Source organism: Caloenas nicobarica, chromosome 20, assembly GCF_036013445.1.
Source record: "Caloenas nicobarica isolate bCalNic1 chromosome 20, bCalNic1.hap1, whole genome shotgun sequence".
Taxonomy (NCBI): Eukaryota; Metazoa; Chordata; class Aves; order Columbiformes; family Columbidae; genus Caloenas; species Caloenas nicobarica.
Window position 1 is genome coordinate 2,017,903 of NC_088264.1, and position 72,089 is coordinate 2,089,991.

Consider the following 72,089-nt stretch of genomic DNA (forward strand, 5'->3'; position numbering starts at 1 on the left):
TAACCAAATGCCTGATTTCTGTAAGAGCACCTTTCCACTCCTCTTAGGTATTAGTGATTTATCTACCGGGTTATCTAAGTAGATAATGACCACGCAATGAATAAAAATTCATCGGTCTGCAAATTATGGAATGTAAGAAATCACGATGTTTTCAGGTTCAGACTTGCGGACAACCCAGCTCACTTTCCCTTCTCTGAGAGGTACCAGCACATGATGCACTGAAGAATGATGCACTGGCCTCAGGTTGCACCAGGGGAGGTTGAGGTTGGATCTGGGGAACAATTTCTTCCCCAAAGGGCTGTGGGGCTTTGGAACAGGCTGCCCAGGGCAGTGCTGGAGTCACCATCCCTGGAGGGGTTGGACAGACAGACATGAGGTTCTCAGGGACATGGGGCAGTGCCAGGGGTGGGGAACGGTTGGATTCGATGACCTTGAGAGTCTCTTCCAACTGAAAATGATTCTATGATTCTAAATACTTCTCATATTCACTCCTCAAAAGTGAACCCCCTCAAAGCCATGGAAACATCAAATGAGCAAAAGCAGCCTTTGTTGTCTCACAGTACCTTGCCTGGGGCTTCCACCCTCAGGAGTTGGCTTGTCCTCTCCTTCTCAGCTACTCCTAAGCCACATCACCTGGAAACCTCCACTTCCAGAGCAGTTCATGTCCATCGGCTGGAGTGGATGTGCCCTGTGGGCAGGGTAGGGCTCCCGGAGGAACAAAAGTGCACAAAATACTCCCAGACCAAGCCCCAGGCCATTCCACTTCATCTACAGGAAGAAAATAACTACAGGAAAAAATATGCTAGGCATTGAACACTTTCAGAGAAATTGCTGTTCTTCATAATTATTTTTGAAGTTATTCTCTGCTGGATGAAAACCAGGGCCCTCATCTCCTCGTCAGCACAAACTTCACATTTCTTGATCTGCATCTGGGGCTTGCTGAAAAATGAGTGTGTTGATTACGACTCTCCCCCTCCCCTGCTCAGCCCCAGCTGCTGCTCTCCTCATGCAGTTCCAACAACTAAAATGCAGAAGCGTTTACTTACTTATTTTTATTATTCCTTTTGCTTATGTGAGTTGTCTCATCTCCCTTCCCAGCTCCCTGAGAGGAGCGAGCAGCACACTTTTTGGTGAAGTGCCCAGCTGCGCCCCAAGGCACGCGCAGAACAGCTGGGGCAGCACCGCCACCATCTAATGACGGTGACGAGCCCTAAAGCCCCAACTTCTATGGTTCTTCATTCCCACCTCTTGCTGAGAGTAGTGAAGTTATTAGAATCTGTGAGGGTAGGAAATTGGGGATGGGGAGTTAATGGAAAAAGACTATTTTGTGTGCTCTCGGTGACCCTAATCCTTCACAATGAACGGCAATGTTGGGCGAGACGTACTGAGAGGTGATGGAACTTCCAGAGATGTTCTGGATTGCTTCCCAGAGCTCACAGCCTGGTTGGGTTTCAGGACCTCTGTAGATCCCCCAGTGCAACCCCCCTGCTCACGCAGGGTCACCAGAGCAGATCACACAGGTCGGTCCAGACGGGTTTGAATGTCTCAGAGAAGGAGACTCCACAGCCGCTCTGGGCAGCCTGGGCCAGGCTCTGGCACCTCCCAGCAAATAAGTTTCTCCTCAAGTTTAGATGGAACCTCTCCCAAGAGGAACTCAGCCCTGTACACCTTCTCATCCAACACACCGAGAAGTGCCCACTCTCCATTCACAAGAAGATGTGTCTTGTGTTCCCACCTCCTTTCACTTCTGTTCTTGAGCTGCAGCCAGAGCAGAACCAAGGCAGGAACCACCGCTCCTGATCTGTAGATAACTACTCCACCAACTGGAGGCTGACACACTATTTCAGCATAGGCTGATGAAGAACAGAAGTGGCTCAAAACAAACAAAAATCCAGAATGAAACCTTGCTCTTCCCTCCCTATCCCATCATTTCATCTCATTCTAATAACCTTGAAACTTTGCGAGAGCATCTGGACCGACATGAAACCAGCAGAATATTACTTGTTGGAAAAATCTATTTCGAACAACGTTTTTGAGTTTTGCCATGGAAAATTTACTTCTACGCTGCTAGTGAGAACAACTCCCTGCTTGCATATGATTTACCTTCAGCAAGAAAGTTTTCCACATCAAATAGCATCTGTCAAGAGGTGCTTTTTGCATGAGGAACTCACCGTCTTGTGATTCACCCTGCAGTGGAGCAACTCAAGATGGTCCTTCAACGGTCTTACTGCCATTCCCACCTCTCCACTCCCAGAATACATCAGAACCTTCGATAAAAGAACACCCACATCAAAAAGTCCTGCCTGGTCCCTGCATTGATCATCTTTGTAGTTGTGCAGAAGCATTTTTTTGCTTTTCCAGTGTTGTTTCTCACCTCAAAAACCAGAAGTTACTTTCTCCAGCATTGATCTCCAGTAAAGTTTCTGTTCCAGAGATCCCGTTTTACTCGGTGTTGTCTCAAGACTCGGCAGGACGGCTGATTTTTAATCAGCCCAGCGAGTCACTTGGGTCTCTTACTGCCTGGCAGAGATTTACTTTAGGATTTTCGGGTTTGATGAAAGCACAAGTGGGAAGGAGCAAAGCTTCCACTCCCTTTGTAATTAATCACAGGTTAAAGTGCTCTATGAATTATACAGGCCTCGGGAGAGACATCGCTGCTTAAATTCTCAGCAAAGCACACAACTTAAGACAAACTTTGCTTTGTGATGTGGCTAATAGAAGCGTTAGTCGCTGAGCTGGAGACGGGATTTTTCTTTTCAAAGTTTGGAAATAACCTTGATAGTCTGTAGAAGATGATTTTCTACTATGAGCTCCACCTTTGTAATTGCTAGGAAATTTGTTACTATGTAAGTTTAGAGATCATGGCAACCTGGTATGATACAACAGAGAATTCCAATATAAAGGTGTTTTTCAAACCAAGCACTCAGATTTCTTTTTGACGGGGGGTGGGCGGAAAAGCCGCTCAGCACATTAATTTACAGTGAAGCATATGGATGAAAGTAGCATTACAGCCAACTGCAACTCTTGCAAATTTATCAACAAATATCACCGCAGCTTTTAACATCCTTCCCTGCTACGACTCCAGACTCATCTCATTGTTCACACCCCAGCAAGAGACAACTGGTGAATACGTGTCACTCTCATCGGCGATACTTCAAAAGGTGTAAAATCTCCCCATATGTGCCAGTTTCACAGATCCTAATGAGATTGTCTTTGTTTTGCGTCTTACGAAGTGCTTTTAGATTCAGAAAAGAAAAGTCTACTGGGAAAAAAAAAAAAAAAACAATGGAAAGATAATTTCACTTAAATAGTAATCTAGAGTAACAGCAGCAAAACACGTCCCTTTAGGGAATTTAAGGTGCAAAACTATATTCTCAGCAGCTCTGTGGAAAGATATACTATCGACCCTCTGGCTTCTTCAGAAATGTCAATCAGAATAATCAGAATTAAGGTAGAGACTCCCTTCTGTCTATTGTCTTAAATATTCAAGAGCCATTTTAAAATACTTTATTGCTGGAGAAAAAAAAATTATCTTACTACGTGACTAAACATTCAAAGATACGAATGAAAAGCTTCTGAGAAGATAACGATTTTGGAAAACTGTTCAGGGAAAGAAAAAACCCAACTGTGACTTATGCATTTTGCTTCTATTAACTGTGCAGAGTAACTGTCTTCTTCCTTCCTTTCTTCCCTCTTTCCTATCAAAAGCTTTTTTCTTTCATAAACTACCTACTTGAATTGTTTTAAAACACAGAAAAGGTACAAACACAACAATATACGAACAGCATTTCAAACGGTAAACCATGAAATGCAGAAATACGGAAATACTTTGTCTTCCAATTGCCTTTAACAAAACGCTACCTTATCTGTGGATGGGTTAACTCGCCATTTACAAAAAGAATTCAAGTAATTCACTAATTCCAGGTCAGGCCCCAAGGCTTTGAGGTTGTTTAACAACATCAGGTACAAGGGAACTTTAAACAGCTTGGCCGCATCTCAAGTCACCTGCCTGATGGAAGAACTTGGGCCCCAGTGAATATCAATAAATCTGGTTTATTTTTCAGAAAAAAAACCTAAGAAACATTAAAAGGACATCAATAACATTTTTCTTAACAGAGTGGTATACAGTGACAATTGGAGATGTCCCATTACATTGTAGAAGAGCTTAAATCAGGTTTCGGAGACTGAGTATCTGATGTGGTTATCAACATTATTTCTTCACATTAAAATCTGTGATTTTAAACAAATTTCGTTTTATACTAGCAAAATGTTCTCTTTTTTAAAAATTTTAAAGCTTATCTTTATATTTACTGTAAATGCTGTTGATGCTGTTAGGTGTAAATGGGGGGCGTGGAGGGTGTATCTCCTTCTCACCAAAATTCAACAGTGACATGCTTTTCAGCTTTTAATAAAAAAAAAAAAAAAATATATATATATATACACACAATATATATACACACATACATACACACACACATCAAGTAGTTGCCTTTAGGGTAGTGTGTTTATCACAGTTCCCAGGTTATTTGCCTTTTTTATAAACATATCTGTCCCAATTTATCTACCTATAAATACTGTCTACCTCTCCTGTGATGAGCATTTGAAGGCACCTCACCTGCAAGACTTGCAGAGAAAAAGAGATTATTTCCAGTTCACTTCCAGAGAGCTACGTGCCAAGTCAAACAGGTTTTTTTCTATTTTTCTTTCTCTTCCTTAAATTGATGTGTTGCTTTGCGCACGCCTGAAAAGGCACGAAAACCTGGACTTTGTACTTACCAGAGTAATGCAAATGTATGGAGTTTTTAGAAGTATGTTTTAACTTCTTAAGATGTCTATCAAGATAAAAAAAGTCAAATATCCCAACAAGACAAATCATCATTTGTCTCTTGCCATAACTTGCAGAACTTTTCCACAGGCAAGTTTGTAAAATTTTCTCTAATCTGTTTTTTTAGGAGCTGCTCTTTTCCACCTGCTTCCCTTTTAACGTGTCCTCAATATCAGTTATTTTTGCTTCAGCTCTAAGAGCCGCATAACTAGGATGAATAACAGCGCTTCCCTTCACAAACAAAAATATGATATTCCTAGTGGAAGAAAACACAGAAAATTGCCATAGAAATAAAATCTCAGCAAGTGTTTTCATTTGTCAAATTTGCTCAGCAAGAAGGTCCTCGGTAAAGAAAATACAATCCATAAAACCAGCATCAATTATCACAGAGCGTCAGCTCTAGGCTCATTGGTTCTTAATTTTTGCATATCAGAAAACAATGGTTACACACCCCCAATCAAAGGAAAAGCGGTGGATTCACAGAGACGGCAAGAACCCCCATCTCATGCTGGGCGTTGTGGATGTTTATGAAATGCTGCAAACGTGGAACACTACGATGAATTAATCCATCCCACTGACTCGGTAGCAATGGAACAGCTGATGTTTAAAGAAAACACAAGGAATGAAGACGCCTTGTTAACTGTGCATTAGCTCTTCATAAAAATAACTCCTTTATGACCTTTTTTCCCTAATTGGTTTGCACTCTGAAAAGTGTGTTTTTCTTCATCCTGGCCTTGAGCCTTTCAGTGCAAACAATAGGGATTTATTTGGAGTTCTTCAGTTCCCACTGTGATAAACTATTAACGTTCTATATCAACAAAGAATAAATGAAATAAAAAGAGGAAAATAAGATAACAGAAAGAGATGAGACTAAGAGTGGAAATGCCATGAATTAGGGACTTCTTTATATAAACTCATGGAAATTGCTAAAAAAAAATAATACACACACATGGTTTATGAAATGCCATTGAGCAAATGCTGGAAGCCAGGCTGCTCTACAGTACAATATCTACAATAGATGGCTGGGACAATGAAAAGCAATTAATAATTATTCCAAACATGCATCCATCAATACTGGAGGTGCAGGCTACTATTTCAACATCATATGTTGAAATATTGCAAGGACGTTGTTTCCAGGAGCAGTTTGCTAAAGCATTAGAAATGAACATTATTGTCACCACATTCCTCAACTGGGCTAATCCACTTCAGACTACCCTTCAGATCCAATTAATTTGCGGCTAATGGAATGTTATGTTCAAAGGAATCCTGAGTATTACTCGAAATTCCCAACTGATGCTGCTAGCCAACTATCTTGGAAGGGCTGATAAGCAGCACAAGCATGGGGGCTACCAGTGGTGCATAATTGAGTTTTGCTTCTAACATATGCTGCTTGCATTCTGCAAACAAATGGTATTTTAAGTTTCTTACAAGGGTCGTTGGTTTTTCCTTTGATACAAAGGCCTCTGTGATACCTCTTAAGGTAAAACAGTCTTCTCATGAAAGTGCATCAGCTCAACCCTGAAATGACTCTGACCAGCTTGATTGATCCAGGTCTAACTCTTGAATTTGCTCCACTACTGAGAGCCGGCGGGGAGGCTGGAGTCCATTGCAGGTAGACTTCCTCAAGACTTATTCGTAGGGAAAATGTGGTGTTCCAGATACCTGAGGAACAAGTGACAGGATGAGAAGAAATGGCCTCAGGTTGGACCAGGGGAGGTTGAGGTTGGATCTGGGGAACAATTTCTTCCCCAAAGGGCTGTGGGGCATTGGAACAGGCTGCCCAGGGCAGTGCTGGAGTCACCATCCCTGGAGGGGTTGGACAGATGGAGATGAGGTTCTTAGGGACATGGGGCAGTGCCAGGGCTGGGTTATGGTTGGACTCCATGATCCTGAGGGTCTCTTCCAACCAAAATGGTTCTGTAATTCTAGCTGCAGAGTTTGGGCCAGGTTCTCAGTTTAGTCACCTCAACTTGGGCCTAGGATCTCAAGGTGATGATGGAAATGTCCTTTTTTCTGGCTGGGATCCCTAAGAGGAGGAGTGTGATGTGCCACAGGTTAACTGAGGGACATGTCCCTGACTGCACCAAACAATTTCATCTCTGGGATTAAAGTCCTAAGGAGAAAATGAGAGTTACAGTCCTGGGCAGCAGGGCCTCTGTGCAGTCCCAGCACACTTGCTGATCATTTCCCTAGGTGGGCGAGGACTTCCAGAGCCCAGCTCTGCAGAGATGACACGGCCTGACATGAGACACACTTGAGTCAATGGACTGCACCGAGATCAGGTGATTGGTTAAACTCTCAGAATCGCAGAACCATTTTGGTTGGGAAAGCCCCTCAAGATCATTGAGTGCAACCATAACCCACCCCCGGCACTGCCCCATGTCCTGAGAACCTCATCTCCGTCTGTCCAGCCCCTCCAGGGATGGTGACTCCACCACTGCCCTGGGCAGCCTGTTCCAATGCCCCACAGCCCTTTGGGGAAGAAATTGTTCCCCAGATCCAACCTCAACCTCCCCTGGCGCAACCTGAGGCCGTTTCCTCTCGTCCTGGCGAAGCATCTGACTAAGTGTTGAAGCAACTCCCCAGGAGGGGATTCTGGACTCTCCTGGATATCCCCCCAAGCAGCTCTTGTTGCGCACAGACCAACTGAAGCTGGAACGAATTGATCAGTATCACAGATGGAGACTCTGCAGTCCCAGCATCAGCCCCAGGCAGCTGCAGAGTTGACCAAACTACCTAGATAAGATATGTGTAATTAGTCAGTAAAAACTGTTCCTGCAGAGTCAGAAGTGAACAGCCACACAGACCAGTCCTTTTTGATGAGGCTAAAGTAGGTGGGAGGCATTTTGTGCCTAGTTCAAGGTAATAAATAGCAAAGGAGGTATTTATTGCCACCTCAGAGGACAAGATCGCCTGTTTCAGCAGCAGACGGGAACAAATCGTCTCTTTAGACAAGGAAGCAGCTATGGAGCTGCACATCAGACATGGAATAAAGCTCTGACATAATATTAGAGAAGGCAAGGCAGAAAGATATCCGTAGAATCAGCTGCTCCCTGCACAGAGGTGACTCCCACACTCTGGTGCTCAGAAAGATCTTCTACAGGAGACACAGAACATCTCTGACAGGTCTAGTTTTAACCATTCACCCTTTTTTCTTGATGAAAGGCAAGAGGTGTTTTATCTTCTAGTGTGAGATTTACCCAAAGGAAATCTTTTACAGAATAGCAAGCATCATGATTCTGTAGCTGCGTATTTTAAACCTGGTTCTTAAGCATTCAAGTCATTATAAATCCCCTGACTTGGGCAGGGGTGCGCAGAGTTACGCCAGCTATGAATCCAGCTTTTTTTTCTGTAAGTATTTCCTAAGCACTAAATTCCTTTTAAAAGTAAGACATCCAGGTGATGTTTGCCGACATAAATCAATTAAGACACAAAAGATTGTATGCAGGCATGGGGATAAGAGGGGAACAAGGGAGAAGAGGAAGGAACACTCCCCTTTTATTTTTCTAGGTAGATTTCTTCTCTAGTGTGTCCTGTCTCCAGCCTACTTTGTCCTATGTGCCCAGAGCTACCCATTCCACAACACTCACACTGTCATTAAAGGTTCATCAGGATTTATAGCGTACATCCTTAAGGTCATATTAATTGTATATTGCTTCATGAAATGGGAGATCTGCATCCTGGGGTACTTATATGATGAACAGCCTGCCTTAGGTTCGGGTAGAAATACAATTTTGAACCATCCCTCTATAATCTTTCTAATGAAGTGACTGGCTTATTTTTTTTTTCCTAAAATAGGCTGTCAATGAAAGGTATTAGCCTTTAAAAAAAATCTACTTTCCATAATCAGATTTTGAAAATAATAATAATAATAATAATAAGAAGAAGAAGAAGAAGAAGAAGAAGAAGAAGAGGAAGAAAAAGAAGAAGAAGAAGAAGAAGAAGAAGAGGAAGAACTGTGTATTCTTATAAATTGGTGATGTCCTCCCAAGTCTCCCGTCAAGTGATCACTGAATTGTGTTTTCTTGCTTCTTTGGGCTAAACCTCAAAATAAGAACTTGTTTTTGTTTCACTGTTCATCCCAGGATCAAGGTGGCACCATTAGAGCCAAAATGTTTCTCTTTTGATGAACTAATTCTGCTTAAAAACACACTCAGAATCATTACTTTTTTTCCAGGCATCACTGAGATCCATGGCAGTTTTCACCATGGAATATTCTTAACTGGAAATATTATCCAAGATCTATGCTAAATTTATCAGCATCTCCAGTTGCCTGTAGCCCAAGCCTGGGCTGATCCACACTTGCCAGCGAAGACCAAGGGGCAGGTTTTAGGCCCGAGCTCAGACTTAGCATTGAAGTGTTATTTCTGATGTGGTCTAAAGGATTCAACACAGCTTTTTCAGCAATACAAATACTTGATAAGCAACAAAACCCTGTCTGGCAGTCAGAGAAGCCAGAAAGCACAGTGGGCAGGATGAGCCAAGAGCCCAGATTGGTGACCAAGTCCATGGGGCTGAGGCAGGTCCAAGGTCCAGGTAGGAGACCATGGCCAGGATCACAGCAGTGTGTGCCCTTCCACAAGCTCGGTCCTATCTGATGTTTACTGATTTTTATATGAAAAATTAAAAAATCCAAGTGTTATGATAGGATTGTTATCATTATCAACCCCGAAAATGGAACACTGGTCTACAGCAGCTCACGGCAGCTGAGGTCCATCTGAATTAGGTGGTGGTAAAACCTAAGGACAGCTCAGCTTAACAAAACAGGTGTTGTGAGGCAGTCATCACAAAATAAACTGATCCAAACCCAATGGTTTAGCTACATGGAAGACAAAAAAGGGAAAAGTAAACCATAAAACTCAGCTTCAGTCAATCAAAATGGCTTTAAACTGGGAATAAATATTTGCTACGTAACGCATGAATCTGGCTTGTAGCTCTGTCATTGGCAATGTAAGAATAAGTGAGATTTTCTGTTATTCTTTGCTTTTCATTTTACTTATTCATCATAATTTGGCCGCTGAGACCACAAATCTCTCGCCTGATAATATTTCTCAGTAGATACCCTTCTGAGATCATATTTAGTGAGATATCATACATAAACACTACGAAGAAAAAAAACCCAAAACAAACAACAGGAGTAATTCTATTGTTTAGGGAAAAATAGCACTGCACCCAATAAAAGCATTTAGTCAGAAGCTACAAATTTCCATGTTGAGTTTGCAACACTAAAACTGCACCTATAGGTTAGTGACTGAAAATTCAGAGCCTTGAAACAAATGCCAAGTTGAATTTCCCTGGATTCCTCTCCCTTGCACCTTAAAAATAAGAACATGAGGAACACGAGGAAAGGTGAAGGAAGAATTATACAAGTAGTTTCATTTTAGAGATATTTGTATCACAAATGAAGACTTCTACTTTTTTCTCAGCTATACTTTTAACGTGGTTCTGAGAAACCTGAGGCATGCTAAAGGATGGCTAGAAAAAGGAAAAAAAAGAAAAAATCTCAGAGGTTTCAGATTTATCTTGCAGAGAACTTACTCAGCCAAGAAAAAACAGAGGAATAAACTCCCCGTCCTCAGCTCCACGGCCCTGATATAGATTCAGCTCACACCAAGCTGCAGTGAAGCCCTTCGCTCCTCGGCAGCGCCGGCCGTGCCAAGTGCTTTTGTGACAGCTGGCTCTTAAAGCTCCACTTGCAGGAATCTTGTGAATGTGTGAATAGATCGGTCTCGTTTTTATAAAATGGCACCGCTAACCCTGATAGCGACAGAGAAAGGCTTCCGAATGTGGCCCAAGTGAATCCTAAAGTGTTCGGAATCTAATGACAAATAAAAGAGCCCGCTATCTTTATTACATTTCATCCTTCTCCAACATTCGGGCTCAGCAATATCATAACCATAAAAATAGCACTTACAGACCTTATGTAAAAGGAAGGTCGACTATTTTGTGACAAGGTAAGGACCTTTCTAGGCTCAGCTGCCTGCGTATCCTTGACCGTGTCCCTTACACGTGCTCTTCGGTGGGTACCTGAGCCAGGTCCGTCACTGAGTTGGGTGCAGGCACAGCAGAGTGGTGCCTGAAATCACAAATCCTTTGCCCCAACACACCTCCCTGATGGGTATGATGGTCTCCAGACTCTCGCACTGGTTTGTGAATCACCTATCAGGAACAGTATCCATTGTCTGCGCAGCTTGGCAAACGCAACATTTGGTTTCCCTTGAGCTCTTCATAAAGAGATAGTTTTTATTCTGCTGAGCATAACTTGTCACTAAGATATCAGACTTCACATTTAAAATGCCAGCTCCTTCTCCCCACTGCTCATAAACTCGTGTTCACCAGTAATTCTGCTGGCCAAGGACTGGTTTTTATTGCACCCTTCACATGTGCAATGAAGCCCAGAGTGTGGTGAGCACCTCCAAGTGTTTTTATAAAACAACATATGATTAATACCAAGTAGAGACACTCCGCCCCTCAGAAACAGCATTACCTCTGTGTAACAATTTGTGCATCTTTTTCACCACTGCATCCCCCAGATATGCCTGGGAACCTGAAATTTCCACATCAACATGTTGGGAGAGACTATTCCCAGCAGGTTTGCTGGTCGGGATTGTACCCGCCGAAGGTTTACACACTTCATACACAGAAGTGCACAAGAAGTTGATTCTGCTCCTCCAGACCCACAACTCGCATATTACTGGTGGTAAACTCATAATAACACTACTTGAAATTCTGGGAGCATCTCCACCCGGAATTACACTTGCTGATCTCAAAGGAGTTCTGAGAGCCATAATTATTGCGATTGTCTGTAGGCGTCTGGTCTCGGGCAGCAAGAGCTCTGCGGTCCCTGCAGCACCATTTCTTGGTCAACAGCACCATCTACCTCTAATAACCGAGCGCTGGAGCAGACCGGGCTCGTTAGTGCTCCCTCGCTCTGCTTGTTTCTCTCTGCAAACCAATTAACAGTTACCACAAGGTCTCTTCTGTATGTAAACCAAGGTTTGGAAACCTTGAGCCTAGGTTTTCCATTTCTATAGCTCATAAAGCATCCCGAAACGGCCAGCACAGCGTAATTACCCAAGTCATTACAGGGCAATCGGCAGCACTAATCAGGCACTGCAAAAAACGTGGCTTTTTCCCAGGATGTGCCTGGGTGTAAAGCGAGGACAAGCACTGTATAGAAAAGATGACAGCCAATTATCTTTTTCTGTGTCAGAAGACAAAAATACGTAACTCATGAATTTGTCGGACTTTTTACAGAATATACCCGATCCCAACAACAAGCAAGGAACATCCTCCCTGGCTAAACTACCAGATTGATCTTTAGGATGGAGATGCTCCGAAAAACCAGCGGTGACACTGCAGTGCCGTAACCAGAGTCATAAAATAACGCAGCAATATCTCTGTGCTTCCAAAGCACTTTGAAGGGTTGAGAGAACAAAAGTTCTGGCTTTTTGCCCTATTACCATCTTTTCTGAATGGTGGAGATTCTGGAGGAAGCAGTAGCTCCTTCGGTTCCCTCCGTTGCTTCCAGGATCAATAGGAGAACATGAGAAATGTACATGAATAGATGTTCCTGGTGCTCTACGGAAAACCACGTCCTGAATCAATGGCAAGAGCCCATGGCATAAGCGGACTTTGGCCCATTGAAACAGAAAGATGACAAAGCCTGGACAAAAGTACATGCAAGTACGTTCACCAGAGACCTGAACCCTTGCCCAAAATTCAATGTAGTGTCTGTAAATAAATAAACACATAAAAATTGAACTCGCATCAACCTCATTAACAGTCATTTATTGATACTGCTTGATGACCTAGATTGCAGTCGTGGCTCACTAACCCGATTCATGAAATGTTACAGAAAATACAGACCTATCCCTTGCTTTCTGTTTAGTTTTTAGACATTAACATACTTTCTAGCCTGGAGGAAGAGTAAATTGAAAATGGACATACCAAAATCTCTTCACGTTGCCACTCATGTTCACAGGCAGTACAAGATCCTGAGTCCTGTCTAGGCTCTCAGCTACAGCAGCCCTTCTGCGAGTCTAGTCCTAGAACCAGAAAGAAGTCGTTTCACCTTAGAAATCAAATTAGGCTAAAAATTATCAGAGTCAACTTCTCTTAAAATAAAGACAATTCAAAAGGGACAGTAAGTAACTAAAAGCCTTGGTAGGAAACTGCCTGCGCTCCCCTTTGCGATGCTGCAGGCTCGGGTTCCCGCAAACCAGGGCTGCACCAGCCCTGACCATCCCTCCGAGCACCCAGGAAGGGGCTTTTGGTCCTTCTTTTCTCCAGCCTGACTGCATCTGCTCCTCAGTCTCTTCTGGAAAGCACAGGGAGTTAAGTGCCTACATAAGTCTCATTAAGAAATAATATTATTTAAAAACGTAAAATATGTTAAGTGTTTACGGTCATTTTTGAAAAGCTGGCTTTGCAATACAGATTAGCATAAGCTAGAGGATTATAACACGAAGCGCAATCTCTGAATGCCTTGAAAATTTTGCACCTTGCGGTGCGAGCAGGAACACTCAGCACCTCGCAGGACTGTACTGCGTTTGTTCAAAATCATTCCCTATTCCTAGGGCCGTCTATCAGTACCTGCACATCAAATGTCACCCGTGTATTTTGGAAAGCTAAGATTATTTTTTTCTTGGTGAGAGAAAGAATTTAATACGCACTTTTTGGTTTCCTCAAAGAATGTGGTCCAGCCCCCTTTCTCCATCATGATTATTGCATATCATTGGGAAACCTGATTAAATATTATATATTTCAGTCCATTCAGCACTCTGAATGCTTTAACTACTTAAAATGAGCAAGAAGGGCTTGGCTGTATGAGGGAGCTGAGAAAGAACTTATGTTCTTTCGCCTTCAATTCCCAACACACCTTATTTACATCAGTGCTCTCCCTCCCCCATTGCTACAGCCTCGAACTTCAGGTAATTTCCTCATTACCAGCCCTGTGCAAATGACAGCCTTGATGCTTTGTTATGGGAGGATTTGTTTAGGGGAAACCTGCAGAGGGGGGAATCTTCTGCACCTGTTTGCTGCCTCCTCCCACAGAGAGACCGAGGTTATTTCCCCAGCTGCTTGTTCCTGGAGTGCTGAAACATCGTGTACTTCTGTTGCAGGTACCCACATTCTCTGAGATCGTAACCAACATAGAATCGTTCTGGTTGGAAGAGACACTTGAGATCATCGAGTCCACCCGTTCCCCCACCCCTGGCACTGCCCCATGTCCTGAGAACCTCATCTCCGTCTGTCCAGCCCCTCCAGGGATGGTGACTCCAGCACTGCCCTGGGCAGCCTGTTCCAATGCCCCACAGCCCTTTGGGGAAGAAATTGTTCCCCACATCCAACCTCAACCTCCCCTGGCGCAACTTGAGGCCGTTTCCCCTCATTTAGCTCCCATTGCAGAACTCAGACCTGGGAGCATCGTTTCACCATATATAAGGGTCCCCTCACACGAAAAAAGAAAAAATCCCTGAACATAAAGGTAAATGTATTCATTATTTAAGGTCCTCATGCGCTATAGTGAGAGAACGAGATGCCAAAATATACTGAAGAAAACTTAACGTGGCAGGCAAAGTATCTGTTGTAATGAACAGCGTATAACATTTCCAATAAAACACGAGGGGAAGAAGAAGAAAGCGAACAAGCGAAAACTGGGGAAGAGGCTGTGCTGGTTCAGGAGTGACTTGTTGAAATTCCCAGCTGCCCAGAGCAGGCGTTGGGGGCGGCAATCACTGAGTGCGCGGCAGGCGGGACGCGGCGGGGAGCGGAGCTGCCGGCGTCCCACCGGAGCCCGGGAAGCACGGCTCTGCCTTCCCTGCAAGAAGGGTTTATTGAAGCTGCTTCACAGCAACGGCAGGTGTTACACACAGCAGCAGCCTCCGTTTCTTAGCAAAACGCCAGCGCCTGGTGCAGCCGTACAAAGTAAAATATGAAAAATTAAAAGAAATAACACAACAGGATGAAAATGTCCAACGCTGTGTAAAAATACATATACATCTGATTTGCGATTTTAACGTAATAGGTACAAATACTATGGATATTTCCATTTACAACACTCTGAGCTGGACAGACAAAACAAATTGCTATTTATATCATCCTTGTAAGGTATTTTAGCCTGTAAGTAGTTAGGAAAATCCTGGCAATTGCAGACAGATTCTAACAAAGCCCCAGAAAGTCTTTTCACTGATAGGCACAGACAAACTGCAGAGATTTTTTGCTGGAGGTTTGCAGTCTGGAATATCGTCAACCGTGTTGTTCTTACCTTCGCAGTCCGCTTGCACTCTTAATTCTGGGCAGTTTTAGCACTGATAAATAATGATTAAACAGAAAGTTATGTGGAGTCCTGAGAGGCCTGAAAACAAGTGGATAAAACCACCTGCGGTTTGACCAGCCCCTCTACGGACCAAAGCTTTTTCAAAGCACCGTTTTTTCTGCTAAAGAAACATCACCGCCAAAAGCGGGAGGAGAACCTCAGCCAACAACGCTGTGCTCCTAAGTCCTCAAAAGTCAGCGTACTGCCTTTGTTTGAACACATTTACCGGGCTCCAAGAGAAGCTTCCTACCATGCACACAAACTTCTTCCATCAGAAAGTGGGTTTTAGTGCCACCGTGCCTCATCTGCAGGGATTTAGCTAAAAGATTTTCATGCCCTATTTTCTAGTAAAGAATTTTTAGCAGTAGTTGCAGTAAATGAGTCTGTTTTCCAGTTCAGAATAGCCATTTTTACCTGTTTGAAGTGTTTCAGTGAAAAAGAACTGCTGAAAGGTTATTTTGTGGCTTATTTCCTAAAACCCAAGAAGATGAGGTTTCTACTAGAAAAGGGAATCTCTTAAAAAATGAAAAATGTATTCAATTATTATGAGTTCATTCAAAACTCTACCTGCAGCATAATTCACTCACCATCTACAGCTGAGGGACGTGGTTTAGTACTAGAGTTAGGTTATGGCTAGACTCCATCTTAAGGGTCTCTTCCAACCTAAATGATTCTGTGATTTTATGTCTTGGAATTGCTGTGGCTGTCCCCAAAGAGAGCTGCCACAGTCAGGAGGTACTTACATGTCTTTGAAAAATCTGGCTATGGATCTAATTTTATAAAATCCACACGAATGGCACGAAGCTGGAACTGATCCCTTTAGAAACAGTTCTTCCTGATCTTCTGAATAATCTTCTTTAATGACCACAGTATCTGTTCAATACTCATCCAGCTGCAATGCTTTTCTGGGAAATGCTTGTCTCCAATTTTAATGGAAGGAGTAGATTTGGATATTAACTGAAAACCAGAAATTTTCCCAGATGAAGCGGATGAGATGTAAACCCAAACGCAGCAATTTCTGTTTTTTCCCTTTGACTTTGACCTAGTTGTCTCTCAAACACCATCTTTCTTTCTTAAACACTGAAGTGTATCCCAATCTGTGTCAATCCGAGGTGAGTCCTGAGATGTGATGGAAATGAGCCTGGGTTTGAGAGAATAAGGATATGAGGAACCCACTAGTAAAATGAGATCAGGCACTATCTTATGTTGAATAACTGGAATGCAAAACCAACATTATTAAGAACAGAAAAAAAAAAATCTATTGGCCATAATTTTTCACTTTCTTCTCACATCAATTTTCAATATTTTGGATACATTTGCATATTGGAAAAAAAATCAAAAAAGAAATAATACCAGATTTTTCCTTAGGCATTTTAGGAATTAAGAGGATTGGTGCTCTCACTTGTGGATAGACCCTCCTATCCTTAAATATCCAGCAGTGTGAATAAGGGAGAATACACAAAATATAAGGTTTATACTTCCAAGCAAATTACATTGAAAAGGAATGTAATTTTCCTTAACTCCTTCCTTTCCTTAACTTAAAATTGTGCTAAAATTGCATTTAACAATTGGGTTCTGAATTTATGCATCCATTGTTTTTTTCAAGAAAGACACTCAGAAACATAGACTGTATTAGCACTAGATACTCCACTCTCCAATGGAACCAGAAGCTTTGAAAATTAAAATAAAAATCCAATGTGAACACAGAGTTAAACTGGTTAAAAGCACTCACGGTTACACACACGGTCATATTGACTTAAATTAGTTCTGATTTAACACTTTGGCTTTGCACGGTCTTGACTGAAAACCACTCAAGATACGTAGTTATGAATATTTCGGTTTAATTTGGGCTTGTACGGTAGCAAATTGCCCGAAGAAGCCACACGCACCTGCTCAAAAGCCCAAGACTCAAATAGAGCCTCCAGAGGTGACTCCCTGAATGGTGTCCAGCTCTCATTATCGGCGCTCTCCGTGTTCCTCTCCCTGCAAAGCTCAGAATACCAATCAGCTTTAATGGTTGCAAAGAATTATTCAGCCTGTTTAATAAAATTGCCTTCAAGCTACACAGAGGCTGTGACAAAGTTTTCTAATTAAGCACTTTCATTAAGCAGCAGAGCACACCTTTCCAAGCCCCTGAGCTGATCCCGCTCCCTCCCAACTCCAGAGCAGCATCCCTGTATTTACATTTCTCCCTGTTTGGGAGAATTCAGGAATCAATAAGCAAAAGTTATTCTAAGTCTCAAAAAACAGGCATTCTCTTTGGGATTCTCTGGCCAAATTACTTATTGATTTTTCTCAGCGCATAATGCTGATTTTCATAGGTCTCAGATCGTTTGGGGTTTTGCTAGCATCTCGTCATGTAATCATAAAAATTTGCCTCTGATAATATGGATATAACCCAAATTTATAACGCGTTTATATCAATATAAACTTAGGCTGTCTCAGAACACCAAGGTTATAAGGTTGGTGTATCTGGAGAGTAAATATCGTTGCTAGAGGCATGCCAATCACTTCAGGAGAAGAGCCTAGGTGTTTAGACAACCCACCTGAGATGAACCAAAATTCCTGCGGTCCCAGGGTCACCCAGATGTGGCTCCTGGGCAATTCCCACTTCCACGTGAGCAAACCCTCCGGAACCAGCAATCAGAACATCACCCTCAGTCTCCCTCGGCCCATCCCCAACACATCTGTAAACCTGTTGGTGAGAATTTTCACCCAAATTGACAAACTGCCATTCAAAAGATGTGCTCTGTGTGTCTTCCACCCAGTCCTTCCTCGAGCCCAAGGAAAGCCCTTGGAAAGGCTATTGTCAGGCAACTCTATGTGAAATAATTTATTGAAAATGAGAGGAGCAATCTAAAAACCTTGAACACTCTAATTAACCTTCCAGGAGAGAGTTTTCTCTGTATTTTTAAAATAAGTGGGAATGGCACAGAGGCCAATGGCAAATTCCTCCATAGGCGGGGAGAATTTTAAAGCTACAAGTGTATGTGATAGGTTGAAAGAAATCACGTCCTCTCACATCTGCTGGTGCTCAGCATGAGCAAGGAGAACGGGATCCACGTTATCAGTGTTGTATCTTTCCATCACATCTTTCCCAGTTGTGCAAAACACCTGTTTTCATTTTCTTTCCTTCTTCCATGAGGAAAACCTATGAAATTTTTGCTAGCAAGGAAAGTTTATGTTTAAGAAGATTTTTTTCACCTCCCTAAAGGGAAAGAAATGGCAATTCTTTTCCGTAACAGCATCTTTAGAGTGGCTCTCCAGCCAGTGTGGCCGCTCTCTGCAGATTGTTTTATCTAGAGAGAGCCTGTCACATCGAGAGCTAATGGATCAGCCACAAACAAGCTGCACCGACCCACACACACACATAAATAATACAGAATATGAGGTGTTTGTGTGAGCCCAGAGATTTCCGGAGGGCACTTTAATATTTTGTTTACATCTAAAAGCAAATACAGTTCCTTAAACAGCTGCCTCGTGATCCCCAGCTGGTCATAAATATAAAAACAAAGTGACATTTGCTTCGAAACAGCTAGTAAATTATGTATCTAGAACAAAAATCTAGTAACTCTGCTTAGATTTGTACCACAGTGAAAACTTCAGCCGGTGTACAGAACCCCATTGCACATTGAGGGGAAACACACGTGTTTCCCCACGAACCACCGCTCTGGAGCTCCAGAAACCTTGAATTACTTGAATTACTACTACTTCTGGTTCGGAGGGTTTAGTTGTGTATATATGTATTTTTAAATTTTTTTATTATTTTATTTAAATGGTATCCACAGATCTGAAGGGAGCACAGTTTACAGGTGTGCTTTTCATTCCTTGCTCCTATGTGTACGAGTTTAGGAAGGACTTATACACGCCTGAACACTTGTTTGTTTGGTTGTTTTTTTTTTTTTTTTCCAGCTACAGCAATTGTTATTAAAACAAAGAAGATAGAAGCCTTGCCTGACCTTACTTTGCTAATATTAAAACAAACTCATTTTGAGTGGGCTGAGTTGTCAAGCTATCTAGATGGTTCCCAAGCCTCCTCATTATTTATCACTTCATCAGCCCTCTGTCATCTCTCTGCTTTATCTGCAACGAGTTTGCACTGCTCCTAGATAAAAATATTGAACAGGTTCTGCCTACTCCTAATCCACACAGACCTTAGTTATGGGGAAAAAGAAAATTAAAAAAAAAAAATCTGATGGTTATTCTACAGTAACTACATCAGTTTTTAATTCAAACAATGTGAACTTCCCTGATACAGTATCACTAATTCTTTTACAGAATATAATGCAAACTAGGTTAAATATCTTATAAAAGACTATTGGACTAATTATATAATGATCGCCACTTTCTTTACCACCTAAATTTGTAATCTCATCATGATTACACAAGTCTTGCTTGGCAAAAGCCTATTTGTGTAAACCGCGCTCTCTGGAGTTCATTCTATTCCCGTCTTCTCATTCCGTATTAATTGAATACTGTATTAGATCCACAACTGATGTCACGCTAACCAAGCTGGAAATATTCAGATGACATGTGAACTTTGATGTGGAGGGTTGTTCTTTTTAAATATTTAATCGTGTTGCCATTTCTGAATCACTATTAGAGATTTTTATCATCTTCAGGCCTGTAACACTGAAAATGTTTCTTCTTCCAAAGCTACATAAGAAAAACCTTCTGCCAGATGTGGTATTTTTAGATTCTGTGTCATATTGCCAGCTCATTTCCTTTTTGTCCCTTTTTAAGTTATAAGTCGTCTTTTTTTTCTTTCCCTCCTCACTCCAGTTGCTGAATTGTGGCATTTTGATGGGAAGGCCTTTCAAGCTCCTAATTCCATTGACATTTTACTCTTGCAAATTTTCCTTTGAACTGGTTTTTAACTTCTTTCGCTTTAGGAAATGCACCTTTTTTAAGCATTAAGAACATATGGACTGCCTCCTATCTACGTCGACTATAATCTAGTCACAGTCAGTGATCCTTAAGCAATCAACAGCCTCCATTTCGCAGATTAATTTACCTTCATTCCTCATAAAAAGGTCGAAAATTGAGCTATGCTGCAGAAGGTACAACAGCTTTTGTGTTAGAAAATTATCACCGTCACTTCTAGAGGACTGTAGGAGACAACCAACATGTCATCCAGCTTAAAGAAGACCCCCTTTTTGCATAGGATAATACAGAATCATAGAATCATTTTGGTTGGCAGAGACTCTCAAGATCAGCGAGTCCAGCCATAACCTATATCTAGCACTAAACCACATCCCTAAGAGCCTCATCTATACACAGCATCTCAGCTCTAACCAAGCCAGGCCTACAGGGAGCAAAAAGAAAGGAAAAAAACCTAAGTCAGGAACTCAGCAAACTGAAGTTCACCCTGAAGTTCACTGTCCATTGTCCCAGTGCAGATGGGATCTATACATCTTTGTATTCTCAGAGAAAACCAAAACTTTGAGATGACACTTCATTAATTTGATATAAACTCCTGAACTCTTACTGCAGTCAATACATAAAGAGTCTACTGCCTCCTCCTGCCTCTGACAGCAGACTTCTCCAGGAACTCTTGACTGTTGTGGTCGGTCCAAAGAACAACATGACTTTTGAAGTATTACAGAATCACAGAATGTCAGGGGTTGGAAGGGACCTCGAAAGCTCATCCAGCCCAACCCCCCCGCCGGAGCAGGAACACCCAGATGAGGTTACACAGAAGGTGTCCAGGCGGGTTGGAATGTCTGCAGAGAAGGAGACTCCACAACCTCCCTGGGCAGCCTGGGCCAGGCTCTGCCACCCTCACCATGAAGAAGTTTCTTCTCATATTTAAGTGGAACCTCCTGTGTTCCAGTTTATACCCATTTCCCCTTGTCCTATCATTGGTTGTCACCGAGAAGAGCCTGGCTCCATCCTCCTGACACTCACTCTTTCCATATTGATCCCCATGAATGAGGTCACCCCTCAGTCTCCTCTTCTCCAGCTCCAGAGCCCCAGCTCCTCAGCCTTTCCTCACACGGGAGATGCTCCACTCCCTCCAGCATCTCCGTGGCTGCGCTGGACTCTCTCCAGCAGTTCCCTGTCCTGCTGGAACTGAGGGGCCCACAACTGGACACAATATTCCAGATGAGGTCTCACCAGGGCAGAGCAGAGGGGCAGGAGAACCTCTCTGACCTACTGACCACCCCCTTCTGATCCCCCCCAGGTCCCACTGGCCTTCCTGGCCGCAAGGGCCCAGTGCTGGCTCATGGTCACCCTGCTGTCCCCAGGACTCCCAGGTCCCTTTCCCCTACGCTGCTCTCCAACAGCTCGTGCCCCAACTTATACTGGAACCTGAGGTTGTTCCTGCCCAGATATGACTCTACATTTTCCCTTGTTCTATTTCATTAAATTTTTCCCCACCCATCTCTCCAGCCTGTCCAGGTCTCTGGATGGCAGCACAGCCTTCCAGTGTCAGCCACTCCTCCCAGTTTGGTGTCATCAGCAAACTTGCTGACAGTCACTCTATTCCCTCATCTAAGTCATTGACGAATATATTGAATAATACTGGTCCCAGAACTGACCCTTGAGGCACTCCACTAGATACAGACCTCCAACTGGACTCTGCCCCATTGACCACAACTCTCAAAGTAATAGAAAGGTTAAATTTTTAACAAATATATCTGAAAGCAACTGAATGTTCTGATTTTCCTAGAAGATGCTACACTCCGCAGTGCTTCCAGCACCGTATGTTAAATACTAAAAAGCGATGAATTGGTGATGCTCTGAAACGGCCCTGGTCCCAGCTGTGTCACCGACTCCAGCGTCACATGGGGACGGGGGTGTCTTCTTCTGGAAACTCTGGTGTCAGCACAGAGCACGTATCCCAGAGTGTCTGCAAAACCAACCTCCCCTCCTGCAGCCACTCGTCTCCCCGGCACCTGGTTTATTATATTATAAAACCCGTTGTCTAGCACGTAAGAGGAGTTCACAAGGATCTCTCCACCTTCCTCTCTTCTGCTCGCGATTCGGTAAGAACACCTGTGGCAGAGGGCAAGCCCACCTTTCGCTAAGTTCTCTAAATTAGGCTGATATCTCGAAAATGGTTGTAAGCTTTTCTCCTTTTCTTCTTTATCTATCGCTGCAGAGACAGCCTGTGAGAATAGATTTCATTTCTGAAGCTGGCCAGCAGTACGTTTTGTCCTGAACTATATTTATTTTTGTGTTTCCAAAAAGTTTCCAGTCAGAGTATCAAGTTTAGTTCTTATCAGATAATTACACAGCACTTGCCTCCTGAGGCAATTTTAAATCAATCTCGGGAAAGGCAGTAACTATACACTGTAGATAATTATAGTCCATTAAAGTACCTTAAGATTAGATTCAGAGATCACTAATCACACAAGGTCATAAATGTACTGCACCTTTCCGTGGTGGTGTCTGAATTTTGATATGTAGCCCTTTTGCAGGAAAAAAAAAAAATTCCAGGGTTTTTTATTGAGCAAAATATCAGAGGCAAACAGCGAAGTAATTAAAAATGTGCTAAATTATTGCCCCGAAAGCAATTTCAGTTCTATCTAGTCAGTCACAGAGAGGAAATCAGACCATAAAGCAACACTGTCATTTTAAAGATACTCTTGACAAAACATGTCATATTTTAAATTTAAAATAATGTCTAACCAAACGCCTTCCTTACTTCAGGAAAATGGCTCCTTTAATTGCTCTGAGAGATGTGTGAAGTGTGCTTGACAAGTATTTGATTAAACGAAGAAGCTTCCTTGCCAGTCGCACCTATCAGAAATTCTCCAACTAAGTGTTTTCCCTAAGGCAAAACATCATTTTTGCTCAAAACATACAAAATCCATTAAGACAATCAAAGCAAATCTGCGGCCAGACTGTCCCAAGCTGAAACACTCCATTCTTTGATCCCGTAGCAAATTGTACCTGGGATGTGCTACCACCATCTAATGTATTTCGCCGTGGCTGTTGGTGGTCACCGCAGCAGCCATGCGGGTTGCTGCTCCTCTCCTGTTGCCATTGTCACCGTGTCAAGGTCCCCAAGCACTGCAAGGCCAACAGAGCCTTAGCTGGGAGGTCCCAGCCCTCTGACTTGTCCAAAGAACAGCCACAGCCAGGTTTAAAGGCAACAACTTTGGCAGATTTACTGAACCCAGGAAGAGTCAGGTTTGGTCTAGTGGCTTTAAAGTTAAGCCACCTGTGTCTGAGAAAAAGGCTTCAACTAAGGTCACCATGCTCATCACCAGGTCTTTATCCTCTTTTGTATCATGACAAGATGGCTTCTGTAAGACATTTCTTCCTTATCAGAACACCATCTGAGATGTTCTCGTTCCATTCTTACGTAGATCTTTTTGCAGCTGGTACAACCTCACCTGCCTCCCAACCTGCTCAGGTTGCACACAAAGCACTCACTGTCCATCCCCCTCGGGTTGATACTTGCAACTTCAGCTTAGGTAAACTTGAATTTTCCTGTCCTGTTTGCTGATAGGGCCAACTTTCATCAATGCTTTTTATGAGAAACACATTACCTGTGCGATCTAGTGAACGTGAATCTGCTCTAGTAGGTGGGTTGGACTGGATGATGTCCAGAGGTTCCTTCAACCCCAACCAGCCGGGGATTCTTTGATTCTGTGATATGGAGCAACGGCTACAGTATCACGGGAGGAATGTCCACATGTGATTCCTGCAAAAGGACGTGGTCCCTCCAGAACCTGGCGATGAAGCAGTCGTAGCTCTGCCTCGCAGCAGCCATCTCCAGAAGCATGGCAGAGGTTCCTGCCTCTATTCTGAGTATCTTCTGCTGACAATGAGCAGCTGAATCAAACTATCTGGCCTCCCAGGACACTCCTGAAGGCCACCACACTTGTGAGCCTTCTGATTCACAGCTTCAGCTGCCCAAAATTCAAAGACAAGAGTGTAAAAGACAATGGAAAGTAAAGATTTATGGTACAATCAAAACCACCTTCTGCCCTGATGCAGCTGTAAGCCGGCGTTGCTGATCCTGCAGCTACATGGCGAGTGGCTCCTCAGATCCTCACACACCCAAATCACAGCTCAGATGAGATATTGGACAATTGGAGGGAGGCGTGGATTAGTATCAGACCTAGTCAAAACAAAATATTTCAATAAATTCCAGCCGATCTTTTAAAGCCCTATTTTTCCTACAAATACTTTAAACTTTTTGTTCCGATACAAGATGAAAGCAAATATTAAAAAACCAGAGTTTGCCTTGGGACAAGCAATCTGGTTTTGCATTGGCCCCATTCACTAGCATCATCGAAAAAAGAAATGCTTCTATATGACATGAAATACATGATCTAGTGTCACCCGGGCCAAGTCACCCTTCACTGAGGACTTTCCATACCTATACGATTGCGGTTTCTCAGGTTTTCAGTAGGCTATTATTACTATCTCTGGCTCCATGAAGTAGTTTTACATTGAGAACTAGTTCTTGAGGAGAAATCACATAGTTTTTCCAAAGCCCCAGCTCTCCCGATCAGTTATATTCAAGGTTATCACTTCTGTAATATTTGGTGTCAAGACAACAACGTAGGGTTTACATGGGTTCTTCTGGTGTTTCAGAAAACTGCCCACGTCCAGACTAGAAAAAGGGGTAATTATAAACACAAAAAACCTTTAAATATATTGATCTGTCCTATCTGGCATCCAACATTCATTAAGACAAAGTCCAAATCTCTGAAATATTTTCAATTCCTTCCTTTTGAATCACAGTATTTCACTTCCTCATAACACAAGAAAACGTCTGTGCTCTCGCGGAATGAAACTGTCCTCAGAGCCATGGGGCAGGTTCTTTTATCCATCCCACGCATCCACATCCGAGTCTCTCGGAGTTCACTCACGGCCCATCACAAGGGGATTAATCTCACCCAGTGCCAGGTAATTAATTAATCTGAGCTAGTTGCCCACGTTGCTACTACAAACACTAGGAACTGGCACTTTTAAAGAGCCATCACCTAATTTTCTTCGACATCTCCGCCAAAGTGAGATTAATTGGTGGTACAGAAGCTTCCTAACCTCAGTCAGAATCTGTGAAGTGTACATACAGAAATATCCGAAAACTGCTGACTTCTTTCACAGGCAGAGAACTGGCTCATTAATTTTGGTTTGCACGTAATTAAACGACACTAAGAAAGCCTGAAATGACACTGCTTTCCATATTCTTACAGTGAGGCAGCAAATGCAATGAATGTGACAGTATTTTTACCAAAAATGCCCGCTTTTGAGGGCTAAAATAAATTTTGAGTGTAGAGCACATGCAATAACTTGTTCTTGTAAGGGTCAGAAATCAGAAATATTCTATATGTGGCCAGAAGATTTGTATGCAAGTTCATAAACCACTCTTTCAAAACAATGAAAACAGATGAACACAGAGAATTTTTTTTTTTTAAGATCTTAATTATCTCAGAAATTGCTAACTGCTTTAACTTTCAAAACTGTGCTTTAGGATGCTCATCTGGAATACAATATTAACCGTGAGTATTAGAAATGTTACATGGTAATGACTGAAGTCCCTGGGCGAGATCAGGGTTGCATTGTGTTTGCTCTACACATTTCAGTAGCAAAAAATCCCATTCCCTAAGCCATTTACAGCCTTTGAGAGACAAGGCAGATGAAAGGTACAGGAAAAATAGACACAATTAAGTAGTAAATCTGTGAGTAAATATCAGGTCCGTGATGAAATCAGCAGTAGAATCGAGGCCGCTCACATCCCAAATCAGTACCCTACACACAAAGTCATTATATCCTAATTAAAAATCTTTATCAGTAGTAACTGAATGTAGCATAAACCTGGGATGAGTCTGGTTTCTATGAGAATACTAGCTAAAAATAATATTCTGAAGAAAATTTTAAGCAAAAGGAGGAAAGTCTCCTCAGAACAAAATGTGTGGAGGAACAGGTCATCGTTTGCTGAATTACGGAATTTACCACTGGTATGAATGAAGCTCCACCAAGGTGAGTGGGACACAGGACACTGGAAGCTGCTGTCTCAGGCTCTCTGCAGACTTAGTAAACATGGCTTTTACTTTACATTTATTACATTATATCGCATAGTTATTCTTGAGTCACATTCAGACAGTTTTCTCTGAACGCTTTAACTGTGTATTTGCAAGCGACAGTCACGACCTGAGGGAACGAGAGAAAATTCTGTCACTTCAGAACTGTCACATCAGAGTAACAGCGATCTCTGCACAGCTCCACGAACACACACATTCCTTTAGGTGACAATCCCCTTGTGGAAACAATCTGCTTGGTATTACTAATTAGCCGTCCGCGATCCTGCTTTTTCGAGTCACGTGCGATAGCACGTCGCGTGGGATTGAGCAACGCCACCAGACACGGCACAGAAAACCACAACAAAGGTCCTCCCAAAATACATTATGGTCTACTAAAAATAAAAAGACACTGTATATTGAAATCCACACAGAAAGATTAAGGGCGACGTCTCAGAGGAGTGAAGTGTGTGTTGAACCCCTCTGAGATGTGGGGTGCGGGACCCAGAGTGGGACCGGCAGCATCATGAGGTTCTGGATGAAGTCCAATTATTTCCTTTATTCAGAACCAGCCGAGAAACTGAGGACAGAAATAAAACCCTATCTTTCTCCCATGCCTTTACTCATGTAGAAGAAAAAGGAGAAAAAGAAAGAAAAAAATCGGATGGCAGAAAAAAACTCTACACACTAGTCATTTACCCAGAAGCGGGACTGTTTAGTTCCCTACTCTGCCCCAGTGAAATCAAGTCTATTCTACTAAGGGAGCAGGGAAGATGATCTTCACCTTGTCCAACACAAAACAGAAAAAAACTTCAAGATTCCTGGGCACAAAGAGAGAGCAAGATGGGGTGCGAGTGCACGAAGTCGCGGCCGACACATTGGTGTGAGCCCTGCCGGGTTCCAGCCCTTTCTCCAAAGGCCGTTTAAGCATTTCAGCCGATTACTGTGTAATTTCAAAGACTTTCCCAGGACATAAGCGCCTGTTCTTCCCCGTGCCTGTCCTGCAGACAGCCAGGGAAGAGCCCTGCGGACCTCTCATGTTTGTACAACCAAATTCCTGTTTGCTGAGGCAGCACTGAAGGGAATTCACTACCCTGCAAAGATAATAAATAGCATTTAGCATGGCCACCTTTCATTTCAAAACACATTTATCTCATGCAGAGGGTTACACAGTCTCCATTTTCATAATATTTCATTTAAATACATCCCGCGTAGTGGAATCTTGGTATTTTAATATCGCGTGGCTGGTAAATGAAACCCTCGTCTCGCTCAGTAAGAGCAGTGTTTGCTTTTGGCCTAGAGCGGACGGCCGTGACGGAAGCGCTTGGGAATTCATTTCAAAGCGCTGAGGAACACGTTACCACGGCCACGTCCTCTCCCGCGGAAAACACCCACTAGCGCTGCCCGTCCGGAGGGGCCGTTCCTGAAAACACGTGTTGGCGATTGTCAGAAACTAAGCGGGGGCCTAAAGGAATGATTAATTAGGAGCACAACCAGCAAATTGGCACAAATGGGGAACATGAATAACACTTGTCTCGACAAGCATTTGTAATTTCCTTTCATGTTGTCAGAGGCAAAGCCCAGCAAAGACGAACACAGGACTAATTTTCAAAGTTTTTGCTCACTTTGATTGGATCACTCATACAGTTTTGATCCCTTTTAATTCCATCAGGCAGCAATATTTGCCCCTGTACAATACAGTGGCAAAATCATTATTAAAAACAAAGACGGTCAAGAGAACAAGGTATGGAAGGGAGATGTCACACGCAGAAGCTGGGGAAATGTTTATCACGTATCACTGCATCAAATTGATGGAAAAGGTCGTTAGTTAATGGTCAGGATAGTCTTTTCCTTGCTGGACAATCCACAGAAGGTACAGTTACTCCACTTTGTAGATAGAGAAGTACATATGATCCACAGGAATTCCAAACTGGAACAAATCCCAAGGAGTGAATTCTTCCCATTGCTGTATTGCAGGAAAAACAATTCTGTTATCCTCATTTAGAAAAGGTCACTACATCAAGAACATCCAGAATAGTTTCAACTCCATCCACCAAATTTCCTTAGACACATCTTCTGGAGATGCACGTTGTTGTGACAGAGCCCTTCCCTCCTACCCAGTGTCACATCAGACATTACTGGTTTAGGGGTTTTTTTGAGGCCAACTGAAGGGAAATTGCTGGCACAATATTTCTCTTAAACAATTCAATACATCAAAGTCAAGCAATTTTCTGTATTTTTGTATTTCCAACAAGTTACATATTGAAGAAAGCACCTGTCTTCTGCTTGAATACATGTGGTTTTATTGCTCAAGTACTCATAGTTTCATCTTAGAGTATGAGTTTTGAAGAATAAAAGCATAAAAAGAAATCAGTTGGAACAAGGCATGAGTTGCAGTAGCACTTAAACAGAGCAGCTTTAGCTTTGAAAACAGGGCGAATCTAGTTCCATTCTTTAAGTTCTCAAAAGACCTCATGAATTCATCCAAGAGTTAAACTCAAGAACAGAGTGCTGAGCAGCTAAAGAAAATCGGCAATTATAGAATCGAATACTAATATTAATATTAGTGTTTAATATTAATAAATACTAATAATAACTTAAATTATTGTAATTAAATACAGCTGCTTTACTCCAGAAGGGGAGCGTAGGCAACACCAGTTACTGGTATATTTGGTGTCTAGAAATTATTGACTAGCCAACATTTACTAACACCAGGATAAAGGAGCAAAGAACACTAAATGCCCAGCTACAGTAGAAACCACATTATATGCAAAAGATACAGCGATATGGGGTTGATTTTTGATACCTTTCTGAAACTAACTAACAGAAAAAATATAGTTGAAAATTTCCCCTTATTCCTTTCCAATGGAGGGTTTGTCTCAGGTCAACAGAGCTCAGATACACTAGAAAACATCTATTTTCCGTGTTTGAAGAGTTTTTCTCAAGGAAACTCAAACTTTAAAGGGTTTGATAATTGTGCTAATAAGTCTCACTTTTTGGTACACAGTGAATTTTTTAGGACAACATAAAACTTTGGCCAGTTTAGCGCTGCAGTAAATAAGATGCTGGTCGCTGTGAATAACTATCCAAAGGTGGTTAATATTTTCTTGGCGAAAATAAACACTTCCTTTGTTAGTGTATTAAAAGCATCTTTTAAAAGATTCATGAGAATTTATATACGAGTATGTATATACATATCTCATAAGGCAAAGACTTCCAGTGGTGAGAAAGGATGTTAACACAACCTCTCACGGAGGTTGGTAAACCAGCTTACCTGCATAATTAGAGCAATCGTGCTAACAACCAGCCATGATGAACATTTTTAAGGGAATCATATTCATTCGAAAAATAATAAAATAAATAAAAGCTTACGAGGTAAATTGTGATTTAAAGGGAGGGAGGAAATCCAATAGTGATAAGCGAGGTACGCTTTAAAAATATTCCTGTCATGGCTGCTTCCCAGAGATCCCTCTTATCATATAAACTAAGGAATATGTGATGAATACAGATAAAAAGAGAAACACACCCAAAATATCAACAGCACGTCTGAAAACGAGAACCAAAGGATTCCTTCAAAGTGTCTTTTCAAAATTGAGAACACACAAGAAATGATTTCAGGCTGTCTCGATTCACTCCAGGGGAGGAGAGTTGGGTTTCGGGTTTTTTTAAAAAGGAAGATAATAAAATACGTGTGTAATATTGTTCTGCTTTTGGGGAGAGGCTGATGGGTAAAGACCTTGTAGTAGCCAATTGAATTAAAGAGAAATGAGAAGCAATCGAACTTTAACATTGGCCATAGGTAGTGCTTGCTTTTATTTATTTTTTATTTTCTGTAATACGTCTAACAATGTCCAAACGAAACATTCTTTAAAAGCTAATGCCATTAATTCTTAACGAAAAGAATTCACGGGCGCCAGAAGACTTCTGCCATCGGCTAACCCTCAGGATTTTAACAGAGATCCTAATTAGGTTTCATTACTTGAAAGAGGGCACTAGGTGAGGTTTCTTATCTCTCAGAAATCGTGACTCCTGCAAAGCACGTGAAGGGAGCTGAGAAACCTGCTCGGGTGGTCTGTGAAATCCGCACTGGTTTTAAGGCAATATTTTCCTGCTTCGGAGGGGTTTTAAACAGAAGTTACAAAAAGAAATAGTCTTATAATGAAATCTGGGTGAGGGAAGCATGGAGGAGTTTGGTTTGTTTGATTTTTCTGGAACCTCCACGTCAGCATTGGAGAAAACCTGTACTTACTATCGTATATTTAGTTCAAAACCAATGCTGGCTATGGCCTTTCTGTCTTTCACAGTAGAAAATCCTGTAATCTCATTCCAAAGAATGCAATTGCCATAGCCGCGGTGAGCTGAAATCCTTCCAGCAACCCGAGCTAATCCTGTAAAAAACATTGAAAATCAACCTAGGCGCCTTCCAGAGGGTGACCAGAGACAACTGATCGCTGCTTCACCGCCATCCTGCTCCTATCGCAGGGGATGTGGCTGGAGCAACTCCGGCAAAAGTTAATCAAATCTAGACGTTTTATAAAGTGAAATGTACTCTGTACGAAACACATCCGAAGACAGGGATGGTTGGGTGGAGATCTGAAAATTCCCAGTTCACCCGACTACTCAAAGGTTCATCAAGTCCACTGGACACATTTTGTGAATTTTATTCGCAATACAGATCTGAAATTCCTTTGCAGTCATTAGTCTATAGCTAAAAATATCACAAGCATCCTTTGGCATATCTTTCCCATCTTACCTTTCTACAGTATCTTTCTGAAACTGTAATAGCAAGGAAATTAAAAGGCAAATAATATCCATTCAAATGTAAAAACGAATAAACACAAAATTTATTCTAAAATCCAGAAGTCTTCCTTTTACTAGAAGCTGTTCTAATGGCATACACAAAGTTTCGACCATGGTCTTTTGATGTTGTTATTTAGATTTTGCATGTATGCCTATTTAATAATTCCTCCGTTCCTGGAGTCCATGAGATCATGTCAGCCTCTCTGACCTCCACATAGCGCAATGGTGCCAGCACTAGCCCTTGAATTTATAACATTGACACGATATGAAAGATGTTAAAACATTGATCAGGCTGCAAAAAAAGAATACAAAGGAGAAGAAGCAAGAGTTTTTTAAAAAGAAAAAAAAAAAGGTACAACGTTATAAGATATGGGGGAGGCCTGGCTCATAATTTTTTAATGTTTCACTGCACAACGTTAAGTGCTTTCAGACAAAAGACAAAACAAGAATCTCCCTCCAGATGAAAACGTCCATGGTGGTTTTTTAGAAATCATAAAAGAACAACGAATCATTTCAAAAGGAAATATTTTTTAGAAAGGCGGTGGAATGCCCCACCTTGGAAATATTCACAAATAGAAAGAGAATTATTCTGTTTAACAGATTAATAAAGAGAATCATTTACTAAGTAAATGTTGAGCTCAAATATAAAATGTAAATAATTTATTTAAGTGCAATTCTATTCTTCAGAAAAGCAGCTACAAAATTACACGCTCTTTGAAGTAAAAAACTGAGCTTTGTTTCATGAAATAACTCCATTTTTCATGTAGGCCACAAATCATATTCTTAAGTGCCTAAGATAGCGGATGACAAATTAGATTCCCACTCCCAGTAAAACTTGCTTTCTCTTCTTCTGTAAAGCAATAGACATTAATTTTTAAAAGCTTTATTTTAAACACGTGTTTAAAGCCAATTTAAGTTTGAAAATAATGCATCCTAATACAAAGGGGGGTTTGGTTGGTTGTGTGGGGGTTTTTTAATAGCAATACTGGATTTTAAAATACAAGGCCTGAGATGGCAGGACATTTAAGGACGGAAAAATGGGGCTGTAGTGTGAAAGGCTTTGAAGAGTTGTACAGAAAACAACTGACCACACAAATACTGTTTGCTATGTTAATTTTGGAACCTCTCACTGCTCGGGTAGCCCCCCAAAGCCCATGGCCTCATTTAAGGTCACCATGTTTACAAACATTTGTTCGCTAACAGGATTAACGCGCTTAGAGAAAGCTACTGGATTTTATTCCTATTTCTGAGTGGCACAGCTGCGTGAAACACCATTTGTGGAAAAATGCTGTGGGATATTTTTCAATTCTCTGAAGTAATGTTCCACCTAGAGTGAAGAAAATAACCCAAACCCTTCAAGTTGCTGCCTTTTCTCTGGTTTATTGAATATTTTATAAGAATTCCACAAGATTGAAAATGTTTGTGCATAGAGAATCATGATATTGATTTCGTTTCCCTAGTTATAAAATATAAACCAACTACCAACGAACCAGCATTCCCAACCTTTCAGTTGTTATATTTTGCATTCCATTTCATGTTCACAGGATGGTGCTGCACATTTATTTGTGTTATTGGCAACAATCTTTGCTGTATCATGGGAGTTCATTATGGGAGTTTGCAGGGTACTGCCTACAAGACCATTTCTCCTGGATCCATAATTCAGTAACGAAATACAAGTGATGAGTCTAATGATGATTTGTACATGTTTTGAATGTCCAGTAAGTATCATTATTTATCATTTCCATACGATACACCTTGCAGTCCCACCGCCCCCAGCAAATCTTTTTCTTTCCTCCGACTTCTCGCTGAATTCTTCTTTCTTTCCGGCCCAAATTTCCCCCTAAGCCTTCCTGAATTTTGTCTGCATACCGAGTGCTTCTCGTCCTAGGCTCATTAGGACTTGTTGATCCACAAGAAGTTTCTTTTGAAAGCTCTTTGTGCAGCTAACTAAACGTTTGTTGGGAAGCTTCTAAAGCCCAAGTCCTGCCTCCTAACTACATGCATACAGTTTATGGTATTTGTCTATTTACGACAGCAAAATTCTATTTACAATAGACAAATGCAAAAGAAAGAATCTTATGTGATTAGACCGGTAAGTAGGAAAAGATTTTTTTTTTTTTAAATTGCCAAAATAAGTGTGTTTGCAAGGACATTCATAACCCCGAATCCTTTTAACAAGCAACACTCATAAAAAAATTCCACATCACTATGAACTGTGACTTATTTCACTAAAACTAGTGAAAATGCACCAACGCAGAGAAAGAAGAAAAAGGGAAAACTGTGGTTTATGGAGGACGGCACAGAAATGTCCCCTAAAAGGCTCACAGATTACGTGAGCCCTCCTTCGAAGCCTGGAGTCCTTATTATCTGAGTTTATCGGTAAAGTTAACATGACCCAAACACTTGGATCATCTCTTACCCACGAAGAATGGGACAAAGGCAAAATTAAGCACAGAAAACGGGGGAAAATAGGCTATTCGAAAGTCTGAATTTATTGAATTTGTTTGGCCAAAGCAATGCTTATCTTCAGTTTTATTCTGCTGTGAATAGAATGAGCATAAACTGGTACCTTTTTAGTAAATCAAAATGACGGCTAGTATTAAGCTATGCATTTGTAGTCACTTGTGCCATATGGCCTACACCAAAGTTATGGAACAAGATAAATGTTCAAACATATTTCAGCAAAACTGAAGCCAGTTTATGGAAATTGAGGACCTGATCCTTCAGATAAAAAAGTAGCAGATTCTGATTTTCTTTATGCAGGTTAACATCTCAGTTTGGTTCCTGTGCACTTCTTAAAACAAGAGGGATGGAAAATCAAGTCGTCAGCCTTTGTGCAGAAAAACATTGCAATCTACAATTTCCGTACCCCCAATTGCCAAAAATGTCAGAAAACTGACAGTTTTTATGTCTGCTTCCAAACCGAGCAGTAATAATACAGCTTCTGCTAGAGATCCCATTTCCATCTGACGTGCTGATAAGGCAGGAGCAGAAATGAGACAGGCCTAGAAATGACAAGGGAACCGAAAACTGCACCGCTCGAGGTATTCAACAACCTGCACACCCCCTCAGAGTTATTAAGCTGATGATTCAATTAATCGGATCAAAATGCATTCAAAACTATCCTTTTGAAAGCCTCCTGTCCATCCTGTTTCACTTTCTTAAGAGGTCTGAAATGATGCAGCTGTCTTTGCGTTTGGCTTTTTAAATGTATTATTGCTGTTCTAATGCTTTCCATGGTAACATTTAAATTTTTTTTTCATATACTTTGAAAATTTTTTACATACAATGCCTAGAAGACAAGCTTCTGCTCTAGCATCATTTTACTTTTGGCAGAAAAAAGTTAAAAATCGTACAGACAAACAAAAAAATCATATGGGTTTGGCTCTGGAGTTTAATACATTTGAGGGATGTGTGATCCGGGGTTTTCCACAAACTGCAATCCAGATGTTGGACTCGACATCTGCATTCAGCAGCACAAATGCTTTAGAAGATTATTCTGGCAATTCCTTTAGCGGTGAATGTAGTTCTTCACTCCAAAGTTCGTGGTCCTGAATCATCCAAGGCCATTTAATTTTACACTTCCCCGGCATCGTTAGCATAATTCCCAAGGGATTTGTCATGTGAGGGATCCAGCTTCTACTCAGCTGTGTACTCTCATCAGTAATGAGCGTGCTAATGAGCCCACATGTAAATATGAACTCCCTCAAGGGCCTCTCCAACCGCAGTCTTGGACCAGCCACTTACTTCAAGGCATATAGTAAAATTTCAGCAAATCTCAGTTTCTATTGCCATCATCTCCTTCTACAATTTTCCCTCTGTGCTTAAGTGGTGGGTGCAGCCAACAATTCCATAGCACAGGACCTTTAAAATGGGCTTTAAAAAGAAATATTTTAATGAAAAATCATAGAGTAATATAAAAAGGCACGCAGGTTTTTTGGCAAAACCGTTCTACAAAGATAAAGAAAAATAAAAGCAATTCGGTAGGTGGCAAATGGTTTTAAAGTCTATACCCTGAGGACGGCAAACGAAAATCTCTGTCTTATCTGGATGAGACAGGATGCTTTCCACCACCCTTTCCCCTCCCAATTTTTGCCTCTAAGCGCAATAAAATAGTAATATGGGTCATATGTGTGTGCACGGATGGATGCACTCCTCTCCTTCCCCAAAAATGAGGCTGGCTCTGTGTTAGGATGGAGAAGGATGCTGCCCCCTTCTTCCATTCAATCCGTTCAAGATTTATAGGGTTAAGGAGAAGGGAAGTACGGTGCCTTTAAAACATTCACTTAGAGTTGGCGGAAAGAGGCAACGGTTTCAGTTTCTGCTCTAACAACAAATCGTACAAAATCAATAGTTTTATTAAAAAGCAAAAAATAACCCTGCCACCAGAGCCTTCCCTTCCCCATTCAGGTGAATTACGAGTCTTGGAAAAGAGATGTTGCATGCTGTTTTCTTAAGCGTATACTGATAATTGGTTAAATACGAAAGAGCTAAAACTCTTTAGAAAAGCTTTTCTCTTCTCCTGATTTTCATTTTAAAGGGTAAATTAAAAGTCAATATTCGCATCTAGGAGCACAACAAATGTTTTGGTGTGTGCACAGCTTGGAAAGATTCTCAGCAGGCTACAGCACACAGGATTTGCCTTTCAGATGAGGATTCCGTGGCGGTTGGAATATATCCTTTAATAGAGTTAGAAACATTGCTTAGATTATTTGTCAGTCATGATTAGCACTGACACAACCATGCAATCAACAAGCTAACAAGTTGAGCATCTTCAGCGCTGGATTATACTCAAAGTGTCTAAGCAATATATCTAATACCTTGCCTGAATACCTTCATTAGAGAAAAGGTGAGGTAGTCAAACTTCCATTTTTATGTATTACAGACTCCACTTAACCACGCTTACTTACAAACTCAGTTGTGTTACTTCTAATATCATCAGAAATAAGTTCACATTCAGAAAAAGCCACTAAGCTCTGCGGTGAAGTAACTAAGGGTGGAAGAAGTGGTTTTATTCTAATCTGAAGCTTTGTCTGTGGTTTAACAGTCCATTAAAGCAATTTGGTGCCTCTTTAACAAGACAGACCTGAACCCGATGTTACGCAGAATGCGGCTCCGAAGGGCAGCAAGAGCATCGCTCTTTGTATGAACGATCATTACCTGAGCCAAGCGCTTTAGTCACCTGGACAGTAAGTGGTAAAAATGAATTACGGAAGGGGCTCAACCGCTTAACTGTAACTACACAATACTTACAGATAAAAATCAAATGAGAAAATAAGGAATACGATAGTATTGTGAGCAAAGAGAAATCAGACATTAGTCTTCACAGAGAGACATTAAGCCAAGAAGCAGGATCAGAAGGGCTTTCGCTGGCCTGAACAATAGCAGAAAACTCTAAAAATCACACAATGTCAGAGCTCAAACATGGTCGCAATACGAAGTCAGCGTTACGTGCTCATAAATTGTCAGAATAACCAATTATATCATGTCACAGATAAAAGTGATTACGGCAGGCGCTGAGATTTCAGGCCTCTCGAACTTCGTGCTAAGAGCTATGTTACAAAAGCAGTAATTGCACGCGGTGTACCTGCCAATGATCCAGGAAAACCACCAACACGGCTTTTTTAGACTTGAAAAACTGCAAATGCTGATGAGCTACGTCAGGATCATCACATCGGATTTAGAGCCTGGGTCCCCTAGCCCAGATTTGGGGCTTGTGGAGCACACGAGCTGCTCGGTCACTGTGCAGGGACTACGCGCTGCTGCTCCCTCTCCAGGAGACCTGTTACCACCAGAACAACTCCTAGAAGCCAAGGCAAAAGTTACAGCTCGAAACTCCTCGGGTTCATCTCTGTCACACTTCTCAAAAGCATTGCGAAGAAGGTTTATATACCTACTATTAAAATGCTTTTTTATTCTGCAAAGCAACTCTTGCAGCGACACCCAGGGGTTCTATATTTAATGTTTCACAGAAGGAGTTTGCTCAGTCGACAAGTAAAAAGATATTTTCTTACCGCTGGTCACACAGACCGGCAAACTCTGCACAAGCAGCGCTTGGCTCTGACTTCTATCTAGTTATGCACTACCCAAACTCTGCCTTTCTGCACACTTTTCTTTTTTTTCTTTTTGTCCTTACGACATTTATGCTTCCCTCCTGCAGATATACAGACACGAACGATGACAGCATTTGGTCCTGCACTCTTCTGACAGTACATTGCAACAAAAAGAGAAAAAAGTTCCCCCTGCCCATACACACACACACAAAAAAAAAGCCTTTTCAAGTATTTCTTATGTGGTTCTGTCTAGTTTGCTCCCTTGGGGATGAAAATCCATCCAGCTAAATAGCTCTGCCCGTGTTCCCTTTGCAAGCCCAGCAAAGTGCATGCTGTTTGGGGTAGTTTTTCCCTCACACACACTTGGAAAGTCTCTGTTCCTGCCCATTCCCTTCAGGATCTTCCAACTGATGTGCCAGGTTCACTGGACCTTGCAGCACCCGGGCTTTAATTGCATCTCAGCGGGTCTGTACAGCTCCCAGGGGTCACCAGCATTTCAAGAAGGGGCTGGTAGGTCTCTTGCTCTTTGAGAGTCACGGTCGAATATGGTTCTGAATATGACACAGAGGGAAAACACTCCAGCTCCCTCCTCTCCACCGCTTCTACATCACCCTTGGTACACAACGTAGCCTTCAACGTGCAATAGCTTTACGTCCCCATGAAGGTGGCTACAGAGTGGATGTGCTGAGATGTACTCTCTCGCCACCTTCCTAAATGCATGCATACACATATCTTGGAGCACTTGGGAAAATACTTTTTTATTGGCTCATCGACAGGGAAAATAAAGTTGCTCGCAGCAAGAACTTTACATGCCCTAAAAAAACAAGAAATGCATTAGCATCTTTATTACAAATGTAATTGGGTTTTTTTTTTTTAATTCGTGATTGGGGAAAGGGTCACCAGTTAAAATACACCACTGTAAAATTTGCAATTTAAATTTCATTTCATGCCGGAATGTAGAAACAGTCTACATAAATAGTATCCATTAATCATTAAAAAGAAAGGTTAGATGTAAATTAGGCTGCTATTATTTTTTCCTGTGATTATTTATAGGTTGGCAATGAAATTTGTTTTCCCAAGGAAGAAGAATTAAGGGGTTTTGAAACAAACTCACATTCCTACAGAAAGTAGAAACTTCAAGCAAGGAAAACAGAATACTTATTGATTTGACCCCAAAGGGCAACACAGAAACACAGTTTACTCTTGTTTACCTGTGAAACAGAAGCCTTTCACTTCCATGTAGCACCTTTTGTATTGCCTCTACTCACACTACCAGCTTCTGGCAATTTATTTGATATCCCACTTTAAATTTGGGGGATAAAAAAAGTTAGAAAATAAAATATCCTGAGGGTACAGAGTGTAGATTGATTTAATGACTCTGATTAGCACAGATAGCAACAATCAGCATTTTACCCCCACCTTTTTAAAGACATTCAGTTCCAGAAGCAGGAACAATCCTACTATTTCAATGAAAATCACTCAGAGCAAACCTGCATGCTCTTTCAGAAGAACATATCCAGTCAGCAAAGACGTAAGATGTTCTGCATCCTCTGCAAAACCATTCATCAACCATGCATCATCTTTGCACAAAAGCCTGAGAAAAAGTACTTTCCTTTCAAAGGTATCCATACTGTGCTATGGAATACCATGTACGGTATATCATATATGATAGACCAGTGTGGGATACCTTACTGTGGTACACTGTAATATGGGATACCTTACTGTGGTACACTGTGATATCAATAGGAATATGTTCTGGTTGCAGCAGAAGAGATTATTAGTAGCAGTACACCCATGTGCCCTAAGACCGTGCTTAAGGGTCATAAAAGATTAAGACTTTTGCTAGATGCGAAGATAAGATTCTACTGGTTTAGGAACCTTAGGCCAGTTTAAAGTAATTCATCTCAGTCTTTCTGCACAACTGATGGATCAATAAGAAATGTTTTCCCCTGGCTGAAAGAAGAATCTTATCTATTCCTCTGCTATGGGGGGAAAAAAAAAAAAGTGACCTTTGGATTATGAGAAGCCTATTGTTTTGAATGATGTAACTGCCCTTGTTACAAAGAGAGACCCCTAACAGATGTGGTCAGCTGCATTTCCAGGCTTTGAGGGAAGATCTCCCAGGTTTATGCTACAGAATAGTACTTTGGCTTGCACTAAAATTCAAATTTATACTGTACAAACTTGTTATATAAAGACGTATTAATATTCTATGACCTATTATTTAAGCTCAATCTACACAAGGCCTTCCTGTAAAGATCAATGAGTTGGGTCCAAGCTTCTCATATGGATCAGACATCTCAGACAGATGATGATCAGTAAGAACCTGTCTATAAATCCTTCCTTTTCCTCAGAGAGACATGAAATGGGACAAACACATGAAGAGTGTGTAATTCAAGAGGACTTGAATTCTGGACCTGAATCTAGCCCTGAATCCACACCCTTAATTCACCCTGAAAGGTGATGGTCCCATCCTAATTCCTGACAGATGAATTTTATACATCTCTGAATTAATTCGCACTGAAGGAAGGACTTTCCCAACTCTCTAAACAACTTTGAAATAGAATTATAAATAACAAAAACTGGTTGTCAAAGTGACTCACTATCATTGCCTTTTTATAATACTTCTTTACTCACTCATTAATACACAGACTGTGCTTATCCACAGTTAGGGGTCAAGCCTTTAACAGCACTCTTCTTAACGTACTATTTGATTTCTCATGGGACCTTGGCTTGCAGCTGTAGCATCATATAATTTATGATTTACTGGAGAGACCCTGCTAACCCTTGAAAAACAACAGAAAAATAACAATTGCTGAAATTAAATAATTCAGGATTCAAAAAAATGAAAGTAAGGCTTTTTTTCTTTGCAATCTAAAAGCTTCAAGGTTGATATTTTATCAGTTCAAGGAATGCCCATGGTAACATGATCTCAAGATACACTTCTGTCTCATATTTTTACGATAGCACAGTTTTTTCGAGCCTGGCACACTCGACTATTCCCATTTTCATCTATGTTATTATATTAATTGTCACCACTGTAATATGTGTTATTGTATAAAGGGTTTCAACCATAAAGATTTATGAACGCACCTGCCGAGGTCCCCACAGACACTCCAGAGCACCCCAGGGCTCTTTAGAGCAAAGCAATTTAAACATCGGCCTTTGCTCCAGGCTGAATTCAAAACCACAGTCAAGGCCTCGTCAGCAAAAAGGTGGTTTTTTTGCATTGTACATATTGGTTATTTCACCTGAGTATTAAAAACAGCAAGAAGATGGAAAGGCTTAAAAGCTTTTGAAGTCTCATTGCAAATGCATAGAGAAGAAGTGCTTAAGTTTTAATATGTTATTGACTACACCATTGGCCTGAACTTCTTTCCACTTATTTTTCTTCCACACATTTGAAATGGAAAATGAGGTCAAACCTTATTTCACGTCTCCAGCTCAATGGAAAAACACTGATAACTTACCCCATTTACACAGGGAAAAAAGGCGAATAGTCTAATTTAATATTTCAAGAACAACTGTCAGACAAAACAAGTTCCTGGCGTTGTTCCTGAAGGACAAGCACCAGGCCTTGAACTCTGTATGTGGTGTTCATTACGGTGCCTCGGCGGAAGCCCCGGCGCCGGCTCCTACAGACACCTCTTAAAAATGTATGAGGGTCTGGAGAGCACAGCGGGGCAGCGGAAACCTCCTCAACTCTGCAGATTAGCATATTCATTAAGGTTAATCAATAATTAACATGTCACTTCAATGAAACATACGGATTAAATTATGCCTTGGCAAGGACTACTCTGAAAAGATTCCTAAGTATTCAGTCCATCGTTTACTGTGCAAGTTTAATCTCAAAGTCGATGTCCTGGCATGAACAGGGCTTTTCATCCTTTTTCCTACTGATAACACTGAAAACTTCCCAGTGGATGACGACATCATTCAAGAGCAAACCCAAGTCTGCTCATGATACACTTATTTTTCTCAGGTATTTTTTGCAGCTCTGTCAGAGGCAGCCGAGGGGTGACCGAGGCTTGGGGTGACCAGGGCGAGCTCAGTCCCTGCTCCTGGCAGAAGTGCACACTGAACACCTGCTTTATAATTCAGGGGAAAAAAAATCCATATGGGTTTTATTCTTAAATGGCCAAAATATCTTTAAAACGGCAAGCGTCGTAAACACTTACTGGAATAAAAAATAATCCAAACCTAGTTTTTTCCCCTTTTAAGTACACCTCCCGTGTTCCCAGTCCTTTCCTCCCTCACTGCGTAGCCACGAGCCATCTACAACTTATAGCAGAAAAGTTAAAAATAAATACACTTTTAATGCAGTTTTCCATTTTCCATTAAATCTTCATACCGAGCGGGAAGGGTAACAGAACAGTCGATGGCACATTATTCTGTAGAAGTGTTTGGCTGCGCTGCTCTCAAGTAGAATAGGGGAGGGAAAATACGAGATAAAAATGTCATTGCAAATATGAGAATTGCCTGCTCTGTATGTGTCCCTTCCTTTGTGTTTGTCTCTGGCTCAGATTGAAGTGATGTTCCCTTGAGTTTCCAAATCATATTATTACCAGCTCAGAAACATTAAAGGACTGAAATAAAACAACACTGTAAACTATTTATCAACAAATTCTGATTTAAAATGTGGGAAGAAATGTTAATGTACAAGATGGAAAGACCTATGGAAAGATTATATAACACACTCAGGTTTTTCCTCGAAAAATCCATTTCCATTGAATTATTAGCTTTTCAGAATGAAATATTTCTGAAAGATTATTTAATTTCCCCAAGAGCTATGGGGCTGTGCTTGAAATGGGATATTGGGTTCTGTCCTGATGATTAATTTGGGATGTGATGAATAGCGTCAGATGCGGAAGTTGTACTTTGCATATATTAATAATATTAGAGTTTAGGCATTTTTTCCCTATTTCAGAAAACTGTTATGACATCTAGAAAATAAGAAGAACACAAGTGCATTATTTAAAAACATGATTTATGACAAAAATAAATAAACTAAGAGTCCAGTCCTGAAAGCGCTGAGCAAGCCTGGGCTGTACAATACCTCTGTGCTAAAAACTTTACATAGATAAGCATTTGGGGCTCGGATGTTATTTCTCTTTTGCTTTTAGATTTTTATACTCTTCGTCTGTTATTAGCAAATAATTTTAAAAGGTTAAGAGACACCTCCAGTCATCACTGCAAATAGAATTGGATGCTACAAAATGGTAAATCATCACGCATGACCAGAACCACATACTGCATTCCAAATTGCTCAGTAAAAGAGCAATATCTTCGAATAAGTAAAATTATTGTTACAATAAAAAGATATTTCTTTTCGTTTAGGTAGAACTGACAGCGTTTGACGCAGATATTTTTGCCACAACATATCTATTATCTGACAGCAAATGAGGAGAGTCATGAGTTACCTTCTTCAGAAACACCTGGAAAGAAAAAGCCTATCAATTATTCCAAACAGTTGTACAGAAACTTTTTTTCAGAACTCTTAACTGTATATTTTAAATGCCTTGTTTTAAAGCGAAATGGAAATTTTTAGGCTTTTTCTTTTCCCAGGCTTCCTGTTCAAAACTCGTTTCGACACCTGTTTCTATCCAGCGTGCAGTACCAGAGATGTTTCACAATTCATAAGTTTTATTTAGCCAGAGAAAAATCATGATTTATTGCTAAATGCTAACAATCACCTGTATTTCTGATGAAAATACATTTTTAGTTTATGGAAGAAGAAAAGGTTTAATATTAAACATATATTTTTCATGGATTTTCACGATCCATTTCACTGTCTTCAGAGACATTAACCTTAAGTGGTTTGCCTGATTCCCGCAGTATTTACGTAACTGTCTCTTTGTAATATATAAGCAAAATCTATTTACTGTGCTACTCCATCCATTTAGGCAGATCTCCTTTTTAAATTGCAGAAATGTTATTCTCATTTTCCCAGATAGAGTACTTGGCAATTTTTGCTAGTGATGCAGTGATTCCAAACATTCATACCATGAAGTAATTTTGCACTTCGTGTATTTTTTCAAAGAAATATTGCAGATATTTAAAAATATAAATTAGGGAAATGCTGTTGGAATTCAATTTTAAAGTGGTAACTAGAAAATGATTAAATTAGACCTCTGTAATTTAGTTAATAATCCCACTACATTTCTTCAACATAAACTTGATAGCTGTTTTCCAGTTATATTTTAGTTTCTCCTTGATTAAACATTATGCAGCAATATACAGCAGTGCAAAACTCTGAGTTGTAATGATAATTATAATTCATTAAATATTGATCAAATTTAATCTAAAATTGCTTGGATGCCATTCATTTGCTAAATATAAAATAAAATTCCATAACAGGCAAATAACTTAGCAGCTGTATACATAAACTAATAAAACAAAAATATGAGTGCATAATAATATTCTCGGTAAGAAGTTTTACTTAAATTAAAAACTAATTTGAACAAGATGATTATCCCTGATACTGCCCTTGAAAGCCTATCATTTGACTGCTGTCACCAGTAGCTTAATTCTGAATGCAATGTTAATTTAAAAACAAAAAAACTTACGTAAAAGTTTCAGCTGCACTTTGAATTTTGGAAGTGCATATCAAACATCTGATTTTTGCAAACGAGAGGCTGACATGTACCATTTTATGGAGAAAACTGGCACTTGCAGTTCCCGTTTCGAAGCAACATATGTATTTTCCTGCCAGATCAGCATCTGATCCAAGACCCGTGGAGCAAAGCTGCTCCCCCCGGTTGCATTCTGACCGGGTTGGTGAACAACAAGTGCCACGTTTATCACCCACTGACACTCGTAGGAAACCTAAGCAGAAACAGGATTTTAGCATCTCTGTGGGCCAGACCTTCATTTCTTGGTTCTATTCAGGTTTCTACACTATTAAGACCCTAAAAGGTTGGAGGTGATGACTAACTTGGCAGTGGTACTGCTGAAATTCTTCATGCGTGAAGAGTTACGGATGTTTTTTCTGTTTCATTCCCCATCCAACTCACAGTGGCATTTGGGACAGGCAGGTCCAGGAGGTTGTTGTATTTGATTTTTTTACCCAGGAGCTGAGAAATGGTTCTACAATGGAGAAATTGGCATCACATTAAATAGCAGCTGTGTGGTCATCATGCTTTCATCCAAGCTTGCTTGCATGCAAGTATTAGAAGGTCATACTTTTTCCACATTTTTTAATTACCTTGTTATTGGATTATTTAGCCTTTCGTAATTTAAGAACCAAAAGTAAAAACACACTGAGGTCTTAAAAGTAGAGTCAGGAGAGAATAATGGAGATAGTTTCTTAACAGCCGTTGTTATAAACATTCTTGCAGGTTTTCCAGATACATTTATAACTGGCCTTAAAAAGTGAGAACTACTAGAATATATTGTCCAACTTGCATTGCTCAGGAGCTTATTATTTGGTTTTCTTATTTTGAGAGTTTGCTCACACAAACACACATCACCCAAAACAGACTGCAGGGGGGATCCATTGCCCATTACGACAACTTTGGAAATACGGAATCTTCAGTTAATATAATTCCATACCGTGAAAGTATCCTAGGTGTTTTTTCATCATTTCAATGTTGAGCTAAAACAAAGCCAGATTTTAAATTTGGGTATTTTTTTTCAGAAAGTGACCAAAATGTTGTAGACTACAGAAGGCTTCCAAGATGAAGGTTGTCAACTCAACAGGACAACAAAAGTTGCCCACTCAGCTCTTACAATTTATTGTTGGCAAGTTCATGTAATAAGGTCTTAAATTCACATTTAATAGAAAAAGAAGGAAAATACAAGAATGCAAGTTCACTACTGTACAGCTACAGACAACACACAAATCCAGAACATCTATGGCTGACACCTAAAGGGTTGTCCAGTGGGCAGAAGAGAAGGCTCTGGGGAGACCTTATTGTGGCCTTTCTGGAATCAAAAGGAGCCGATAAGAAAGATGGGGATGGACTTTTCAGCAGGGCCTGTTGTGATAGGACAAGGGGTGATGGTTTTAAACTAAAGCAGGGAGATTCAGGCCGGACATGAGGAAGGAATTGTTGGCCCTGAGGGTGGTGAGAGCCTGGCCCAGGTTGGCCAGAGAGGTGGTGGCTGAACCATCCCTGGAGACATCCCAGGCCAGGCTGGTCGGGGCTCTGAGCAACCGGAGCTGGTGCAGATGTCCCTGCTCATGGCAGGGGTTGGACTCGATGAGCTGGGAAGGGCCCTTCAACCCAAACTACTCTATGATTCTATGACTCATTTCATTTTCACCTCCAACAGAAGGTGCTGCATTCTATCCATAATTTCTTTCTTTCTAAAGGTACAGCATGAAGCATGCTGATAACAGCTACTTTCTATTCAGCACTTTTATCGTTATTTGCGATTGTGCCTGTTTAGGGATGTACAGCACATTCGACTCGCTGTGTGGGAAAGGACACGTTTTGAGCACTAGATGCTGACTGCACTCTTGGTAAGCTCACACATGGCACAAGGCCCCATATTCTCCGAGCCCAGACACTTCACCTTGATGTTTCCTTCACAGACAATCCAAATTCATGTTCTGTGCAAGCGCTACCTGGGCTTTCAGCAAGGGCCGTGGCCACCTGGTCTGCCTGACACCATCTGGGTGGCACAGGACACGTCACCCGGGCCCTGCGATGCTCTGGTGGGCAGCGAGTCTGGTCATCAGCCCCGCATGAAGAGAACTACAGTCTAATAATGTGATTTGGAAACCATCATGATGTATCAAAAACTTTACGTGCTCTGGGAAGAATACTGCTGGCTATTTTCTTCATCCAGGTTCACTAGTTTTGGCCCTGGTTCAACAAATTTTTAAATTTGGTCATAACCTTAAGCAAATGCTTCACTTTTTGGGGTTGTTGGAGTTTTTTCCTGAGTAAAGGTGTGAGATTTAAAGCAAAAGCAGCTCTTGCCAAGGATTTGAAGGGAGCCAGATGGACAGGGATGCCTTGTCAGCACCTCATACAGAGAGAGGCAGGACCTCAGTAAAAAAGACCCCCACAGGCACACCGTAGAGATTCCATTTACATTGCATGTTATACATAACTGGGACATATGCGGTAATGAGAGCTGGTTTTGTAAAGCTGAGGGACTTGTGACCAATTACAACATCACATAAAGGAGCAAACCAGGGAGCAGACAGCCTGGCAGGGCCAAGCAGCAAAGCGCACGCAGCAGGGGTGGCTGATGGAGAACATGAATAGTAGGAAAGATGAGCAAGACGCACCTTGATGTGAACAGTGAGCCAGTTTTGTAAAAGAGAGGAGCTTGGTAGTGGGAACAACAAGCACGTGCGCAATTACGGAGAGCTGCTGAGAGCAAAAGGCTTGACTATTTGGAAAAAGAACAGCTCTGGTGAGACCTCCTTTCTAGCAGCTTACAGCTATTGAAACTCAATCTCCTTTATTTTCTGTGTGTTTGATCAAGAAACTTTTAAAGAATCATTTCAGTTTATTCCCCTGCAGTTTTTGTCACCAGCTCTGTGTGTGCAGCCAAGCACAAACTGGCTGCCAAGTTGCACGAACTTTCCACATCTGGAGACAAACCGGAGCATCCACAATCAATTTAACAGTGAATACCAGGGGATGGAGTAATAGGACATCAAGAAATAAACGTCTACAGGAGATATTATTTCAACGACCAAATCCTTTGGTTATCACAAAATTTCAGAAAGCTGTGGCTATGTACAATTTGTCATATGTGCCTTGGGCAAAGCCAGAGGACGGGTCAGAGGGTAACGCCACCACAGAGCTAGTACACCAGGTATTTGTCCAACGCCACGAGCAAGACTGCTTTACTTTTCAATGGAAATTTATAGGAACAAGCACCAATCCAACCTGTTCTTCAGAACAATAGTTTATAACAAGAGAAAAGTATTTCTTTTCCTTGAGCAATGTCATTTCTGTTAGCTAATATACCACAGCACTTGGACTACTTCTTGTTTGTCAAACCAGAGAGCAAAGTCATTGATGATGGAAAGAGTTTGCTATGTTTAGATCAATAGATAGCCCAAAGGACATCAATATAGTTCCCTGGGCACCAGGGTTCATTCACTTGGAGGTGAAGCAGGATAGATGATTACTGACCATGTCAGCTACATGGCTAAGAAAGAGATACTAAGTAAGAGGAAATCTGCATTATGTGAGTCAAAAAATCTTATATTTGTTTTAAAAAGAAAAGTTTCTAAAAGACTCCAAAACGGAGTGTCTCCGATTGGGAATTTACACCAGAAACGTTGTCTGGTATCAGCATCTCTTTCAAATGAGAACTGAAGGCTCTGTACGAAGGTGGTTTGGTTCTCACCCAACTCAATGTTTGGTGCATCTCCCAGCCTCCGGGTGGCACCAGGGAAATAAAGTTTGGAGGCACATCCATCCCGCTGGTCGTTGGTAGCACAGCACAAAGGCAGGTTTATGTAGTGCTAAATTCTCACAACCGTGTTGTATTTCTCTCCTCCCTCTGTGAAATCATGACACCCATAAAACCTGGACCGAAAGTTTTTCTAAAATTACTACAAATATAATTTAAAGGCAAAACTGTACTAGCAATGTATAGCAAACACTGTAATGAAAAAAAGCAGATGTTTTCACTGAGACTGTCAGCTTCAACACATGGTAGTATTTCTTACAATTAATTATCTTCTACATTCTTATTAATTTTATATATCTTATGTTAGATATAACTACTTAGAAATGTTTGGATGTATGTCAAGATGTCCTAAAAAGTGTAGCTGGAGTCACTGTGAAAAAATATATCTCAATTAACAATTAAATTTAATTTTATTGTTTAGAGATAAATGGCAGATTATTATTGCAAATAAATAGTAAAGAATTAATAAATTCAACACTAACCTATCTCTGTTTTTACACATTATATTTGCTGGACAGTTATTTTGATGTGTAATTATACACAGTGGGAAAGAGGATACCTTTCTAACAGAAATTTAACTTGATTAGAGTTTTCTGTTGGCTGCTACATGGCCTGATTCTTACTTACCCCTTAGTCTTTTGATTTTGTACTGAAAATAGATGCAGTAAGTAGTACAGCAGATCCTAAAATACTGGTATAAATTATGCTTACACAAACTACAAGCCTGTTTAATATGGGGGGTGAATCATCTTTTGAAATTATAATAGATTGCAGAAGCTGAAAATCTCATTTGCGTTAAAAAGCCTTCAGATAATAGAGGACCAGGCAATGGTTTATAATCAGCGAAACTGCTGTATGATATGTTAAGGATATGGACATACGACAAAAACCTCAGCTAGCAGGGTGTAATTAAGGGAAGATATTGTCTTTATCAGCCTTGTTTAAGCAAACGAAACAGCAAATACTGTGAAAGATTAGCATGATCAGTACAAAAGCAAATATTTTCCATCACAAATGGAGGCAATTTTTTGTTACCAAAGCGCTCCATTAAAACAACTCAACCTTCTTTCCTCTGGCTGGTGGCAAAGCCAAGGCTGTCACGCGTGATCGAGGCCACCCGCTGCCCCCAAGAACCACAGCTTCAGAATCTAAAACTAAAATAGAACTTTGCGTTTTTAAACTAAGGGAAAAATGGCCAGACTGGGAAGTCCAGCACAAAAGCCAATCCTCAAACTGGAAAGTTTTGACAGCAGTTACAGCAAGGCCGAATTCACTTTCCCCAAGTGTCTGGAAATGCCGCGTGCGAAGGTGCCACAGGAGTCGGGATGGTATTGGCAATGCATCACCGCACAGAACTCAGATGATCTATCAATGTGACATTCAGATGGTGCAGTCCTAATTGCAGATCAATAAGGAAAGAAAGCCTGCCTAGAAATTTTCATGCTAGGAATAATATTCTTTTTAATTTCACATGTTACTTTGAAAAATGCATTAGAAATTCTCTATTATACTCTAGTATATTTCTATGGAACCCTATTCAAAGGTTATACACTACCTTCTACAGAGCTTATTAGTTGTCTATCCATTAATTTTTTTTTAGGACTTTTTCAAGTGATATTGTCTAGTCAGGTCACTAAGATGTGTCTATTTCTACCTGTATACTAAACTTCATAGCTCGGAATCTTTTAAAATGCATTCTCATTTGTTCAACCTGCTCCAAAGTTCATTTTAGGATTTCAAGTGCTACTAATTGGATAATAAATGCTGCACTATTTTCTATTACTTCATTTATTGCTAGACAAGAGAGAATAATGAAAAGGCCTCAGTGAAGAAATCTTTTCTTTAAAGGTAACCTTTATTAATAGGAGAGATTATCTCACCAGGTTATCTATGTTCAACATCACTGTTTTGATTAAGCGTCATCCTAAAATGCAGAAACTATAAAACAAGCTTTTCTAAGTCACCTTTCTGTGGGTAATAGATAGAAATTCTCAAATATAGTTAATGGCTGGGTATAACCATCAGTTTTATCTGGATTTTTCAAAGCCACAGTATTGTGACATGCAGGATGATCCATGGGTGTCATTGATGTTAAGTAAATGTTTATGTCTCAGGAAAGTACTGTTTTCTGTTTTTTCATTCACTGTAGTCTAAGAGTCTAATGGCAGACAGGTAATATAGCGCCCATTAAACGTGTAAATTATGTAGTCGTTTACAGACGTGAAGCAGCAGACAAATCTGTTAAGCACTTTGGTAAGACCATCATCTGAAAGCCATGACATTATCAAACCTTTCCACAGTTCAGCACAGCTAATGCATTCAAATCCAGCACAGTACATTTGTTAATGCTGTCAAATCCAGTTTATTTGACACTGCTTATCTGCCATGGGCAATTGTTTACATTATCACTCCTTCTGAGACATCTCTCTTGTTGCACTGAGAGAAGGAATGTTGCCCTTGTAGCAGGGACAAGAAATATCAAAAATATTAGCACTTTTTTCACAATAAAGAAAAAAGAACAGATTGTTCAGTTTTATTCTCCATTAGCCAGTTAGTTACAAATTCTGAGAGAGGAAGGCTCAGCGACTTAAATATCATTTTAATCATTAATCGATCAAAATTATGGATAAGAGATCTGAGGGTTGCATGAAAAAGAATCAGGCTGTATGAATCTGATAGGCAATTAAGTAAAACTTTCACGCATCAAGGGGAACATTTGGGGGATTCTTAACACTTCCATTTTCCCATATGTTACTTCAAGCCATTGTTTTAAATTTATACCAAGATAAATTTAGCAAGGTTTCTAATCCTTATGTAATTTGGATAAATACAAGAACATTTCATGTTTGAAATCCGATTTTTCAAATTATGCTACATTTTCAGCAAACTTTAAAAACCTAGAGCGGTTACTGTTCCTTCTAGTATATTACCGCAAGTTTGAATAAAAATAGCTCTCGTTAGTTGAAGTGCCATCTATGACTCTGCTCCTTATTTCTCACTGAATATACAGGTTATGTCCTAGTAAGTTGTCATTTTTCTCAGTTAACTAAAATATTCAGCTTTTTCCATTTGCTCAGATTAGCAGATAAGATTGCACCCCCTATGGTGGCTAAAGCAAATTCCCCTGTCTGGTATTTCCAGCACATACCTCACAAATACGTTGGTGTTGATTTTATAATCCTGTTGTCTGTAAGACTATTACAACATTTTACGATCATAGCAAATATCCATAATAAATACACTGTGTCAAGCTCACATTCTCCACTTGACTTTGGTTGACAGGTAAAATTAATAGTCTAGATGATGCTTCTGCATTAGGATGCTCATCCAAGTACCTCTAAGAAATTTCAGAAGCTTATACTGCCACAGTGGCTATGGTTTTTTTTCTTATTTATGTGTGGGGGTTTGTGGGTTTAAGGGAACATGATGTAAGCAAAAAGCAGTTTCTGAATGGAATCTGGACCACAATAAAAATGCTTCTATGGGTACTCACACTGAAGGCTTTATTTCCCAGCAAAGCATTCTCTTTGGATCAAGATGTCACAGTTTTGATGTAGAAAGGTGTCAACTCCGGCTTTAGCTCCTTGCTGTTAAAAGCATAAAAAATAATAAACATTCACTGCAAGTTCTGGAGCCTGAGCTGCTGGAAGCATCACTGATGATGTAAATAAACACCACCGTAACCTTGAGTTTAGCATAGGATTTGTGATCATAGAATCACAGACTGGTTTGGGTTGGAGGGACCTCCCCAGCTCCCCCAGTGCCCCCCCTGCCCTGAGCAGGGACATCTGCACCAGCTCCGGTTGCTCAGAGCCCCGTCCAGCCTGGCCTGGGATGTCTCCAGGGATGGTTCAGCCACCACCTCTCTGGCCAACCTGGGCCAGGCTCTCACCACCCTCAGGGCCAACAATTCCTTCCTCATGTCCGGCCTGAATCTCCCTCCTTCAGTTTAAAACCATCACCCTTGTCCTGTCACAACAGGCCCTGCTCAAAACTCTGTCCCCATCTTTCTTATCGGCCCCTTTTCAGTCCGGAAAGGCCGCACTCAGGTCTCCCTGGAGCTTCTGTTCTCCAGCTGAACCCCCAACTCTCTCAGCCTGTCCTCCAGCAGGGCTGGTCCAGCCTCGGATCCTCTCGGTGGCTCCTCTGGCCCCTCTCCAGCGGGTCCATGTCTGTCCTGTGCTGAGGATGGGTCATCCACACAAAGTGGGCTTCTAGTGAACATGGCTTCTTCTACTGACCTCCAAGGGCTCCTGAGAAGATTGGAGGTCCTCACTACATTTTAGATAAAATACAAATCACTGGTTTTCTTGAAATACTAGGACATGTCATAAGCTTTACTTCTCATGATGCTTCCAAAGGTCCTACTTTATTACAAACCTGATGTTCTTCCTTAGTTCTTGTGATTTGAAAGTTGCTAGTATAAGAGTAACTGAAAAGGACTGACTAAACCTGTGAAGATCCTCGTTTGTTGTCTATTCAAAAAGATCCCCAGCAGATCTACTTCAAAAGAAAAAGCATCTTTACCTCATTAACCTGCACGGAAAGCATTCTCTAGGAGAAGAGAAGCTATTACATTAGTGGGCAATTAAAACCCTCAGATATGTTTCATATCATATTCCATGCACGTGCCAATATTTAAGCATCTGCCAGATAGCAGGTGGTTTGTAAATCATTATCTTTTCAAATTACGTTGCTAATGGCATGTGTGAAATGACTGAGAAATTACATGTTTCCCCTTCTCCATCATTAAAATAAAACAGATTGCTGCAGTACATTATCTAAAGCTGGAGAGCCACAAAGCACTTGCAAACCGGAGATTCCTGCTCCCCACCCTACTCCGTTAGACTTGCACAGTCTGCGATATTTGACTCTTACATCTTCTATCTACCAGAAATAACTACAGACCACCAAAAGCGTCCACATCAACTAGTTTTCAATTGTAGTACAGCCTCTTAATTAGGAACAATCAGGGAATTCTCTGAATAGTATTGACAGTACAGTCTGGCTACAAAAAGTGACCGATTCCTGTAACAATATAGGGACAAATGGAAAAACAAACCCAAGAACATTGTTAAAAAGTAGCATAATTAGAACTATCATTTTTGTTACACAGTGGCGTGGCAAAGAGCCTAATTATTCTGATACCAATATATAGACAAATTTCTTGGATTTTTTTTTAAATCATGCTGTAGTTCAGAGCTTACAGTGGCTTCTCGCTCCTAGCTCTCCAAACAACTTGGCAAATGAGGGATTTAGCTTCTTTTCTGCAAGCTTAGCCTAGACAGCATGCGGTGTGCAAACACTTGCCCTTCCAAGCTGCATTACCAACAAGCTTCTGAGGATAAAACACTTTTACAAGTCCAGCTGCTGAGCATGGCAGCTTTTGTTCTGCTTTCCCAAGCAGCATTCCTATCGCAGCTTGCTGAGCGATATAGATGTTTGAAAACAGGAAGGACACATCCAGGACTGTCCTGCTTCTCTTCATCCAGAGCAAAACCATGTCCATGGCCACAGATGTCCTGGCAGAAACCAGCCCAGAGGGAAAGGTCAGTCTCTGCCTTACCAAGTGGGCATGATGCTTGAAAATCTACTTTATACACTAGACCAACATATAACCAAAAGGAGAAACCTACAGGCCTATATAACCACTCCATTAGGAAACGACCTGAAAAGAAATTTTCTTTAAACATGGGGTTTTCAGGGTCTCTCCGTGTTATAAATGAAAGCAGCACAAAGGACACAAGCCCCATCATAAAATCAGGTTAAGCATTTGGATAGCAGGCTGACTTGATTTTGTGCTGGAAAAGTTTTCTGAACCAAATTAAGCAAAACAGTTCACATTTTTTTTCCCGTGTTAATTTTATACCGTTTCTATTAAATGACTAGTTGCTTCAAAAATTCATACTGTTTCCAGATCCTGAGTATTCCAGGCAATTCGAGACTTCCAGATATTTTCCATCAAGATAACTGCCAGTTAAAATGACAAATGAGCAATGCAGAAACGTTCCTAAGTATTGGAGGATAGCAGTTATGTGCTTTAGCTCAGGAGCCTTCTGGCACAGCAAATAAAGGCAAAACAATAGGGAAGATTTACTATAGAAAGTAACTGTAAACAAGGCGCTAGTGAGTCAAAGTGCTGCAGTGCAGACAAAGCACCACGCAATTCAGGGATATTTTTATTTTGCTACCTAAAACAAACGTATAAAAATCATAGCCAATTCAAACTAGATTTTTTTTTTTTTCATTTTAGAGGATTGGTACATTGGGAAAGTACTGTAGTTTCTAAGGACTTCACACAGATCTCACACTGAATTAAAATACCATAGCACCACCACTGATTATCATTGTATTTTGTCTGTGTCTGTCCTTTATTGCCTTTTCCATATTATCTGGTAGCATCAAAAGATCTGCCCCATTTACTTTAATCAAAAGTTCCCTACAAATATCTCTAGTTAGTATCTAGTCTAAAAGAAGCACCTCGCCAAGATCTCCAATGATTCCACTAAATACAATCCACCCAGCTGAAAGGCAAATAACAGCAAAACCACAAAATTGGTATAATAAATCACAGAGAATGGGTTTTCTCCTAAATATTTCCAGCTTCATTAATTAAGAGAGCCTTATCCAAGTTTGTTGAAGTCTTAAGTGAGTTTTAGAGTATAGCCATGTTGATGGTTCTCGGGTCAGCTGTATCACTGTGCAAACTGAATTATTTACCTGGAAGGCACAAAGTAGTTCAATATCACAAGTGACCTGTTTAAGAGTTTTCTGTAATGCTTGGATTGAAATTTTCTAACTATAAGCTCAACTTAATGGTGGCTCAAGTCTTCTGAATCATTCTCTTCGTATTTTTATGATAAAGGCGCTCGGATGGCCAATTCGGTTTCTGCACCATAACCAAAACCAAGAATTTGCAAAGTGCAGATTTGTTTTGTTTCTACGTCGCCTTTACCACAAAATGTGCCGATGAGCAGTGTATGCACATTTGGGTTTGAGCACGGAGATATTCTATTTTAAGCACATGCATATGATGCAGCAATATCGAAAGGGGCCACAGTCCTATCAAATCTCATAAACTAAAAAAAAAAAAAAAAAGGCAAAATGGAAACATGAACAGAATATTCAGGGGAAAGATAAAAACCATTATGAAATGTTGCCATTGAGACAGTGAATGTTGCAATATTAATCAGTGCCTTTTAACTCTTGCTTGCGCATGCTGTTAGCAGAGGCGGTAATATCGGATACGCTTCGTGCTCCTCCTGTACCCAAATTCGATGCAGACAGGAGCAGCGGCGTTTCCAGCACAGCTGGTGGTGTGCAGGTCAGCAATATCTCACATTTCAGCGTGGGAGCTCCAACCTGTTCAGACACTCTCCTCTGCGTTTCTGCTGTGTGCAAAATTAACCTGCATTTCCCATCTAGGGCTGTAGTTTAATATTACTGATTACATTAGGAAGCTGTTCTTCACAGTTAATGACACATACAAATAAGCAGTATAGAATATACACCTCGAATAAAATATTCAAAAACTTTTAAGTAGCTTTAAGTCCAGGAAAACCCTTTAATTTTTTTTTTCCAGAAAACAGTCTCTTCAGAGAGCAAGTAGCTAAAGGCCACATTTTTAGTGGCATTTACCTAACTAAAGATCCAGACGGATTTTAGTTTAAGAACCTGTTACTGTTTTCCAGAGTACCTAAATCTGCATCTCTATTCACGTAAGCACTTGTAGAATTTTCTCCTCTGTCATGTTTGAAAATGTAATTTCAGCTTCTCATTTGCTCAGGCTTTCTGAAACAGGTCCCTGCTGTGAAGAACACTTGTAAAGCAGTTTTAAAAGTAGTTACATAAACTAAAATGCATAATGCTGTAACACGTACTGCAAGATTGTTATTTAAGCTGAAATCACTTTTGGCATTAGAATTTTACAAATAGCATAGTTCTGTATGTCTAAGATGAAGGGTGCCTTATTAAGATTTTCAAATTCCTCACAATAGCAAGGGAGAGTGTTAAGCACAGTGATTAATACATTTTGGACCAACTAATGGCTGCTTTGCACTTGTAATTTCAGCCTACGACCTTCCCCGTCTATCTGAAATTTTCATGTCAGAAGCAGAGAATGCAAAAAGAGCACAGGAATAATCTCACCAATATCCGTATCTGCTCCCAAGTCGAATGGTTTTCTCCAGGGAGTAGCAGAAAAGACGCAAGAGGCAGGGAGGGCATTAAAACAGAAATAACTGCAGACAGAAGTGGAGCGCTGCAAGCAAACCTCTGCTTCACATTTCTCAGCTGGTGTCGTGCTTTCTACTCCGAGATCATGAACTTTGTGGGTGACTCCTTGTTTCTAACACTACACTCCAAGCCTTCTGCTCAGCTTGCCAGAGTTCAGACCAAACGTTCTCCAAAAGTCAGGTTTTCATTAAGATGTACATGAACTACATTAAACTGAAAGGCTGAGAACATATTTTTGTTCTAAGATAGGGGAGAGTTTGATCCTTGTACTGCAGAAGGTATCAAGTTTCTAGATTAAAACATGACTTGGAGACGACATTCTTCATTACCAAAAGGTAAAGAGACGTCTTGTTGATAAATTGAAGGGCACCTTAGTTTGGGTTTTTTAATTTTAATCTACAAGTCCCTTGTCCTCCTGAAGAAGATGCAGAACTGTTATAGCGCTAACAGCACCTTCATACTGTTCTGTTTTTTCCAAATTAGATACAACTTCGCTTATGGAACTGATTCACCCACCTGAAGATGTTAATCTCAGGGGAAAAGGAGACGGTATGCGAAATTTTCACCTTCGTAGTAGTTCTTAATAAGTAAGAAAACAGATCAAGGAGTAACATATCAAGTCTTCGAGAATGACTAGAAGTCTACACCAAATATCCAAATAATCTTGCAGAAATGCCAGGTCTGAATTAAAAAAGAAAATATCTTGAACTTAAATACATTATTAATGCTTATATTCAATAACAGAACTTGAAGGCAAATCTGGAAGCTCATTTTGAAACCGGAACTTATTTTGCAAATGGAGATTTTGAAGAGTAATTTTTAAGAGCCCAATCGTGATCATCTTTAATAGCATACATTAATTACAGATGGATAAATAGAGTAATTAGTTTGTAATTAAAGTCACTCTTAGGGAGCAAGAATGAAAGATTATATAAATAACTTCATAAATGCAATGAGGAAAAACGAAAAAAGCAATTCAATAGATAGTCATGCACTCCATAAACAAAATAAGGGGTTGTTTTTGTAGATTTGACTAGTTTATCTGAAATAACACCTTTCGAGGAGTGGAATACAGAGAGAGAGAGTTCAATTTAAAATTTTCGAGTTTTAATAGAAAGCCAACTTGTCTCAAAATCATCACATTTGTGGCTGAAATAAATGGTTGTATAAGTGAATGGGAGTCTAATTATGTACCAGAGGTAGTAAATGTCATGTTATGTTTCAATGATTTTTATGGGTAAGAAGCTCATTTGAGTGCTACTTCCAGTATGAGTTTTATGACTAACAGTGATAAATAAGAGAAAATGTGTTCTGTTTTTTAACAAAATACGGTTTTTTATCACAGGAGTTTCTCAGTTACGACCATTTCTTATACCTGGGGACAAGGCTTAGGCAGAGCTTAAAAGGCAAGTAAAGAACTTATATTAATTCTGCTCACCATTGCATAAATACATACTGTATTCTTTAATTGCCTACCACCGCTTTAAATCCTTCCCATAAAGTTAATTGACATTAAACTTTCTATGATGATAGTAAGATTAAAAAAAAAAAAAAAAACAAAATCTCCCAATCATTTTCAAGTTCTTTTGCAGGAGTCACCTTTCTCTAGCAGTCAACAAACTGCTATCACCATACCACAGATCACAGCGTGACATCTCCTTTCTTAATTTCCTTTTTCTTCCTATGAAGAAAGTATTTGCCCTTTCCTTTAACTCCAAGTTAGCCTCTTAGGTTGTATAAATGAAGACAGTAACATTAGCTTTGACAGAACTGAGCCAGTTTACAACACCAATTAAATATTAATTAAAAACAAACCGAACAAAATATCTTGCCAATAGAGAATCTGAAAACCTATCTGGTGTTATACTATTTCCACCAGCAATCAAGACATTACAGATGAAGGTCCGGAGCTTGCAAAAAGTGAACTGCAGTAGAGGAAGGGAGTGATTTAAAAATATAAAAGCCCAAAGCTTTCAAATATTCTTCTACTCAGAGGTGTAAGTTCTATGAGGGTGTATCTACAAAGTGTGCAGTGCTGCCTTGTTACTGAAGTCACACTTCTGTCTTGATTTATATCACTCCATGAAGGCCATGGATTTATCACATTTTATAATTGTGATGGGCTCCCGGGAACGTAATCCGTCTCCGGAGAGTAAGCCAAGACCAGGATGAATTGTACATTGCCTGTAGTTATTTTAAGATCTAGAAGTTTAAGGTATATTTCTGTAGGGTTAAAATGTGGAGGAGAAAGGTTCTGTAAAGCAGAGTGAAGCAGGCCAGGGGCTGACAGATAAAGTTACTCCATAATTCAGCTCAAGGGCAGGTCTCAAATCAGCCTTTTAAAAGCAGAATCTCCTTAAAAGGGGAAAAACAGGGAGGAAAGGATGCTTTTTCAAAGAATTATAAAAATCCTCTTTCCTAACTGCTTGCTAACACAACACGCCTGAGTGGATGTCAGCCCATAAACACTGCAGGAGCTAATGAGTTTAATGGCCCAGCTAAATTAATCAGAATTATTTGCAGTACACTACAAGAGTGGGGAATCTACAGCAGAAAGTCTTGAACACCGTCGTCATCACCAGTTCAGCTATCAGCCTGAGAAATACAGAGATGATGGATAACTCCTTCCTTCTGCTGATAAAGGAACTGCCACTGTTTTCTATATGCTCAAGGTTAAAATCAATGGTTTACCTGTTAAAATATCTGTTTGCAAGCCTCTCCAGGACAGATTCAGAGGTTGGTTATTTGTCTGGCTACAAAGATAGCAGAAGGTGAACAATCGAAGCTTGCGCCAGCCAACTGTCTATTTGAACCTTGTATAATTAAGAAAAAACTACGTGAAAAGTGGTTGTTAGAAGATTGGTATTGTCAGATTAAAGTAGCAATAAGATTTCTATTTTTAGATTTTATTTCAAATTAAATATCATATAATCTGGCTTTCTGAATATATTTCATTGATGATTAGCACCACTGTTCATTAAGCATAGAGCTTGGGTCTAGCTTTGGTAATAGCCTCAGGTAAACTGATGAAGTTTTGTCCCTAAAACAGATTTGCAGACCTGCCTTTGGGATCAATCGTGCCTTTATTCAGGTATTGAGATAAAGGACACAGAAGCGGGCTATGTGAAGATGCAAATGAGGAAAGAGCTGCTCTCTCCATAGTTGATGCTGATGCTATGACTGCTAACATTTACCTTCTTTAATTTGAATTTGAGAACAAACACAGTAAAGTGAATTAAGGATTCTGTTTAACCATATGACTCAAAGTTTTCCTCTCTTCAATATCCATCATCTGCCAGGAAAAAAAAAAATCCTCCTGACATAGCTAATCCACAAGTGATAGTATAATTCAAATATCCTTCACAGATACCTTAAGCATAAGGGTGTGAATAAGATGGACATGCCAATACAGAACAGAAAGCAATCAGACAAATGGAAGTTCATTTGAATATATTCTGTATCTTCTGTAATGCAATGATACTTGAAAATATCAAAATATAAAGATTAAATTCTGCAAGCCTAGAGTGACGGAAGGTAAAGATGAAATCTAAGTATAAAGAACAGATAAACAACTTGAGTCAGTCAGAAAACACTTAAAATTAAGTAAGGAATTGCTCTTTGTAAAGAAAAGAGACTCAACAGGAATGACCGTTAAACATACGTATTTTTAGTGAACACTGATAGGAACATTTTAATTTTTTTTTAACACCAAAAAATGTATGTATGAAATGTATTTGTCTGCCTCAGGAATTTAGGGTTGCAATGTTCCAGATTACATATAGAAAGGAAACATGGTTCCCAGAGGAAAAGAAAAAAAATTACTAAACACGAGTAAAACTCATGGTAGTTCTCCGAAGGTTGCTAGCATTATTCCAGTTTCTAATGCCCTGATGCATATCCAATCTTGTTTATTACTATTGCTTTTGCCCAGTCACTGTGAGAAAATTTGGAGGTTTTAATACTGCTCCATGGAGTACGGAGGGCACTGCAACTCCAATAGAGATGGTACACGTAACTGCTTCAGGATCTCCCATCGTCTGCCTTTCATTGACATAAAGACACAACGACATTCCTTTATTTCCAACGAATTAGCTGTAGTCCATTAGGTTTAACACTTTAACTTTCCTTTTGAAAAGACACTTACGGCAGAGTTTGATTTGAAATTTATTACATAAGTTTATAAGAAGAAACATGCAGGATGTTGCCCCTTTGAAAAAAAAAATCCACATTAAGGAGATTTGCTGACCTAAACACTCCCCTTTTCTATAAACTGCCCATAACTGGAAATTATTTACCAGGTTAACCAACAATTCTGAGACTTTCAGAAAGTTGGCCTCAATCTGCTCCTAGCAATGAGAACAAAACACATTTAGGGTTATGAAGAAGGCTTTTAAAATCCTGTTACATTTTGTACAAATAAGCTTTTTCTTGCTTAACTGTTGCTTTTATTCTGAAATTTCATAGGCTACAAAAAGAAAGAGAGGATGTACTGTCCTGATACACTTCATGAGAACATCAAATTCTCGTGTTATGACATATGAGACATATCATATGTTGTATATGATGTGAGACAACAAAAGTTTTCTGCCAGTTTGCGTTATCCCATGCAGGCATTCACCTTTCAGCCTGATAATAAGCAATATTCATCTCCTGAGAGCACTTTATTATGGGAGTTTCTAAACCACCTCCTTAATCACAGCACGTATCTCAAGCCCGTCTGAAAGCTGGTGCCTCAGAGTTATTTTCCACTGTTGATTATTTATTCTGTGCAAGTAGCATCTAAAGCTTTAAGCTAATCATTGTCAGTAAGAGTCTCATGCATGTAAACAAGGACTGAACTTCCCTGTTATTTAAGAACAGAGCTCAAGTCCCCTTTTTGATCCAAGCCCATGTGCCTCTTTCAATTTCTGAAGGTTAACACCGGTCTGTTCTTAAAAAGGTGACACAAAATAAAACTCTGATTGCAGTCTGGTCTCTAAATCAGCAATTTAATTCAGCTGTTTTTTTGTAAATGTCCTACTCGTGCCATGAGACACAATAATGTCCTTGCATAATAAATAGCAGGTCATTTAAATGTTCCCCAAGCTCTTTATACACCATAAAATGAAGTTTCCAAACAGGCTTATAAGATAGTCTGAGGTGAAGACTTTGCAGAGGTCTGAAACTGGACTATGTTCTATGTTCCTCCCCCTTCACCCATCAGCACCTCAGTATTAGAATTTGAGGATGGGCCAGACACAGAAAAAACTAAATCGTAGTGCGGTCTCCTCCATCCCCACCATTAAGGCCACTTGCAGGCCCGAGCTAAGAATTATTACCCTCATTTTAAGGAGCGGAAAGTGAAAAATATTTAGCATACCAGAAGACATTTCACATGTAAGGACGGGAAAAAAATAGCCCCAAATTACCTACACAAAACCACACCGTGGTAGATGCAGAAACAGAACCACAAATTTCTGACTCTTGAAATGGCTTTACCATGTATTTCATTTAAGAGTGCTTTTTTTCACCAGCACTTGGAGATTGGATCAGGCTCTCGAAAGCTTTAAATATGGAAAACCAGACATTTTTTCTATTATTTCCAAATTCAATAACTAAGACAAGCTTTATAAAAACCTCAAATTTCAGCTGTAGTCAGATTTTTCTCCTGCCTGTAAACAGTATTGCAGCAGCAGAAGTGAAAATACCCAAATCCATTATTCAGGAACATAATAATAAATGGTTGTTTAAATTTAAAGATCAAATTATGTTGCCTATATATGAAGGAAAGAAAGCTACTTATTTATACAGCATGTGTCTAAACTGACATTTGCAAAACTACTTTCAAGAACAAAGATACCCTTGTGATACACAATTTAAATTATAAATTGAATGCAAGATAAAGCAGTATTGCTGTATTAATAAATATTTTACAATTTCCATAGCTGTTCTCAGCATCTTACAGCTGTCTCAACCCTGTAAGTATTTAAGTATTGCAGCACTGATGAAATGGCTTTCCAGCTAATATATTCACAATGTAGGGTTTAAAAGAAAAAAGTCACCTATGTTTTTCCAGCATTAATCCATGACTGAGCTTATGAGAAATTGTTCGGTTATCAAGGTTAAAAGTAGATGTGTTCAACTGAACTGAAAGCAAACTTCCCAGTGCAGGCCTAATTATATCAGACACGTGAACAGCCAATCAAAACCAGGATTTTTTATGTCTTTGTTCTAAAATATCTTCATGCCATCATTAGGGGTCTACTATGCCGCTGTCGGAGCAGAGACGTTGCTTTGTCTGAGTAGAACTACTGACAGTTACTTTACCAGGTTCTTTCTTACTAGCAAATAGGCCAGGAGGAAAAATATATTTAAATTAAACTACCCGGGGAGGGAATGGAAAGAAAAAAGAAGTCTGATTCTGTTTGCGGAGTGAGTACTTAGAGCCAAGGCAGCTGATAAACCTTACAAAAAGTTAAATTGCTTTCGTGGTGCCATTACCAATGTGAACTGAAACACAGCTCGATAGCCAGTTTCCCACAGCTGCAGCTCATCTTACAGTTAAAATCGCAAATTTAAGCACTTATCTGAATACAAACACACTTAAGTATATCTTTAAGTGTCAGACACGTGCTTAAGTGATTGCCTAGATTGTGACCTAAAGAAGGGAGGGCTCCAAAAAACATAAATGATCCAGTAAAAGCATCAAAATTGATCTTAGATCAGTTTATTATCCCCTCATACAGAAGACATTAAAAATCTAACAGTTTAAATTGCAACCTACTTAAAATGATATATATTTCAATATTGTTTGTGATATTTTGTGCAAAGCCATTTATATTGTAAAACACCACATCAAAAAGTTTATTTAAGGATGGCAATGGCTATTTTAATAAAACATGTAATTTAACGAAACGTTTACTCTCTTTTTCATGAAAAAGTAATTGAAATGTTAATTCAAATCGGACTGGACATACCCAAAATCTGACTAATTGAATGCGAATGAAAGACGATGAGAAGTAGCAGTATGCCAAGCCGACATCTTCTGCAGCAACAAGGGAATCATGGCTATCATTCCTATTCTTTAACATTTTCCTAAATCATCCAGAAGAGTGAGAAATAATCATATTAAGAAAAACGTCAAACTATTCTATGCTGGCAGATACGGCTGACATCAGAAAAGCAAACAGTGGAAAACACTTACATGCCTTGTTAAAAGGGATCTCAAAGGCTAAAATATATGCAGCCATGGTGAAAAGAGATAAGAGTTAGTTTACTCCAGTCTATGTATATCTCTTTTTCATTAGTCAACAGCTGAACTTCCCTTAGTCCTTTATTGCAGTGCAAGATGGGTATTATTATAAAACGCTATTTCAAAACCAGGCTGAAGTGATGATATGAAACACATGACCCAGATCCCTGAAGGGAAAACGAGTGTTTCAATATGGTGAGCTGAATTGTAGTATTATTGGATAAAGATTAAAAAATTGAGATTAATGGACTGAACACCTATAAAACTTGCATGCAAGTCTTCTCAAGGAATGCTGGAAGCTTAAAGGAGGTTTAAAGAAGTGCTAGGAAGCGGATAGTCCTTTAGATCAGCATGGGTCTAGTTACATAATATATCTGTCTTCCATCTATAAATTATGACTCCATATTAAATAATTTTAAATAGGAAATTCAAGCCTCTTCCCTTATTTTTCTGTATGTAACTGGCATCACAATAAACAAAGGTAATTGCATATTTCAAAGAACATTATAAATCACTCTCCCCTCTGTTATTTTCAGCAAAAGTATCATTTTATGCTCATGATTTTTGAAGCTGACACATTGTTAGCATCATACATTGCATCTAAAACAATTGGAGGAAATAGAATTGATAAAACAGAAATCGAAAGCATCCAGAAATGACAAAGTAAAACAATAACATACTCTGAAACATTCATCGAATCATATTAGCAATAAATTTTAATCAACAGTATGTCACTTCCCATTGAGAGCAAACAGAGATGCTATGCTGTTCCCACTTAGTGACATAATATAACCAGCATTACAGAAAAATTGGTTATCAGTTGAACTCTCAACTTAAATCAGAAGAAAGGAACAGGATAAAATAAAATTGAAACGAGGGAAAATCAATTCAGAGGAGTTGGAAAAGCATGTATGTCCAAGAAGCAAACTGTTCAAAGATGGTACATCTGCAAAAGATGCATTAAAGGCCCAAAATAAAAGCCCATCGCTATCAAGTCAGTGGAGTTTTTCCAGCAGCTTAAGGCACATGGTCGGTCCCTGAGCGATTGTAAGGAGCATACAGCAAGTGTGCAGGACATCTCTAACTTGCTCTTGCGTTTTGCACTGCAAAATGCCGTGAACCAAGAGAAGCGAAACATCCTGAAGACACATCCAAGTCAGCATTAACCTTCCCACCTCAGGTACCTACCGTGGAACTTGGGCAATCGCTTAAAAACCTGTCCCAAAAGACGAGCCCTGTGATGCCACGACCACAGCGTCGTTCATATCCACTCCCCAGCTGAAAGCCAACCCTACCAGCCCAGGGTCTGTCTCCTTAAATCACCCTTTGTTACTGCATGTGGGAAATACGATTAATAATCTGTTTTCTCAGCCTTGTCCAGAGAATTCCACTTGCAGCTTATCAATCCAGAGCCAGATCTCCTGCCCACACAGGACAGCCTTGGGCAGCTTCTAACAATTAATAATCGCAATGTGAAGAAATTACCAGTGATATTAGTATCAAACTCACTCGGGTTGCAAAAACAAGCCTTTTTTTAAGAATACAAATTCATCCGCAAAACGCTGCTGGCACATTTGAGTGCCGCCACCTCAGCAAAACACCCGCTGCACCCAGAGCCCAGCAAAGGGCGGTTTCCGCAGCGGCGCGGACATCAGCGCGTGCGAACAACCAGCTCCTCACAGACTTTATCCCAGCCACAACCATTTAGCACAGAAAACCAACTGAAAATGGGGTTTATTCAGCACTCCGACAACATTTAATAGACGGCAGATCGATGTATCAGGTATTATTACTGCGTGACCACGCAGGAACAACGAGGATCCCCAGCACACGCGCTCCCTCAGAGAAGCTTCTCTCCCTCCAGGGCACCCAGCAGAAATAACCGCTTGCCCGGGGGGTCCAAGGGCTCGCTCGCGGATCGAAACAGAAGAAAATCACTCACCGGGGAGCGGGGGAGGGCTCGGTCCCGGGAAGTCTCCTCAGCCGGTCCCGATCTCAGGCGGCTCTGCCCACAGCCCCGCTGCTCCGCGGCGGCTCCAGCGCGGCCGCCACGTTAGAGCGCGGGCAGGCCCGTGAGGAGCCGCCGAGGCCGCAGAGCGGGCCGGGCCGGGGAGGCCGTGGGGACGGGACAGGGGGACAAAAGGTGATAAAGAGCCACCGGCTGCCCTGTTGGCAGCTCCGGAGCTCGTGGGGGTGTGTGGCTGCCACAGTCCTTTGCCACTAAAGCTGGCATTTTAGGGATGGTGACAGATGTTACCCGCATGGTCTCCATTTTCGCAGCAGAAAGAAATAATTTTTCACAACTCGATTTTCTGTCATTCGAGCAACCGAAGCATTGAATTTTAAAACTGGCCGAGTTCTGACTCCTGCAAGGTGACTTTGAGAGTCAAAGTGTGTGGATAAAAGAGATTTAGACCTGGCAGAAATGCTCATTGTCCTTCACATTACCATTTCTGTGAAATATTACACATTCTGTCAGTAAAACATGTTCGTCCATAATATAACTTTATGACTACGTGTAGAAAAGGTGTTGAGTTGTATCTGTACAGTCATGCCCAATATCATGTAACATCAAATATTCACATTTTAAAATCCATTCTCTTTTTTAAGGGTTCATTTCCAGTATTCACACAAGAAAACATCCACGTTTGTATGCAAAAACATCTAGCCGAAACTAATTAAAATTATACAAGTACAAAACAATTTATGTCGTCTAATACCCTACATTTAACAACTTTGCTTAGTTATCTGTCCTCTAAGTGATAACGCTTTAGCAATTAAAATAAATTAACTATCTGCTTTGGATCATGGCAGAGCCTTAACATTAAAACCCAGAGATCCGATGGAGAGCGATGGATTTTTCTTTCACTGCAAGTCCTTTTCTTTGTCAGACTTCATCATACACTGTTTGCACTCCTCCCTCTGACCACAGAGCTATCATCTTTAATTAATGAAAGAAGTTAAAATAAAACTTAATAATAGCATTCCGAAATTATTAATTAAAAACTGAAGTGCCCTTCCTTGGATTGAATGGCTCGCTCTGTTTCCAAAGGCAAATAATGACACTGAAATCCGAAGTAATCCATCGTCAGTGACTACCACGCCTTGGCATTTGATTGCCTCGACACAGCAGATAAATTCAAACGGCTTTGGTTCAACTTGAGGCATATGACTGTGAAGAGCACAGTAATAATAAAACCAATTGTCTTCAACTGGCTCTGCATGCGGAAGTGACTACAAGCGATATTTCTTCTGCTGCTGTTAATACAGGCACAGAGATTGGCTTTTTGCATCAAGGTCTGGAATCATAAAAGTATTAAAAATAGTCTATAGATACCTAGAAATAGAGCTTAATCTCAGGACTAGGCATACAAATGCCAAGTATATATGCTAAAAGCTCATTAGCCATGGACTTCCCTGGAAGGCAATTTAAATAAACAAGAGCACATTCAGTGGTACAAAGGAGCCTCAAACATCCTTACCTTTACATTTATTAAAGAATTTCATCTTTCTAAACAAGCTGGCACAATTTGCTCTTCTACTGAAAAATATATGTAAAAATATAACTGAATGTAAACCAAAACCAAGGACAAACAGCAGAGAGGACAAGAAAATACAGGTATTTGCCAGCAAGCGAAACAAAAAGAACCGTGTGAAATGATGCAACACAAAAGCAGGCAAAACAACTTAGTAATAGAATCACCCCAAAACAAAGTTTAACGAACAGTGAAAAGCTTTTTTTCTTCACCCTACATTGAAATCAACTTTAAAATGCCTCTTGCAAACAAAAGGACTGCAGCCGTGGCAATCCTACTCCACCTTAAAATGTCTCTTTTTTAAATTCTCCGCTCCCCAAAGTAACTGATCCCCAGAGAGGCAATCTCAGGTTATGGCTAACATAAAATCAATGGATTCGAAAGGGACATTCTCTTTTATTTGGAATAAATCAAAGATATAGTCTCACAGGAAAAAAAAAAAATCCATCCTACTGCATATGAAAATTCCTCATGCATATTTAAGTATATGCTGCATCACAGCTTGCACCATCCCTTTCCCACCAGGTCTTCCCCACGTTACATGTGTTTGGAAAAGCCAAGATTCCTGCTCTATCTCTGCCTTTTTGTAGACCCATGACTCCAAGCTAAATGAGGAATCACCAGAAATTATCACTGTGTCTTCTCAGATGCCGATGCTTTAACTTCAGTCAAGGGTTTTTGCAGCAAAACAAGAGTTTTTGTGTTTTCAGGGGCATGAGAACATCGTGCGGTTCCGCACGTGGAGTTCGTGGTTCCACACGTGCGGTTCGTGGTTCCGCACGTGCGGTTCGTGGAGGTGTGGGAGATACCAGCTGTTCCGCAATCAAAGCTGTAAAGAAAACTCAGAAAAGAGTTTCCTTGAGATCCACCGGAGGGAAACAGTGTGGAGACCTTGGGGCACACAAAGTCAATATTACCCCACTTCAAGGCCTGAATACATTTCAAGGCTTTATTGTTGGTATATTAGCTCTAAGGCTCTGGCATGCAATTTGGATTTCAAAACCCTAATGAGGTTTCATGGTATTAGCTTCAGTACCCAGTGTAAATTTTACCTCAGATATACTTATTCTCCCTCTCCACATCCCTGCATTTGAGCTGAACACAGGATTTCCATTCACTTTTGGTCATAATCTACCGTGAATCCCTTTCCTATCATAGTCCCTCCAACACATTCCACTTTCACAAGAGTGTGAATTAATTTGGGATTAGAGCTTCTATAAATTCCAGTGTTGCTGCATAAACCCACGACCTGCTGAATAGACAGCAGGTTTGTCAATTATTAATCATAATTTTCAGTCTCGTCGGAGCAGGGAACAAGGTCATTTTTGGGGCAGAAGGTAAGAGCTCCTATTTATTCTCCTTTAATTTTTCCTCCTGTTAGCCAAGTTCTCCTATTGAAAACTTTAAAGTTTTTACCCTTTCTGATGCTCCAATATAGCACCATCCTAGCGTGAAAACTTCTACCAAGAGTGAAAAATGATTTTTCTGCGTGTTCTTGCCTTTTTTTCTTATGCAGGCTGAGTGCTGAAAGGACCCTGGACAACAAGTCCCACAAGGGCACTGCAGAGAAGAGAGGAGCAGAGGAGCAAGGTCAGTCGCCACGATGAAACTCTGTAGACCTCTCCAGCTCGAGCTGCCCTCCTTATCTCCACAAACTTCTTCTAAAATCTCTTCTTGATTTTTCTTTTCATCAGCCAAAATGGGTAGAGAGAAAACGCCTCCCCAGACGCGAGACTGGCCATGGTTGCCCAAGCTGGACATGGCCAGCTGCTTCACTCCACAGAAGGTATCAGTTGCCCAGCTCAGCCCAAGGCCACACCAAGTTAATTTTTCCATTTATTAGCCTCATAATTATATCTAAATACTGCCACTCTTTGTGTGTAACAGTTTATAGGCGCTACCACCCATGGGAATTTAATGAGCTCTCCATTAAGCCCTGAATTTCCTTAATTTTCATGCTGGAACAACCACCGTTCTTGCCACAGGTCCCCCAGCTGGTTTAGGAAAAGATTTAAATCTTTGACCTGTGTCCGCTTTCACTGACATCAATAAAACCCTGCGCAACTAATTGAGCGAAATTTCAGGGGAAAGACACCAGAAGAGTTTGGTTACTTGTTAAACTTTATCTCTGTCACTCATTAGTCTGTATTTTTATTAAAATAAAATCCACCAATAACTATGTCAGACATACAAGGAAGAAATAGCATCAAACTTTGAAATAAACTCTGAGGGGAAAAATTGAGCTAAGATAACCTTTCAAACAAATGAGCACTGCTTAATTAAGTTACCCAAAAAACCCCAAGGTGTAGAATATGGGAACTACGATGAACACCACCAGCACTGCTCAAACTTAGTACAAATGAATCATGTTACTTGAAGTAATTAGACCAGATGCTAACTAGAAGGGCATCATACACACAACACGTTAATAATTTTTTTACTTAATTAGCATTGCCTACTCTTGTGACCTACAAATTCGGAGTTTTAATCAATAGGCTCAAAAATGTCACGGATCAAAACGTGAAACTGCAGCCTGACCTGTTCTGTTGCTTCCATGAATCAAGATTTCACTTCCCACATCAGCTTGGGAAGCGACAAAATTAACCTGTCCCTCTTTGGACTTCCCATAGAAACAGCCTTACTGAGCTGACAAAAAAGATGTTTAATTCTTCAGTCTTCCACTCAGGAGCTGAGCAAAAATAACGTTAAAAACATTAGAGTGCTGATAATACCAAATTTAATTTGTTGTTGTCTTCTCTGAAATGAAATATTAATACCTTAAGGGCAGAAAACTACACGTAAAGCATTCTCTTTAAGTTCATGCACAATATTTTGGCATTCTTGTAAGGGAAAAGGTGGAAATGAAGAGTTGGGTGTAGATTCACAGATCTGAGGGGGAAGGAAGAGGACATGCCAAAATTTTACCTGTTGCATGGACATAAAAACCAGGTTGAATGTTGTCCTGTGCCCAAGTCTGAATCCTGTCTCTTCTAAAAGCGCAAACCCTTTGGCACAGTCTCATACGCATTTGTACGCAAGGAGGCTACTGCTAATAACTTTACATAAATTAAAAAAACCAGCTCTTGCAGGAAGGAACTAGACTATGGGAAAGCATAGCTCCGCTAGGCAAAAAACCCCAGCATTTTGGGCATTTCCATCCTCTTTGTAAACTCTGGGCAGGAGCTTCACAAAGATGAAGAAGGTAATTAGAAAGCGTTGTTTCCCTTTCCATTATTTTCACAGCTGACACATATATATATTAAACCGGCCGTTAGGGACTTGATTTACTCACAAAGAGAATAATCTTTCCGTTGGAAAACTCACCGGTCTTGCTGGAAGTTTTGTTTCCACTCGATTACAAATTTCCCTTCAACTTCCCTGGGATCTGGAGTTCTATTCTGCTTTTATGGAAGCTGAAAACGATCATTACCAAGCAAAGCAAGATGGTATTTCGAATGAATTACAGCGAGTGCCACATTTATTTTGATAGATGAAAAGGAACTGTCGCTTCGGGAGTGAAACATTCATCTATATATAGTTTTAATGTAAAAACCCATAGCTTTTGAGATAAATTTGGTGGGAAGCAAATCCAGTGGGAAAAATGAGCTAATCCTAGTATTACCACAGTGCTAATCTGCAGAAATATATCAAAGAAATAAAAAACAATAGATATGCCTTATGCACCTTCATACTATATGTGAAAATTACTCTACTCTTGGGGTTTTTTTGGTTCAATAATTCAGGTTTATTCAGGTTTATTCTTTAGCAGCATGTCATCAACAGAAAATCTGTGGTTTAATTTGTGTCTATCCTTGTGCAGTTTACAGGTAGGTTATGATGCTGGAAACAGGCTCCCAGATTTGTTTTCAGGGAACATCACATCCTGTCCCGGAGTCTGAAACCGCTGAGGAAGAAGGTAAGTCAGTCACACACCATGAACTAGGACTTGCTAATTTAGAAGAAGTAATGGATTTGCTACATTTCTATCTCTCTGAAAGTTTTGCAGTTGTATTATGTTCAAAGACTCCAATTCTTTGATGTTACTTACATGCAATAAAGTACAACAAAGAGAGGATTTGTTGTTCTTAAGCATAGGATTTTTTTTTTTTGCTTTATTTTTCCCTTATTACCACTGTTCAGAGTGGCACACAAGAAAAAAAAAAAACAAACCACACAACAAACATACAAACAGAAACAAACAAACAAATTACAGAAAGGACAGAAATAGAACATCTGCTCTTGTTGAAGTGTGAGATTTTACCTAAGACAAGGTCAAGATAAATTGTACCATCTTTCTTTTTCCACTTGAAAAAGGGCTTCTGCAGATCCCAGACTCTGCCCTTGTTTATAACTCTCCCTGTTTCCCAAGAAATCCCTTGCTCAGTATTTCCTTGGAACTGATTTTTCTCTTTCTTACTCTCCCAAACACCTCTCCTTATACGGTCTAAAATAAATGGAGCTTAGCTTCAAATTCAGGTCATACAGTTGAAGCAAAACCTTTTGTATGTATTCCAAACTTTTTGAATAACATCCCTCTCTCTATATACATATATATACATAAAAACAGAGATGAGAGTTGGGGAACCTCTCTATCTATTCCAAGCCCTAAAGCCTCCCGCATGCCCAAAGAGCAGCTCTTCATACACTTTCCTGTCCTTTCCCTGCAAGTCTTTCATTTCTTTTCCTTAGCATATCACCCCGTGATTAGAGAAGCTGCAGCAGCTGGTGCCCTTCAGTGGTCGGTCTCTCCTCTGCATTCGTTAGACGGGTTCTCCTTCATGTCCCTGGGTTGTGGGACACCACCAGTGTGATTTTTTAAAAGGCTGATTATATTCTGGGAAAATTTTGCACACTTGGCTAGCAAAGGGTTACATTTGGGTCTGCATCCTTTGCTATTGTTTGCTGGGTTTTTTGGTTGTTTTTTTGAGAAAATGCTGGTGCTGGATGATTTGAGTGCCAGGCGCTAACTCCCAGTCCTTTCAGCTCAGATGTTGCTCTGTTGATCCATATTCCAGCTCTCACTTCAGACATGTCTCCGAGTGTTTCTCACTAGCCACCTTCTGCATATCCCTTTATTTTTTGAGTCCTTTACTGGAACCAATGATCCTCTTCCCTCCTCAACCCATCCATTGCAGCACCACCTTAAGAAAACTTTATTATTCAGGAAAGCATATCCAATTTTACCACGAGGCTCTGGGTTGGTTCGTTTGGTTTTTTTTTTTACAGGCTCTCTTGAACCACAGCCTCTATTTAATCCACTTAGTTTTGTTATTGATGAGCTCCACTGCCCACAGGCTCAAGCCGGCAAACCATTTATGCATACTTAACTTCTATTGACTCCCGTGGATTGCTCAGGATTAAGCACATGCTTAGACACTTCTCTAAATTGGAGCCATGACTTTCTTTTTTTTAATTCCACAGGTGCACAGCAGTAGAGCTATGAACCTAATTCCTCAGAGTCTGAAGAGGAATGGACTGGTTTCCCATGAAACCACCTTATCAGGTACATCAAGTCTTAAAAGATTCAGAAATACAAGCCCAACATCCCTGCTTTGCCCTACATTCCACAAAAAATGACAAGGTGTGATGGAATACTGAGAGATGCCATTTGAAATGGCCACAAAGCAGAAATGTGGAATCATACTGTGCATAAGGCTTGTCCACTGTTTTTTCCACTTGATGTCATCTTTCTATACATCGTTAGAGGCATTTCTGTTGAA